At 32.3% G+C, this 72,089-nt stretch overlaps 4 protein-coding genes across 5 annotated transcripts; 2 read left to right on the top strand and 2 right to left on the bottom strand.

Moving 5' to 3' along the window:
- Positions 1-3,170: 3,170 nt before the first annotated feature.
- Positions 3,171-13,740, bottom strand: LOC139487744 (uncharacterized). The gene is made up of 8 exons (XM_071272787.1): positions 13,604-13,740; positions 11,203-11,317; positions 9,801-9,968; positions 9,097-9,171; positions 8,617-8,839; positions 8,112-8,320; positions 6,370-6,530; positions 3,171-5,288 (listed from the first exon to the last, which is right to left on the bottom strand). Exons 1-8 carry the CDS (start codon positions 13,634-13,636, stop codon positions 5,037-5,039), a joined length of 1,236 nt encoding a protein of 411 aa, XP_071128888.1. The 5' UTR covers positions 13,637-13,740; the 3' UTR covers positions 3,171-5,036.
- A 123-nt stretch (positions 13,741-13,863) lies between these two features.
- On the top strand, positions 13,864-29,151 carry LOC139487743 (coiled-coil domain-containing protein 6-like). 2 transcript variants are annotated; one of them, XM_071272785.1, is made up of 9 exons: positions 13,864-14,118; positions 15,042-15,191; positions 16,169-16,297; positions 17,739-17,842; positions 18,415-18,572; positions 20,568-20,724; positions 21,928-22,040; positions 22,782-22,918; positions 25,583-29,151. In XM_071272785.1, exons 1-9 carry the CDS (start codon positions 13,897-13,899, stop codon positions 25,649-25,651), a joined length of 1,239 nt encoding a protein of 412 aa, XP_071128886.1. In that variant the 5' UTR covers positions 13,864-13,896; the 3' UTR covers positions 25,652-29,151. The 2 variants fall into 2 exon arrangements, with proteins under 2 accessions (XP_071128886.1, XP_071128887.1); XM_071272786.1 differs by lacking the exon at positions 22,782-22,918.
- An 8,382-nt stretch (positions 29,152-37,533) lies between these two features.
- Positions 37,534-59,532, bottom strand: LOC139487742 (putative neutral ceramidase C). Its single transcript, XM_071272784.1, has 19 exons — positions 58,527-59,532; positions 57,003-57,152; positions 54,595-54,771; positions 54,128-54,255; positions 50,916-50,993; positions 50,437-50,557; positions 49,804-49,932; positions 49,153-49,239; positions 48,288-48,392; positions 44,915-44,996; positions 43,822-43,934; positions 42,967-43,061; positions 42,342-42,381; positions 41,629-41,727; positions 41,205-41,300; positions 39,765-39,908; positions 39,281-39,334; positions 38,792-38,877; positions 37,534-38,014 (listed from the first exon to the last, which is right to left on the bottom strand). The coding sequence occupies exons 1-19, from the start codon at positions 58,644-58,646 to the stop codon at positions 37,714-37,716; spliced, it is 2,205 nt and encodes a 734-aa protein (XP_071128885.1). The 5' UTR covers positions 58,647-59,532; the 3' UTR covers positions 37,534-37,713.
- A 4,731-nt stretch (positions 59,533-64,263) lies between these two features.
- Positions 64,264-70,947, top strand: LOC139487738 (QRFP-like peptide receptor). Its single transcript, XM_071272780.1, has 3 exons — positions 64,264-65,339; positions 68,717-68,932; positions 70,001-70,947. Exons 1-3 carry the CDS (start codon positions 64,527-64,529, stop codon positions 70,226-70,228), a joined length of 1,257 nt encoding a protein of 418 aa, XP_071128881.1. The 5' UTR covers positions 64,264-64,526; the 3' UTR covers positions 70,229-70,947.
- Positions 70,948-72,089: the final 1,142 nt, after the last annotated feature.

Here is a 72,089-nt window from a genome sequence, read left to right as displayed (position 1 = left end):
TTTTTTTTTATCTACATTATAAAAGTCTGCAAATCAGAGAGATAAATGTAGCATACTGAGTACTCCTACATTTTATTCATTACAACTTGTAGATAAAAACAAACGGAACAGCAATATCAATTAAAGGATAAATAAATGGATTGGAAGCCACTTTGTGTGACATAAATTGTTTTTGAATGGTTTGGGATCAGAACTAAACTGATGAAAAACAATATGTATTACAATAATACAATAAACTTCTCTTTTGAAAAGCCCATATAAACATATGATACCTAGTTTACCAAATCAATATTTTTCCCATCAGAGAGTCTAAATGAACATGCAATATTCAATTTTTCCATTAGAGTGTCCAAATAAATAGACGATATCCAACTTTCCCATTAGAGAGTCAAAATGAGTAGACAATATCCAATTTTCCCTTTAAAGGGTTCCAAATGAATAGACTACCGGTATATTCAATTTTCCCATTAGAGAGTCCAAATGAGTAGGTGATATCTAATTTTCCCATTAAAGAGTCCAAATGAATTGACAATATCAACTTTCCCATAAGAGGGTTCAAAATGAATAAACAATATCCAACTTTCCCATTAGAGAGTTAAAATGAATAGATGATATCCAATTTTCCCATCGGAGAGTCCAAATGAATATGCAATATTCAATTTTCCCATTAGAGAGTCCAAATGAGTAGACGATATCCAATTTTCCCATTAGAGGGTTACAGATGAATAGACGATATCCAACTTTCCCATGATAAGAGTCCAAATGAGTAGACAATATCCAATTTTCCCATTAGAGGGTTCCAAATGAATAGACTACCAGTATATTCAATTTTCCCTTTAGAGAGTCCAAATGAGTAGGCAATATCTAATTTTCCCATTAGAGAGTTCCAAATGAATAGACCATATCCAACTTTCCCATTTTAGAGTCCAAATGAATAGACAATATCTGACTTTCCCATAAGAGGGTTCCAAATGAATAGACGATATCCAACTTTCCCATTAGAGGTGTAACACCACTAATTCGGACCCGGCCAGAAAGCACATACTAGAAAGTAGTACATATTTAACGCAAAATAGTTCCTACACATGAGTGTAACTTTCAAAATATGTAGGATATTTAGGTATTTTTGGCATCAAATGAAAGCTGAAGGACTGGTGATCATTGTAGAACACTTTTGGACTTTTAATTTTAAATATTAAATAAAGGGCTGCGCTTTAGCGCATGATACGCCCGTTGCTCTTTTAACTTGTCTTTTATGCTTTAAATGAATTTATATGATCAACTAGAAATATATATACAAATCAAAAGGGATGTTACATTAATATATTCACCAAAGTTTCATAAAATCCCCCTTTTTTAAGTATAAAAATTCTTTATTTAAGAAAACCTAAAATCTAAAATTTATAAAAATGGAAAGGGAGCTTATGTCAATAGATATAAACAATTTATCAAAGTTGCATAAAATTTTGTGAAAGTGTTAGTTATTGTCCCAAAAATTGGAAAATCCCCCATTTTTTAAGCATAAAAAATTCATAACACGGAAATGTAAAATCTGAAATTTATAAAAATTGAAAGGGACCTTACATCAATAGATATAAACAATTCACCAAAGTTTCATGGACATTGGTGAAAGCCTTTTTAAGTTATTGTCCGAAGTGTTCAAAATCCCCCTTTTTTTTATGAATAAAGCCCCATAAATCCAAAACTTAAAATCTGAAATTTATAAAAATTGAAAGGGAGCTTACATCAATAGATATAAACAATTCAACAAAGTTTCATGGACATTGGTGAAAGCCTTTTTGAGTTATTGTCCGAAGTGTTGAAAATCCCCCTTTTTTTATGAATAAAGCCCCATAAATCCAAAACTTAAAAACTGAAATTAAAAAAAAACGAAAGGGAGCTTACGTCAATAGATATAAACAATTTACTTAAGTTTCATGGACATTGGTGAAAGCCTTTTTGAGTTATTGTCCGAAGTGTTGAAAATCCCCCCTTTTTTTATAAATAAAGCCCCATAAATCCAAAACTTAAAATCTGAAATTAAAAAAAAACGAAAGGGAGCTTACGTCAATAGATATAAACAATTCACTTAAGTTTCATGGAAATTGGTGAAAGTGTTTTTGAGTTATTGTCCGAAGTGTGGACGACGGACGGACGGACAACGGTATACCATAATACGTCCCGTCTAAAAGACGACGGGCGTATAAAAACACTGCACTAAATTTTAAAAAGAGGGTACATTTTGTCTGTTTGTCAGATCTGAAGTACCTGTTTTGGTATATCCGAAGTTCTGGGAACCAGTTCTTCTACTGTGGATTCATTTATTTTCGTGGGTACCAATTTTCGTGGATTAAGGAAAACCTGCATGTTCGTGGATATTTAATTTCGTGGTTTTGCAGATGTCTGATTACAAGCCTATATAAAATATGTCATTCGTTGAACATTTAATTTCGTGGTACACTTGTACCCACGAAATCCACGAAAATTAGTATCCAACGAATAATAATGAATCCACAGTATATGCCACTAAAGGTATGTTGATTTTTTCAGTAGAAGACACCATTAAGTGTTGCTTTGACATGCAATGATTGCCACTTTATTTGAACTTAAAATGAAAGAGGTGTGCCTGGTTGAAATGGAGGAATTTTTCATAGAAAGTAATGGGACCATGAATTAGTGGTGTACTTCCTAGAGAGTCAAAATGAATAGATGATATCCAATTTTCCATCAGAGAGTCCAAATGAATAGACAATATCAACTTTCCCATAAGAGGGTTCCAAATGAATAGACGATATCCAACTTTCCCATTAGAGAGTCAAAATAAATAGATGATACCCAATTTTCCATCAGAGGGTCCAAATGAATAGACAATATCAACTTTCCCATAAGAGAGTTCCAAATGAATAGACAATATCCAAAGTTCCCATTAGAGGGTCCAAATGAATAGATGATATCAAACTTTCCCAATAGAGGGGCCAAATGAATAGAGGATATCCAACTTTCCCATTAGAGAGTCCAAATGAAAAGACAATTTCCAATTTTCACATCAGAAAATCCAAATGAATCAGACTACCGGTATATCCGACTTTCCAATTAGAGGGTTTAAATGAATTGACAATATCCAACTTTTCCCATTAAACTATTGGTTAACATAAAAACTATATTCAATATCCAAATTCAGCATTTATTTATCTATACTGTAATTTCAATAAGATATGATTATGTAAACAACAACTAGATCCCATATTCAATCATTAAAAAACATGTACATGTACATACATTTCAAAATTTACAGTTTTGTTTCAATCAAACATGGAATGTACCATTATCTCACCACACTTATTTGGCTTCTCCTTTATACTGATGATATAATGGTGTCCTTAATGAGCTAAGACTTTAATAAACAAAGTATAAAAGGTTGTTAAACTTAAAATTCTGTCACATTAACATACTTTTATTAGGCAGCGACTTTATCCCATTTAACAAATCTGCATAAATAAAATTGAGAATAAAAATTGGGAATGTGTGAAAGAGACAATCCGACCAAAGAGCAGAAAACATGTTTGCCTATATTTCCATGCACCATGCAATACAAATTCTCAATACATTTTTTAGGATAAATAATGATTGGTTATAGTCGGAACAAAGAAAGGTGACCCTTTTTTGCAATTTACATCAATAGCAGGAAACACAAAACTATAACTACAACAACACACTATATATTTTATATTTTCGAACAACAACATAGATCTTTAATGAAATTATCATACATGTATGTACAAGCATATCTTAAAAGGTTCACCACAAGTTCCACTGTTTCAATGTACATGTTGGAATTTAACTGTTCTTAAGGTAAATCTGATTTTCTTTTTTCTTTTTTGAATTCTAACAACTACTTTTGCAAAAGTGATGAAATTTGCTGAAGCATTTTGCATTAATCAGTGTGCATTTCACAAAAGAGACTTACTTTTTTCCTTGCATTTCAGCTTGCATATAATGAATTTTCAAGAAAATTCTTTGTAGGTTACTTTGAACACATGATTTTATCAAAATCACAGCAAAGAAAGTAATCGCCCAGAGGTTGTCCCTTTCATTAGTTGTCCACTCACTGATTAAATTCCTACTGTGATATGCCAAAGCCTACTGAATGAGCACAGTAATTTCATATAAAAATAAGAATATGTGGTATGATTGCCAATGAGACAACTCTCCACCTCAGACCTTACGATGTAGACATTCAGAGCTGTGCACGATGTCTCAATGGCATTTATCCCATACCCCTTTTTATGCACATTTACAATTTTTAAACAAATAAATTTAACAAAACTCATATATTTGAATTAATAATCTCATAGATTTATGGCAGGATAACTTCTATCAAAGAAAAAAAATGTTTTCCACCAGTGTTCAAACATTGTATTAATTCAGCACTATTATTTATATCTGCACCAAATATGCCCCAACTTAAAAGAATACTACATTGAAGTATACATAATTATATCTAATCAACAAACATTTTCAACAAAAGTTTTTGGTTTTTAAGTACATGTTTTATTTCCTAAAAAACTACACTAACTATTACAAAATATTCCAGAAAAAGAACACTAAGCCAGGTGAATTTTGATAGCACTACAAATTCTGGTAGTAAGGCTCTCAAAGACAATTTTTCTAAAAAAAGAGCTAAAAAAACATCTTACATGATTTTGCTAATAAAAAAATCAGCAGACAAACTGTTTTAGGTAAAACATACACTACATTACTATTTGCAAAGATAATATGTTTTACCCTATTCACCTTTAAACAAAAGTGTGACTAGCATCTCAAGAATCAATACTTTAGCTTTTGTGACAAAATGGTTGACTTGAATAAAAGTTATAGCTGACAATCTACAAATTGTCTACAGACAGACAAAAACACCCAACACCTTACAATATAATGACTGGTACATTAATGAAGCAGCTATGTTAAACAGGAAGATAAAATGGGTTTTGGACTAGTGACCATAACATATTCATTGGAATATTATAGTAAACAAGTTAATTCTGTTTGACTTTCTTTTGTGTTGTTCTAGGAAGGCTGTATGATTGTGTCATAATCTGGAAAAACCAATAAAATCCAAATGTACAAACACCACAAATAACTGCAATATATTCAGCATGGTTAGGAAATTTTGTTCCACAAATTGTATAATAATCTGTGCCAGGCTTTGGTAAATTCTTCACACAGTGGAAGTCAAAAATGGCTTCGTCATAGTGGTCCAAACATAGATATTTATTCTTTGCCAACACCTGAAATACAAAAAAATAAATATAAGACATATATTCTAAGTTAGTGTGCCATTTCACAGTCTTCTCAAATAGATCTTTTTAACGAACAAGCCCAAAAATAAGTCTTAGATACAATTTCTTTAAACTCCTATGACTTACGAAGCCTTTTTGCAGGAAAATTCTTCCAGGTGACAACCTTTTTACTGGCCATGGCATTAGAGCTTATTTTGATGTCCTTGGTTGTATAATATGCAGACTCTAAATAAAGGTTATTAATATTATTATCATGGGTAATCATGAAGACTGCTCTCACAATAACAATAGGCAAAAAACATACAGCCCTGGTTGCACAACCATTTTCTATGTTTAGTGGACAGTGAAATTATGGTCAAAACTCTAATTTGGCATTAAGATTAGAAAGATCATATCAGAAAGAACATGTGTACTAAGTTTCAAGTTGTTTGAACTTCAACTTCATCAAAAACTACCATGACCAAAACTTTTACCTGACGCGGGACAGACAGATGAACAGACTGATAAACATAATGCCCCTAAGTAGGGCATATAAAATTCTGTTTTTTTCAACTGTTCTACTTATTTTTCTTTGATTAGAATATTCAAATATTGAATTTATTCATTAAAATTTATGTACTAAGTTTTCAATAAGTCTGTCTCAGAATTGTCACAAGATTATTTTTAAAATACAGTGCTTATTTTAATTAAGAAGAACAATTGCAGACAAATTATAATTACAATAGCATATCTTAAAAATTAATATGAGGTATAAAACATAAATTCAGACAACTTGGCGGCCATCTTGGTTGGTTGGCCGGGTCACAGGACACATTTTTAAACTAAATACCCCAATGATGATTGTGGCTAAGTTTGGTTTTAATTTGGCCAAGTAGTTTCAGAGGAGGAGATTTTTGTAAAAGTTAATGAAGACGATGGACGACGGACGCCAAGTGATGAGAAAAGCTCACTTGGCCCTTTGGGCCAGGTGAGCTAAAAAGTGAGAAGAATAATATATATTCAACAAGAATAATAATAATATATCATCCCCTTTTCAAGGTAACATAATAGTTAGAGATTTCAAACTTACATGACCAAATGCTGTATAGACTGGTACAGTTTCCTGACAAGCTCCTACTGGTTCGTGGAGACCTGTGACTACATTATTCTCTGGTTTAGATATGAATACAAGGATGACATAGAATCCATAATGCAGGATTAAATGAAGCAGGATCTCGCTGTTGTATTTATCTAAAATAAAATTCTCTAGGTTAATCAAATAACATGTGATATATTTATAACATAGTCTATGTTGTTCATTACATTAAGTTAAGCCAAAACATTTATGTGATATAATACACAAATGTAATCATACCTTTTATGTCATTATTGATCATGCCATCATATATCTGATAAACTTACCACAGTGTAAATAAAAACCAGATGCTTGCAGGGCGCAGCTTTATACGACCGCTGAGTTCGAACCCTGAACAGTTGGGGCAAGTATGGACACAACATTCAAACTTGATACAGCTCTGAATTTGGATTGTGATTAAATAGTTGACACAACATAGGTTTCTGATACAGAATGAATGTGGTCTAAGAACTTAAACTTAAAAACTTATAAATTTTAAATTGGACATTTACCTATTATGGTCCAATATCCAAAATCTAAATACATGGTTAGATTCAGAATATCAAAGAACAACAAGAATTCAATTTTTGATGAAATCAAATAAAGTTCAATTTTGGACCCTTTAGACCTCAATGTGGACCAATTTGATAACCGGGCCCAAATGTCAAAAATCTAAATACATGGTTAGATTCAGCATATATAAAAAAAAACCCAATATTTTCAATTTTTGTTGAAATCAAACAAAGTTTAATTTTGGACCCCGATTTGGACCAACTTGAAAACTGGGTCTATAATCAAAAATCTAAATACATGTTTTGATTCAGCATATATCAAAGAACCCCAAGGATTCAATTTTTGTTGATAGCAAACAAAGTTTAATTTTGGACCACGATTTGGACCAACTTGAAATCTGGGCCCATTATCAAAAATCTACTTTTACTTATACTAAAGTTATTGTATGAAAACCAAGAAAAATGCTTATTTGGGCCCTTTTTTGGCCCCTTATTCCTAAACTGTTGGGACCAAAACTCCCAAAATCAATCCCAAGCTTCCTTTTGTGGTCATAAACCTTGTATTTAAATTTCAAAGATTTCTATTTACTTAAACTAAAGTTATAGTGCGAAAACCAATGTGTCTTCGGACGATGAGGAGGACGATGAAGACGATGCCAACTTCATACCAATATACGACCGCAAATTTTTTTTGCGGTCGTATAAAAATACATGGAAGATTATTGTATTATCAATATCATATTTTAAGGTATGTATAACTTTTTTCATTAGAGCCCCACTGATGATTCTTGTATAGATGAAACACTTGTATGGCATACCATTTATGCCATTTATAACCTGGTATCTGTAATGCTTTTTTTTCTCAATTATTGTTTAGTTTGACCCCTCTAAATTACATAAACCTGTACCTGTTAATTCAGACCAGATTTTCAAACAATTTTTAGGTATATATATGTAAGACTCTGAACTGTGATGGTAATCCCAACCATGTTGGTCAAACTGAGGTGCGATGGTTGGATGCTGTAGTGCATTTTTTTATCACACTGAAGTGCAATGGTGGTATTGTTACGCTATCTTGTTGATAGCTATGCCCAAGTGCAATGGTGGTAACCCTGAAGTGAGATGAATGGTCTACACTAATTATACATTGTATAATCTACTTATGACACAATGTACGGTACTTACTTTTCCTATCAGTTGGTTTGTTTTCAGATTTAGATCTGTCTGCTGACCATATGATCATAACATAGAAAGCAAACAGCAGAGCAACACAAACTTCTGAGTGTAGTTTGTTGGTATCGTGGAGAGGATGGTAAATTGGTAAGAATTGTAAAACTCCTAATGGCATACCAAGAAGTCCAGTTAATACACATGTGATAAACTCCTTAGAAAAACTGAAATAAAAAAAATACTCTAGCTATTAATGGTATTTAGTTATTTGACAAGAAAGACAGATTTAACAATTGCGAGATACAGATCTATAATAAATGTCTAGCCTTTTTTACTTAACAAAAGGCTCTACACATTAACTTGTACCTCAAATATCCTAGATTTAAAACAAAATAACATGTACACTGTGGTGATAGATTATATTCTCTTGCTACCATCTAAAATCGATTTTTCATGATTTATTAAATAGCAAATACCAAAATTTGAAGGATCAATAAAGAAAACTCAAAATCTTACTCACCTTGATGAGACCCATTTTTCTGTTTGATTATCCAGAAGTTTTCTTATTCCATGGAAAACAAATGTGAACCCACATGCAAATGTTGCATGGAAGTAATAGCTTGTCCACGGCACCCAATAATGACGATCGTAAATGTTAGGATCAGTGTCATGCCAGGTCCACCATAACGACTTTATACCCATGATGTCATAAGGCAGGTCTATCAATACAACTGATACACCAACTGCAATATAAAACAAAACAAAGTAAGAACACAGGGTATGAGAAATAAATGTGATTAATATTGTGTCAAATCTCTCATTAGAAAATCGATTATTTTATGATTATTACTGCTTACATCAAACATTATGACAGCATAGAGATGAGAGAAATCAAAGCATCTTTTGCTCTTCTAGCAGATTATGATACAAAAAAAATACTTTGTAAAAATAAAAAGTACTGGTAATAGAATCTGTCAATGTTATTCTAGTTTTAACAAACCTGCAAATGGTTCTCCCCACCAGGGTAACCTCATGTGTGACACTGCTACTGAGGCTGTATATATAAAGTAGGGATCTGAAATTAAGGGAAAGTACAGTAATGTATTACAATGAAACAAACAAATAATATTCAATCTCATCTCCCTTTTCAAGTTGTGATGCAAAGAAATTGTTTTTGTGAAGAATAATGACTGATTTACCTGAATTACTGGTACCGGTAGATAGTAGTCTGTTTATGTATCAATGCACTTCAGTCCTGACTTTGCTTGCAAAAAAAAACAAAACAAAAAACAACTTTTTAAAGACTACACTCCTCCTGAAATACATGACATAGTTTCAGTATAATCCATTTAGTTACTGTAAATCCACGTAGTATGCAGCTGTAAACTTTATAATGAAAGGACTGATAAAACATTGTTTTAAACCTGCAAAGAGTTGTAAGGAACCATGCCTCTCACCTTCCATTGCTGTCAGAGTGTCAGTTTTAAGGTGTAAAGGTGATTGCATTTTATATCAGAAAAATGAAAGAAGAAAAAAGAACACATAATTGCTGAGTGCTGTCTTGATAATTAAGATTATGACCAAAATAGTTTGGCAAAGTTATTTATATTTAAAAATCTTTTATAAAAATGAGACTGGTAAAAAAACAAACACATGAACATTTAGATTTTATTTCTGTTATTGAAAGTTATTTTAAACACTTACATATTAAAGCGATGTATAATGGAAGCCTGAGTCCGAGGAAGGTTACTACACCTTGGGCATGCCAGAAATTATCAATATCTGGTATGAAATAAGAAACACATTCCACTGTTATTCCATGGAAAAGAGTTGCCAGCCATAACCATCTAAATCGACCACCATTTCTTAAAGCTGAAATAATCAAAATAGAAAGTTATTTCTTATGAATCTGAATCATAATTTTAGAACAGATTAATACATTTTTAACATGTGATTTAACAAAATGTTCTTCAATCATACACAACATATGATCAACAGAAAGCAAACCAACAAATTCCGGTATATTTACTTGTAGTAATATAATTGAAGCACTTAAATGTAAATATGTTAATGAACAACAAATCTAAATATATGTTTAATTTACTATTGCCTTTTTCTAAACTCCGGTGATTTATATAGCTGCCTTCAAAGTGTGTCTTTCCTTGAAGAAAATATGGTTACCAGTAAAATAAAAATAAAAATATTTAAATGTTTTGGGGTTGCTATCTTACTAAATAACATTTACCAAACATATCTTTTAAAGGTTTTCAGTCGTATGTAGTGTACTACAACTTTTAAATTGTGACAGTACATATTTAATGTTAAATATAATTTCTACCCTTGCATCAATTGTAATAAGATAAATCTCCTCTCAAATTCCAAATAAGACACTTTCTCATTAAATGTTTGATCATCTCTCCAGAGACAGGAGAAACAATCACATCAAACAAGATACAATGGTGCATCTCTACAGAAACAGGAGAAACAATCACATCAAACAAGATACAATGGTGCATCTCTACAGAAACAGGAGAAACAATCACATCAAACAAGATACAATGGTGCATCTCTACAGAGACAGGAGAAACAATCACATCAAACAAGATACAATGGTGCATCTCTACAGAGACAGGAGAAACAATCACATCAAACAAGATACAATGGTGCATCTCTACAGAAACAGGAGAAACAATCACATCAAACAAGATACAATGGTACAATTTGTTTCTCTAATAATTATCTATGTAGTTCAGCTATATACCTATTTTTTAATGATTTGAATAGAGATCATGTTGATCCTACATGTATGTGATGTCATCTGGCATGGTTGCCTTTTTTGTGACATCCTTATAGCGAAAAAAAAATCAGGAGACAGCTAGAATATTGACTTCATAACAGAATATATACCAAATGAACATGATGAAGAACAGCGATCAAGAAATCCCATATTGATTAAAAAAGAAAATCAACCATCAAGGGAAAGTATAAACATAAAAAAGTAGAGAGGTATATTTATATATAAAGTCTTATAAGTTTTCATTTATAAACATGTTCATTTGTACAAATGTAAGCATTACTTCTGTAAACCAATCATATTTACACTTACCATGTATGAGGGTTAACAGAGTTCCTGTAAAACAAACTATTTCTACTCCAAGGAAAGAAGCATGTTTCTCTATGGTATCATATGGATTTCTGAACTGCACCCACCAATCAAATCCCTGAAAAAAATAGCTTCAACCTTAATTGGGTTACTTTTAAAGGTACATCTACAGCAAACTAGCTACTAAATCAAGTAATTGAAAACCTAGATCATAAGCAAATGGTCCAGCTCGCAATTATTCTTTTAAAGGATTTAAAGTATTCAATACTCTTTTAAAGGAATTTATTGATGCATCGCATATTGCTTACTGAGTACATGTAAGTCATAAAATTTTCTCTAAATGTGGTAAAATCGTCTTTGTTAAAGAACACAATGTATTTCCCTATCATTCCAGTATATTCTTTTTCCTAAAAGAGTTATTTTCCCTTAAATGGCTTAGTTAAAAAAAAATGATTCTAAAGCACAAATGTTTGGTATTTGTTTAAATATTTGGATTAATGCAATAAATCAGCAAGTTTTCTTCATATAAATAAACAGTCTTACCAATAAATCTCCACATATGTCTACAAATTTGCAGATTTGGGCAAATAACTAGACTGATTGTGTAATGCAATATTACAATCCAAGATGGCGGTATACCATGAATCTCCCTTAAGCAATTCAAGCAGTTGTTTAATCCACAGTTGGGTAAAAAAAGTAATTTAATCATTGTTTTACAGATTGGTTTTTTTTCTCTGCATTTCCTGTCTAGTTGTATGGAATAAAAAAACATTGACACCATTCTTATAGCCTATGTTTACCAGTTATGTGCAGTTGTCATGAAATAGAGGTTCCTTTATGTTAATTTGACACGAGTTCCAATACAACTTATTGCTATTTGTCTGCCATCTGAACATCACAAATGTTTGTTTAAATTTTGACATACACCAAAAAGGAAAAGTGATTGTTGCATGATGTATATAGTTCAAGTGGCACAGATTATCAGGTCAAGAGGTACAGACACCCAAATATCAATAAGGTCTGTAAGAACAAATATAATGTATGGCCCCATTGTTTGTAACAAAGTTTCCATTGGAACTTCTGTAACGTGCAACAAATATATATAGCTGCAGAACCCTAGCTCTAATGTCCTTTTGATATTTTTTGATAATTTTGACGCTGTAGTCTAGAGCTCTTTCATAAAATTTAAAAAGGACCATTCGAGTTACCGTTCTGCAGCTACACATAAGACTTATATATACTAATAAATTACCTCAGGTGCTGAATTAACCAGGTACTGATTTGACTAGTTGTTGAAATAGACTTTGTACGAAGGTCCTTATTAGGGTATCTCCATTACAAATAAATGTTAAAATTCTTGCAAAATGACATTATTGGGAATTTTTGGTGCAAGACAAAAAATATGTAAACTTTCTTTAAAGGGAAAAAAAATCAAACGTTTCTGAAGAATCACGTTAATCTTTTTCCAAAAAAACAAAAGAGGGGGTAGGAGGGGTCCTGATACCAATATGTGGGCTTAAAAAAATGAAATCCAGAATTTAAAGAAATTTAAAACCTGACATCCCGAAATTTGAAAAAAAGAATTAATGTACCAGATCCTGAAATCCCGAGCTGAAAAACACCTGATCTCGACGTCCCGAAAAAGGTCCTGCCCCCTTCTAGTAATGCTATTTACCTTTTTTAGCATCAAATTGGTTAAAACTTTACAGTGATTCATCAAAAAATCCTTATCAGAGGTCTCGAATAATTATTGCAAGCATTATTTTAGGGAATAAATACACCTTATCGCTGTTTGTCCACCATTACTGGATCACAGGTTCCCGAAAAATTTTGACGTCATAAAACAAAATATCTGACGCCACAATGGAAAAGTGATTGTTGTATGCGTCAAAAGTTTAAGCGGCCAGGTCGGCCGGCCGATAAGGTGTAATAATGACAATACACCTTATCGCTAATCCCGGCTGACCCGGCCGCTTGAACTTTTGACGCATACAACAATCACTTTTCCATTGTGGCGTCAGATATTTTGTATTGTGACTTCAAAATTTTACGGGAACCTGTGTGATATCCAGTAATGGCGGACAAATAGCGATAAGGTGTATGTGATGCGTAAAAATCAGTTGATATCCTTATTGTCAAAAAAAAAAGTGTACATTTTATCGTCATGCACCAAAAATTACCGTTACATCATTTGGAAGATTTGTTTACCGTTATTGCTCAAAAGGCAACCCAATTACTAGTACTACCCTACTATAAGTGGTGCCGATTTGACCAGATGCCGAATTGACTAGAATTTTAGAAATCCAAAATTTCTTTACTCGGTCTCTGGATCGGACATGTAGACTCATTTATAAATAAAACTACATTCAATACAACCAATTTTCATTTGTCTTTTGTCTCTCACCTTCAATTCTGACACATTAACGTGTTTTGCCATGCTAAGCAGGGGCCAGATCCACAATAATATCGGACGAGAATCGGCGCAAAGTTCGCAAAGTTCACTAATTAGTCCGACTTTTTACGAACATAGTTTTCGAATTAATTGTTTCTCTGATTAGCCAATACTTTTTTGAAATATCTGCAATATGTTCGTATTAATTTGATTGTCAAAATTTCACACATTTTCAGAGTATTTTGAATGTTAGATTTTTAAATTCGAAAATACAAATGATCACGTTTTGAAAGAAAACAACAAAAATGGCGGACAGTGCGAGCGAGCTCGAAAGTGATACGAGCTCTATTGATGGGGGCCCTACGCTTAAACCACCATCTCCAGCAACATTAGAACAGCTTCAGAAAAGAATCGAATCATTACAGCAAGAAAACAGAGTTTTAAAAATGGAGTTAGAAACATACAAACTGAAATGCAAGACGTTACAGGAGGACAAAAAAGAACTCCAGAAAGCCAGTGTCAACATTGTTAGCATATAAATTTTAAATGTTAATTTATTTGAAGAAATGCATTTTCGCCCCGTATATCTTTTGAAATGTTCGTAAAATGTCTAATTTTGATCAGGAGTTGAGTTGTCATTGTTGTATTTTGTCACTAACAGGACTTTCATGTCTCTTTGTCATTTCTAAATTTAAGATATGATTCATAGACTTTGGTACATGTATACAATGTTTTAGTTTGTTTGATAGGAACATCAGTAAAATAAGGCATGATTTTGAATTACTCTATTATTATGATTAAAATTCTGATTGATTCAAATCAAAATGTTTTATAAGATAATGTGGAAAACCTGGCAAATAAGGGATTGTTCCTCAAATGAGTTATCCGCTTTGGGATTCTGTGTTCACAGCAATTTTCTGATTTGGCAGCCCTCAAAATATCTATTCAAGCCCAGGCAAGTCTATTCTGGGGAAAAAATGCCAACCACCTATGAGAATGATGAGGCCCTCATGGGGTTGTCAAAGTAATCACATAATCATTTTTTTTACAAATAAAATCACATAATCATTAATTATATTTTAAACAACAAGCACTCACATAATCAAAATCTCCATGAGCATGATCTAGGAGGCTCACCTCCTCCAAACTTGTGTCCTTTACACATGTTATAAACAATACTTTAATATTAACATTTATACATACCTTTCCCCGAAAAATATATATACATCTTATTCTTTTTCTCATAAATTTTATCACATTTTTACAAGTTATTTAAAAAAAAAATCACATTTTTAAAGCTTTCTGTTACAGAAGGTTTGAATAGCAAGAGTGTCTTATTTTTAATTAATACACATTTGATAATTTCAATAGTCTTATATGATATATACATGTACATCTTGTTGAATGAATAGATCGGTCATTTTATAATAATACTGTTAAAATATTGTAGCAAGCCAGAGCTGAACAAGAGGAAGAATTCATTAGTAATACCTTACTAAAGAAGATACAATGTCTGAAAAAGGAAAAAGAGTCATTGGCTATGAATTATGAACAAGAAGAAGAATTTTTAACCAATGATTTGTCCAGAAAATTAACACAGGTAAAGTTTGATCATGTAAACTTAAATGAAAAAAAATAAACGATTAGGTGGTGTTACCTCTTACAATGTCTATCCAAATTATTTTGCAAAGAATTCTGCTCAAGCCCATGCTAGGGGCCGTCTTAAACTTGCAGTGAGGTGCAAGATTTTTTTTGCTCTCTGTTGTATACCTGATTGCTTTGAGGATGAAGAACAGCAATAAAAGCTTTGTCCCTTTGCTTTTTGTGGTTTTTTTTTTTGCTGTGCATGAACTGATTTTGTGTCATGGATGTGTATCCCATATCCTTTGTTTTTCTAGAAATATATTAAGAATTTAAATTTGATTTATTTTTGTACTAATGAAGTTCATACTTATTTTAAACATCTGATGTTTAATACCTCGGATTAGTAAATAAAATTGAAAAGAATACCATGCATGCAGTCGTAGAGTTCTGTCACAACATATAAAGAGTATTTTGACCCAGAGTTTAATGGCTTTTTAGGATGTTTGTTAATACATTGAAAATGTCCACCTAATTTTGTGCAGCCATTTGGTTAGTTTTTACAGTTTTGTGAAATTCATTCCTTTTTTATGAGCATTCTTGATGGAGGTATTGTTTTGTAAGTCAGAGATGGCTCTGATGTCTGATGGTCTTTTTGGGGAAAGTGGTAGGTCAAAGGGCAATCAAGACAGATTACATGAAAATTGTCTAACCAGAGCTGACAGTTTCTGTCCCAAATCCTAGATTCATTGTCAAGCTAATAAATTTCCTGCATCACCCAGATTACAATCAATGTTGCAATGTATATTGGTACATAAGCCTGGGAAATAACTGTTTAGCCTAAAGAATTATTGGATCAATTTATTCCAATCATACAATAGAGTTTTGGTATATTTTGGGCCATGCCATTTACCTTTCAAAATAAAGGACAAATTATTGTTTTTGTTATAAAAATTGTGTTATTAAATTCTTGAATAAATCTTATTTGATTTACAGCTTAGGAACGAAAAAGTTGAACTGGAGGAGACATTAGAAAAAGAACAAGAATATCAAGTTAACAAATTGATGAGGAAGATTGAAAAGTTAGAAAGAGAAACCTTGTCTAAACAAGTGACTCTTGAACAGGTACATAGTTGTGAACAGATTTTTTATTTTATAATGAAATTATTCCTGGTTTGTTATATTGTGTTATTAGTTCCCCTAATATGCCCAGCTGGGAAGTCTTGGTTTTCATTAAATACCTGTAATATTTTAAGTTGATTGGAAGACATTTAATGATCTCTTAAGCATACTTAGTACCATATTGATAGGACATGATTATTCACGCTACATTTATTTAACTGATTTGTTGAGTACTTGATGTAAACTTGACAGTACAATATACCATATCAATCATGTACACCGACTCCATCATAAAAATAGCAGACATATACATGACCAATAATTGCTAATATCATTGTTACAACAAATGTATTTGAACTCTGGTGGATAGCTGTCTCATTGTCAATCATACCACATCTTCTCATTTTAATATACAAACAAAGACAAAACAATAACTAACAATGCATGGTGTATTGTTAAACACCTTGATAATATGCAAATTAATTGGTGTTTGTGAAAAAAAGGAACTGAAAAGAAACTACGTAAAAAGGCTTTTATTGTTTGCACCCGCTTCTCCCCACAAAATATTAGGTAATAAAACTTTTTGTAACTGTTAGATAGGGTCTAATGAAACTCCGGTAATTTCAAATCCTGTGCGGTCGTTTGCAGTATTTTCTTTGAAAAACCTGTTTTCCATCATCAAACAGAAGCTGAAACTGCTTGTAAATGATTCTAGAACGCTGTTAAAATAAGTTTAATTCACTTAAAAAACAATTTAGAAACTTGTGTATGTTTAAACAGGAAAATTAAAAAGCATGTGTAAAAGAAGAAAATAATCAGTGAGAGTCGAAATCTGTACATAACAGATATCACTATAATACGACTTTGAATGTAAAACAGTTCTATTCTTTTGTAAAACAGTCTTTAATATATCTATCACATTAATGTTTGAAGGATCTTAAGCTTATACAAACCATATTAGTCAGTATGAAACACCAAAATGGAACGAACAATAACTGATTACGTTTTGTAGTTTACAAATTCTAAGCTGGTTTACAGTTGTCTTTTACACTATGATTGTATCGTTTCAATCAATCAGATACCAGTTTATTGGTATTAATTTGATATTGAATAGAAATAACTTATTGATATGGATGAGTTAAAACTATTAGTTTGAAAAATGAAAAGAGCGCCCTCTACAATATCAATAACAAAGATGGCGGAACGCGTAAACAAACCACCTCGCCCTCGAAATTAAAATTTTTCTCTTATTTCTTGCTTATTGTACTCTATAGTCCGCATCCTGTCTCGAAGGTCAAATTTTGGAAAATAAAACCGCGGACTATACAAGCCTTTCTACGGTAGTCTGAACCTTCTTTTCATCCTTTTGTTACGTATACACATAACAAAAAAAATAATATGAAGTTTAAGATTTATTAATCAAACAGTTGTTTTATGTATTAAGTTGAGACGAGAAAAGGTGGAATTAGAAAATGCATTAGAACAAGAACAAGAGTCCCTAGTCAACAGGTTGTGGAAAAAAATGGACAAATTAGAGGCAGAGAAAAGGTATGTTGTTTAATGTCTTCTATCATGGGAATCTTGTATCATTAAAAATAAATTGGGGGTCAAGGTTGAACTTGACTTATGATAAATTACAATCTTGATATATATTTGGACCCTGTATTAAAGTTGGAGAGAACCCTGTACTAATTTGTCAGTCTTTTAAAAATAACATTACTGTAGAAGGCCAAAGTTGCCTAAAATAAATCCTTCTTTTGCATGATACATGGACATTCCAAAATAAGAGTGAGTTCAATAATTGACTGTTTCATGCAGAATTCCTCCACAAGAAGGGTTATTGTGTATAATATATTCATTTTAGGTTGAAATCTTATGCTGGTAAAGTTCAAGGTAATGAACTATAATTTGAGTACCTTTGTTTCATACCTTAATTATTGATACAAGTTGGAGGGTTCATTATCTTTAGGAAGTGTGTACAAAAAACTAAGACCACACAATTTGGGGCTGTCAATGGATGCCCTCAAGCTCAAAGACATTTACTGTTAGTCAATTGCATTTTAGTGTTGGAAAAAGGATAGTTATAACTTGATACATGTGGTTGTATGTTTATTATTTAGATTGCTTCAGGAAAAGTTAGACCAACCTGTGACTGGACCTCCTTCCCCCCGTGATATGAACAATGGCGATACAGCACAGAATTTAACACAACATATAGAAAACCTTAGAGGAGAAGTCAATAACTTGAAAGACATGCTGCGGAGAGCACAAGTAGAACGTAAATATATTTCAGATAAAAAAGTGCAGGGAAACAAATAAGACCAACAGGCCAGTCTTGTTTCATTTTCCTACCTGAATTCCCCTTTTTCAAAATTTTCTTACTGTTCATCAGCCATGAATGGCCATAATTCAACAGTCAGTAGACTGATGTCTGTTTTTGTATAGCTTGCCCTGATAAAGTCTACTTGTTAAGGCTAGTTATTGAAGTACAGAACCTAGAATTGTACTTCATTTCCTGTATATAATGATAGTAGAGAAGTTTAATTATCTCTTAAATTCAAATACTGTTACAGCTCTTCTATAAAAGCATGCAAAGCAAACCTTTGATCAACTTGCTTGCTATGTTTGCTTGGATATTTGCAAACAATGGTTAGATGGAGTTTCAGTCTGTTTTATTATATACCAGGATTTGATTTGACAATAAAAATTGACATGGAATGAAGTTAATGTTTATTGTCCAATCAAATTCCAGTATATATTAAACAGACTGAAACAGACTACCTACCTGTTGTTTACAAACATAGCAAGCAAGTTGATCAAAGGTTTGCTTTGCATGCTTTTATAGAAGAGCTGTATAAAGAATGGAATTTTTGCAATGAAGATAAAAATAGGAATAAATATTTTATATCATTAATTTTATACGACGCAGAATTTTTGGGGGATCATATAATGGTAGGATGTTATCATCGTCGTCCGAAGACACATTAGTTTCCAGACAATAACTTTAGTTTTAAGTAAAAAGATCTTTATGATTTTTTTTAGAAGGTTTATACCACAAAAGGAAGGCTGGGATTAATTTTGGGGATGATGGTTCCAACCGTTTAGGAATTAGGGCCCAAATCAAGTATTTTTCTACTTTCAGAATAAACACTCGTGTTACGGAGTCGTGTATAAATATTTCAATTGCTCTGAAATTGTACCACAATGTTAAATACCACAAGTAGAAGGTTGGGATTCATTTTAGGGGTTATGGGGCTAACAGTTTAGGAATAAAGGGCCAAAACCAGCATTTTTCTTAGTTTTCAGACAATAACTTGCGTGTAAGTGTATGGATCTCTCTGAAATTGTACCACAATGTTCCATATAACAAAGGGAAGATGGGATTGAGTTTGGGGTTAATTAGCCCAAACATGTAGAAATAAGGGGCCAAAAAAGGGCCAAAAAGAAGCATTTTTCTAGCTTCCAGACAATAACTTGTGTTAAAGTGTATGGATCTCTCTGAAATTGTACTACAAGGTTCCATACTACAAAGGAAAGGCTAGAATTAAGATTTGGGGTTATAGTCCAAGGGGGGTTTCGATAAGTTGGTGGGGGGGATTTTTGTTTACAACTTTTTAACAGGATTCATAAAAAAAAATCAAAATTTTTCAAATTTCAATTGTTCAAGATGAAATCTTCAATTGCACACTGACAGTAATGAGTAATAGATTTGTAAGATTTTGACCACATTCATTTTGTGTCAGAAACCTATATTATGTCAAAAATTTTATCACAATCCAAATTCAGACAGTATCAAGCTTGAATGTTGTGTCCATACTTGCCCAACTGTTCAGGGTTCGACCTCTGTGGTCGTATAAAGCTGTGCCCTGTGGAGCATCTGGTTATATTTGTGGGAGATAAGAGTCAGTGATAGAGAAAAAAAAGCAAAAATAAAACTTGTCAACAGTTTGGCCTTTAAAACTATGAAATTAAAACTCCTTGAAAAAAACAACCTTTACCATGTTTACCTTGTAAGCTTCTGAGACTGAATTTAAATTAGTAGTTAAGCAGAAGTAAACATTAAATACCCATCAAATCAGGGTAGGAATATGAATTAGAAAAATATGAGTTAGAAATTATTGGAGATTAATTTGATATATTGAATCTATGACTAATTATTTCATCTATATAGTTCCACTGACAGCTATAATCAGTGAGAAAATGAATAAAAAGGATAAAATTCACCTGGAAAATTTTTATTATTCGATTTGATAATTAAAGAATATATTCATAGATGAAGAAAAAATGGCACATTATGCTCAAGAAGAAAAACACATAAGAGAAGAAAATTTACGTCTACAAAGAAAACTACAGTTGGAGATGGAAAGGAGGGAAAACCTTTGTCGTCACCTGTCTGAAAGTGAATCTAGTCTTGAAATGGATGATGAAAGGTATGTTTGATTTTAAATGTCATCTTATTGCCTAAAAACAAAGGTATATTTGATTTTAAGGAGGCTCGAGGGTATAAAAATTTCAGAAAAAAATCAAACATTTGTTTTTCATTACAAATTTTATTTATTTCCTTTTGTAGTTGTTACTTTATCATATGGTACAAAAATCATTCAAAACAATCAATTCGTGTTGGTCCCAGATGACTTTCAAAATGTTTACATCATTGAAAAAGTTCCAAATTATTTCCCTTTGGTGGAAAAATGCCATTTTTTGGCTCTAAAATTGAAGTATCTTTTTCAACTCATCGGTGACCTATCTTTTTTAATATAATTTCCATATAAGCTGTACTTAAACTAAATTATTGTAAAATTTTAGCGATTTTTGTAATAAATTTCTTTTTTTTTTCCGATATTGCCTTTATTTCTCCTATTACTTCAACAGAAAAAAAACACCTTTACAAAAATGTATGCTTCTTTAGAAGGCAGATTGTGGGCGCAAATGAACGGTGACCTCACTTTTTATTTTATTTTTCTATTAACTATAAGATAAAGTTCATTTATAGAAAAATATAGAGAAATCCTATATAAATGATTTAGACCCGGGAACCCCCTTAAGTGTCATCTTATTGCCTGAAAACAAAGAAACAATCAGCATTTTGCTGTGTATAAATCTGTCTCCCTTTCAACAAATGTAAAAATGATGTTTTCTGTCTTCTGGCCTCATACAACCTGAGACACTAAATTCACCAGGTTTGTCCAAATGGTATTATAAGCACAGGACAAAACCAGGCGCTGTTAATTATGTGTATTGACAAATACAATATTTTTATGCTTTTACATTTGTCCCTGCTGATACAAGTAATTATTATGGCTTGTACTAACGAAAGCTCCATTTGAAGTTGATGTGTTTAGAGACCTCTTATGTCAGTAAACCTTTCCTATCATTAGCTCAAAAGTCTGGACTTTTGTACGAATTTGATTTATAATATACTTTTTTTTAGATTATTAATAGCTTATCTCTGTGTCAACAGATTATAACATGAATGACAAGTAACTTATCTTACAAATGCCAGTGATATCAATATTAATATTTAGGATAACTATACAGAATTACTGCTATTCTTGAGGAAAAGGATTTCTCTAAGTTTTATTGTATAAATCCTTACTGCAGACATAAATATGTGTTGACACATTTGTTTACAGGCATTTTAATGAAATGACAAAGCAGCAAGATTTGAGTCATGGTGTTAGACCAAGAACAGTATCAAGTCCTATCCCGTATGGTTCTCCTAATACATCCAGACCTATATCTCCAGGTTAGTAAATGTATATGGTGCTAGCTGTAGTCATTGTTTGCATGCCCTAATATATTCCCAGTTGTATTCAAACTTCAAAACTCAATTCATAAACAATGTGAAAACAAGAAAAAATCTGTATCTGGTTATAAACTAATACCTATCAGACTTTGTTAAATAGGTATTACATTCAAGATGTTTTGAGGTTTGAATTTACACAAATACTGACATTTGTTCTTTAGGCCCACTATTAACAATGCAGATTTTATACACTTGATATAAAAATATACGAAATTGAATCTCAAATATAGACACCATTGATATTTAGTAGTTTTTGGGGTAAAACAAGGGGTATTATTTAAATATTCCGGTATATCGTCTAGTTTATCAACCTTTCTACCTTATACTTGGGATTAGAGCAGATATGTTTACAGTAAAACTCGGGGTATTGATTTAAAAGATCCTAGTCATTTGCATATGCATCCAAAAATAAGATTACTTTACATTCACTTATTTTGCTGTGTCAGAACAAAATAAAGTTCAGTTCATTTCAAAATAAGATTTAGGGTGGCATAATTGATTGCGTTTATCTGGGTAAAAATGGATAAACATAACTATACGTAGATTAATTTCCTAATTACCAAATTTGAAATTTTGAAGTGAATATGTGGGACCAAATAAAACTTTCTTTAATTTCCACACTTTCTAAAATGCCTGTGTACTTTTATTAAGTATTAAGAGTAAGTATGGATATAATTATAGGAGTGAATTATCCAGCGTTTAGTCCTCCAAGTCCCATGAGGAGGAGTACTGGTAGTACCAGCAGTACTAGTAGTGGAACATTTCACCCTCCCCACCATTACCCGGGAACGTCACCTCCTGTACATTCACCCATGCAGGTAATTATACCCAACACACACTTTATTTCCCATTCCAGGATGTAAATAGACATACATATTTACACTTAAACCTCTGAACATTCACCCATGCAGGTACCCCACACACATTTTATTTCCCTTTTAAGAATGTGAATAGGCATATATATTTACACTTTAACCTCTGCACATCCATTGAGATTTAGTGAAGTTTTTTCTTTCAATCAGAGTTATGTGTCTTAATATAAAAAAGATGTGCTATGATTGCCAATGCGACAACTTTCCACAAGAGACCAAATGTCACAGAAATTAACAATTATATGTCACCTTACAGCCTTCAACAATGAACAAATCCCATACCCCATCAACAGCTAAATATTAAAAGGCTCTGAAATGACAAATGTAAAACAATTTAAACGAGAAAACTAACGGCCTAATTTATGTACCAAAAACGTGAACAAAAAACTAATATGTAACTCAGCAACAAATGACAATCACTGAATTACATGCTCCAGAATGTGGCAGGTTAAACATTTTAGCAGGACCCCAACCCTCCCCTAACCTGAGACAGTGGTGTAAGTCTTTCACAGAAACTTTTAACTTCTCGTGTTTGACATAATAGATATAGAACATTTGAGTCCCTTTGCCTATCATTTCGGGCTTTTGTGACTGTTTAAAAACCCTACCGTACAAAATGGCAGTGCATAGTAATTGTTGTGTCAGTTTGTTCATTTGTTCTTTGTCTCATTGTCTTCAGTATGGATGTTTCTATATGTGTCTACCTGTTTGTACTTTGTATCCACAAATATTATTAAACTACAGACCGAATTTCAATAAAACTTTACCTTGTATTTTCTGTATTAGAACATAATCTGCACACCCTTTTTCACGGCATGAATTAAGGAAAAGGTTGTCACTTGTTGAAAAATTCTATTGCACTCATGTTGTCTGTTATCAGTTGCAGTATTTTCATAGAAAAACCTGCTATCTATTATCTAGTAGAAGTTTTGAATATTTGTAAATGATTCTAAAACACTTTAGGTGTGTTAAAAGAGGATAAGGTCACAAAAAATCAACTGGAAAAAATGTGTTGGTCATTCTCTGGAAATAGGAAAAGAATAAATTATTCAAAGTTTATTGACATGGTTAAATTTTCATACACTGGAAATAGGAAAAGAACAAATTATTCAAAGTTTTTTGACATGGTTAAATTTCCATGTCTATCAGGAATAATGTTTAAGCATATAATATAATGTCAGTACAAACCATAGTGCTTAGTCAGACATATGGAATTTACTTTTGGCATTCTTTGGAGAATGTGTTTGTGACCTTAAAATATCTTAAACTTGTATTGTTTTGTTCCTGTCTTATTAAGATTTCCCCCACATCTGCTTTTATTGCCTCCTGTCTGTAAGGGTACAGAGGGTATATTAATTCTTCCAGTCCTACCATCTGAAACTCATCTATGCTCAGAGACATTTTGTCATATAGTTTTCATACTTAGTAGGATAATCTTCCATAATTTGATTTGATTTTAAACATATTTTATTCATTAAGATATGAAAAGGATTGAGCAACAGGCACAGCCTATAAAAGCTCTCTCCTTAATACATGTACAAGGTATAATTCAATTATAACAACTGTATTTAAAATAATGCAATATAGCAAATATATGTTTACAGTGTTACTTACTAAATTCAAAGTATATTTAAGTATATAGGCAGTTACTCATCATTTATTCAAGAACCTTGAAACATGCAACTATCCTTTATAAGTCATTAGAAATATATCACTCTATATATATGTAAATGGCTTGAAAGAGACACTAAGCTTGCTTAGTGGATTAAATAAATTAATGTCAGGGAGTAAGTGGAGGGAAAAATAAAAAAAAAAAAAACTAAATGAAACTATCTTCCGTAATATTCACTTTACCATGCTACATTGTATAATCTCCTAATAAAATAGAGAATGGTAATTAGGAATTTCAAAGAGAGTATAAACCAACCATAGAGCAGAAAACAGTGGGCTTCAGTTGTCCTCTTAAGCAAAAATGTGTACTAAAAAATGGGTGCCACACAAAACTCCAAAACATATAAAGAACTAAATTTAAAAAAAAACATACAGGACAAACAAAGGCCTTAGGCTCTCCTGATTAGACACAAAAATGTGATGGGGTTAAACATTTTTATGCCCCTGCCATAGCGGAGGAGGCATTAAGTTTTACCCTTGTCTGTGTGTACATCTGTCAGTGCGTACAAAAGTTGGTTTCCATTCTCCTACTTTAGTTTGCCTCAACAAAATGTTATGAAACAAATTTGGATAGTGTTACTCGTACTGTTCTTTAGTTATGTCCCTCTACAACTTTATATTATATGCAAGCGGGGGCGTCATCTGTGTCCCCCTTTGATTTAAAGACCTTTACTCCCCCTATATCTCCTTAATCTTTTCTTGAAAATGACAGTATTGATTCAGGATAATACATGCAATATGCTAATATAACAGATGCATTGCGTTTGATTAGCTTTCAATGACAGTAGAAGACTGCATAGAAACAATGTCAATAATTCTCATTTTACGTTTTAACTAAATTTTGTCACTAGATACCATAATGGTAAATTGTAAATCTTATCACATGTCGGTTGATACTGAGGTTAAAATAGAAATGATCAATTTGTTTATTTTTTTCAGAAACCAAGACCTAGCAATGAAAAATTTGCTAGACCAAGCAGTTTTCCAGAAAGAAATGATAAAACCTGAAAGAAGAATTCCATTTCTTGTTTGGTGCTAAAAGTGATTTGTGTTTCACGCTTATCCAAGGCCAAGATTTCCAGAGCCGACAGGGGAAAAGACTTTGGTTTTGATTGTGCTTTGCATTATTTTTGTTATTTGCAGTCAGTTACTGTTAGAAAAGGATATTCCATCTGTTTGTTTTTACTTTATTGTTTATAATGGAGGCACTTCTTTTTACGGAATTTGATTTTCGATATTATATTTTTTGTTTAAGAGAGGGAAACACTGGAGTGTAACAGATAATTAGATTTAGCATGCTTGATCCAAGTAAACATATTGTCATTACAGATATTATATGCTTTTGTTGATTGTTAGTTTTGAGCACTTTATGATCAATTCCTTAAGCACAAGAGGAATAAACAGTTTGATGTATCAAATGTATATTGGCGAGTTGAATACTTATTGTGAAATTCAGTATGTTTGTGCTGAACTTTGTATTTAAGTTAATATCAGTATTTGCATGTTTTGAAATTTAAAAAAAATATTAAGATCAAACTTTTCTTATCCTGTAGTAACAACCAATTTTATTTAGGTGTTTAATTTTTTACAACTAATCAGTTCAAATTTTACTTTAAGCTGTTTAATTATTTGTTAGATATTGATATCAATTTTTCTGCAGTAAAATGGCTTACTTGACTATAGTCGTATCATAGTCATTGACATATCATCATAAAATTGAAGTAGAATTGACCAGTTTCATAAAATAATTTAAACCCTTTTTATTATTGGGTGGATATATCACTAATTAACAGTTATGTGTCTTAAAATGATCGATTGTGATTTCAAATGGAAGATTTTTACAAAACAGTCCCAAGAAATTTTGTCAGATATAGTTGCAACTGATAGTCAGTAGATTTTGTCTATTTAGATTTTTTGGAATGTTTCAAATAAGAATTGTTTGAAGATACATGTATCTTTCAAGTGTGTTATTTTTTCATCCAAGTTAAATTTGTTTTGAAGAAGGTTGTGTTGACTTTAATTTAAAAAGATGGTTGATGTAAACACACTACATGTACAAAAGTTTTGCTCATATATTTTAATGCTATGATATCATTCCATACTTTTAAAGACTGATCTTTTTTTTGTATTTCCTGTTTGTTATTTAATTGAAGCTTTCATTAGAACTGAATTGTATCTGAAACTGATGGATGATGTGAATGCATCTCAACATTTTGTTCTTTTTAAATTTTATTTGCACCCTCTTGACTAATGAATATCTTTTCAATATGCTTGTACATGTATGTCTATAATTATTGATATATAGATTGTATTAAAATCCTCTTTAGCTCAGTGTCTTGAAATTCAATTCTCCCCTAAAGAAAAAAGTAATTGTTAAAACATATACAATAGAAATTACCAAAAACCATATTAAAATTAAAGTTTTCTCCAGAAAGTAAACGCTGTCAGTATTTCAGTATCTTTTGGTTGTTGGGCTGCTGTCTAGTAGTACAGCTTTAAATTTATAATCATAATAGAAGTGTTCAAACCTCATTTTAAACACATTTCCAAGTTTGAAAGCATGTTTTGTTGTTGTATTGCTATAAAATTAGTAATAGACTTTAAGGAACAAATATATCTAAGTGTGCCTTTGTTTAGTGTGTTCTATCCTTCCTAGTTCAGTATTCTGATGCAATAATGTTTAATATGCTTAAGCCAAGATAAAACAAAAGTTTTCTGTTCTGTGATGGGTCTTTTATGTCACTGATAATGCTTTTTTAAGAAGGGAATTTTTAATTTGTAAAAAATATATGGGTGATATTGGACTTTTGAAAAAAGAATTTTTTGGATAAATGTACTAAAAAGTAAGTCTCAAAAAAGAAAGATAAAAAAGTATTTTTGCTGTAAGGGAAATTAGAATGACATTTAAATGATTCATTTCCAATTGTTTGTACAATCAAATTTGTCTTACTCACAAAAATGCTTGCAAATAATGTCATCATTTAAATACTGTTCTTTTTTCATGATTTTACATGATTTATTAGTACTACATTTCCTGCTTTTCTTTTAACTTTTAAAATTACCATAACTACAGGCTTTGTGCAGACAAAGAATATCACAAACAAAATGCTGCTTGCACATAATTCATAAGTCTAGTACATGTTTCTGCTAGTACATTAACATGGTCAAAATGAAATCTTCTCAAGTAGTTGCATGTTTACATTGTGTACGTTTAGTGGTGTCAAAGCCTATTTACTACATATGTCACACATTTACTTTACTCAGATAATGTTCATCTGAATATAACATGATGCATCTGTTTATTTATGTAGTTATGAATGGTTTGCACCCAACTGTCTAAATTTATAAGATGCCAAAAATGTTTTTTTCCTATATGAAGTGTTAAAGCAATTCCTTTATCTAAAACTGTTACTGTGTAATTTGTGTTTAATAACCAAGTTTGCTTATATTTAGTTCTTGATTGACCTTGAATCTTATATTTTGTCCTTGAAGCTTATTTATTGTTTGAATTGTCAGATATAATGGCAGCTATATAGATAAAAGCATTTATGTTGTATTGTGTAATGCATTAAGTAAATTGAAATTGAACATTTACTCAGATCCAGATACTGATATTAATTACAACGAAAAAGGATAGTAAATCTTATGGCCATTCTGTTCAGATAAAAGGTAAATTATTTGAGTTTATTTACACTGAAGAAACCAACTGGTTGTAAATGCAAAACTAACTGGTTCTGTGCATTCTTCTTTAAATGAATTACTTGTTTCAAATAATTTAACTCTCTAATGATAACGATTGCTAACAGAGCTCTATTTTAGAACTTTAAAATAAAATAACTCTTTCTGTCAGGTAAATCACTATAAAGGAATGATCAGTTGGATTGATTTCAACTGTTTAAAAGTCTGGACTTTGTTTTGCTTAATATATGAAAAATGATTAAATTTGCAAATATAGGTATCCTTATGCTTGATGTCATTGATTTTGTAATAATTAATTTTATTTTTTCTTAAGAAATCTGTTGAATGTGTGTTGTAATTAAAAGCAGTTGCTTGTGGATGATTGCGAAATGTTTGTTAGCCTGAATAGATATTTTCAATATAGCTTTATAGTTTTATAGATTTGCTTAGGTTTATCCCTTTTGTCTCTGGAAAATACCACTGGAATTTGTGATCCAGTTTATTTAAAGTTGTAATTTGTAGAAGTACATTTTTTTCTATTTCTGGTAAATTATTGAAGCTATCAGTATTTAATTTAGGTCTTTTAGTTACAGAGAGTGCAAAAAATGTATTTCTTTTTTTTTTCGTTTTTAAATGTCAGACTTATTTTATATACCGGTAAAGCTTGTAAAATATTTGCTTATTCTATCTTTTTTCTTTTAACATAAGGTAAACTACCATATTTGTTTGTCTGTTAAGCTAAGTTTAAATACAGTATTAGTTGATGAAGGACAGTTACTGACAAAGAACAATTGGTTATTAATCATTATCTTAAGTCACCTTATATCAAATTATCATTAAAAAAAACACACCCAAATTCAATTTACTTTGAATGCCAAAAAAGAGTAGATTTTGACATTACTTTATTTAATTCTGAATTCAGAAAATGTATTTTTGAATCACAAAAGTCAAGGTTGAAATCCTCTCTTAGGTTATTGATATAATGTAAGTATGCCTTGTTTTATACGCTTCCCAGAAAAAATGGAGTTTATGTAGTCATTCATATATATGTTACAGTAAATAGGTGAAATTAGGAATTACACGTAATTACTAAGCATTTCAGTAAATACCTGTAATCACTAGCCAATTTAGTAATTACATGTATTTACTAGTTGATTCAGTGATTACTGGTATTTACTGATTATTTTTGTCATTTTTACAGCTATTTACTGACTTGATTTGTTTGTTTTAAAATTAAAGACATAATTCAAGATACCAAACCAGAAATTAAAGGGATAGGGATTTTTAGGGCTCATACTTAAGGATTAAGGAATATAAGGCACATCAAAAGTGCATACTCTTTAGAGTTTGTGAATCGAAACTGGAAAATGGTGGTTTAATACGTTTTGAAACTCCATAAAAATCAGCATGCAAGACATAGATATCAATCCAAAATTTAGAAAGACATTTGTGGGAAGCTTGAAGTGATATTGATTTGAAAATTGGTAAAAAGTTTTATCCAGACAAGTTATAGATGAAGTTGGAGTTTTGTTTCAGGCTGATGATTTTGTGCAGAGTTTTGGTCCTTGAACTTTGAAAATTAACTCCACACTTACCCCTTATGCTTGTAAATATTGATTTCAGTATTGGTATTAAGTTGACAAATTGCAGATCAAGTTCAAATTTTGTTTATATCTGATGATTTTCTACATAACTTATATATTCATTTTGTAGCATATATGACAAAAAAAAAGCAATTTAAAGCAAACACTGATATACATTATAACTCAAAAATATTAATCATGATTGATGAATAAATTGAGTTAAAAAAAACCAGGTGAGCGATTCAGGATCTTGAGAGCCTATTGTTTATATTAATTTTGCTTTTCAAGTTGCCAAATGACAAAAGTCAAATTCCTTTTTCTAAATAGTTCATTAGTTTTCCTAGTTTCTCGTTTTTATATAGGGGCACTGTTCTTTTTCCCAATTGAATGGTTTTACACTAGTATTTTTGGGAGGCTTTTATAGCTTGCTGTTCGGTGTGAGTCAAGGCTAAGTATTGAAGGCCATACCTTGACATACAATGGTTTACTTTAAAAAAAAATATGTTACTTGAATTGAGAGTTTTCTCATTTGCATTCATACCACATCTTCCTATATCTATTAACTATAAAATTGAGGAAAGTGTCAAAGCGACAACAATGACTTCTTCTGTCGGACATTTGTGATGAATCTAATCTTTTTGTGGATTGAATAAGTCACCTTAAAATTTCACCCCTTTTGTTGACATTATTTTCATTTTGTCGAGCATGCATGCGACTCTTATCGCAAAAACGCGAGACACAGCGAACCAACCTATGTTCCGTCATCAGCGGCTAAATTTTGATAACGTTCTTAAATTATCCTGGATTTCTACCTAACTTGAAAAGAAGCTTGTTTATGATCATAAGACAAATATTAAGAGGTAAATTAATCATGTAAAATGAAATCCTTTTTTTCCGCATTTTATTATACATGTTATATTGAACTTGTTTGTAGTTTTCATGCCATTTAACATTAACTTTTCACTATGACTGGGTTTCCACCAAACTTGGACAGAAGCTTGTTTATGATCATAAGATAATATCTTGAAGTAAAGTTTGTAAAATAATACTTTTATCGTATATTACTTATAGCTGATCTTAGTTTTTTCCCAAGTTAACATTAATTTACATTCAAAGAGGTCCAATTATTAACTTGCAAGTGCACAAGTCATCAACCAATGAACCATGTTTCTCAGCATATTTAACAGAATAGAACCAGTGAGATTGCCTGCTAAAAGTGAATTCTAATATCATTATAATTAATGACTTTACAACACAAAAATCATGTTTAATTTGCTATATATTTCGTAGCTTATGCACCAATATCAAAAACAACACTTTAGGTTGATCACTTTCGAAGAGTATTCACTGATCTTCTAGTAGGTATTACCACAATTTTTGATCAGCTGACCATATTACAACAGTGTTTTAACAGTTAGTAAATAGGTGTAAAAAATCATTTAAAAATTAGTAATTACTTGTAATAACTGGGCAGTTTTAGGAATTACTTGTATTTACTAAGTGCATCGGGAATTACATGTAATTCCTAAATTTTAGTAATTACATGTAATTCCTAATTTCAACTATTTACTGTAACATATATATCGTTTCTTTCTTTTCCACTTTTTCGTATTTGAACGTTGGAGGAAGTCCAGAAATTTTTGTTAGTTTGGAGATATGGATATCTGTGATCCGAAGATTAACCCATTTAGGTTTAAATCTGTTTTTTAAAAGTGTACTTACAGCTTTTCAAAGATATGGAACTTAATTCTTAATTGGTTCCACCTCTTAATATAATGGTCCATCAGGATTTCTTTATTTTGTCATAAAATTTAGTCATGGCCCCTGATTTGTATAAACTCTACCTGAACCTTACAGAGTTTAGTTTTTGAGTGTATTTTAAACAAATCTTTTGGAAAATTTCAAATTCCAAATTTATATTGAAATTCTTAAGAAAAGTCTTATGAGGCAAAGACATCATAATATTACAACTGATCTGGCACATTTTCAATGCCGATGGAATATTCTTTCTTTTGCATGGTTTATTTGGTTATAAGTTACACAATTGATAGTATTTACACAAGCATTCTCTATCTGTATGGATAAAGTAGTTTTATGCTCAGCATGCTTTCTATAGCGTATATTTCATCAATTATTGTGATTGACCAAGTATTTTATTAAGCTATATAAGTCTGTTGTACTGTCAGACTGACAATTGTGATAATTTTTTGTTATGTATGTGCTGCTCTGTTGTATATAAACCTTGTTATGTATCTGAGTAAAATTGACACATGATATTTCTGTTTTATTATTACTCCCAGAACCCAAGGAAACTGAAAGTATATGTTCCATGCTTCTAAGGAGAGGGGTATGCTGTTTCACCTGTATGTCTGTACATCTAATGAAATTTTTGTCCTTTTCCTCAGGAACTACAAATCAGAGCTTCGTGAAATTTAGTACCAGGATTTATATGAGCATTTTATACTGTGTAATGCATTTTCAGATTCATTGCTCCTCAACACCCTTTTCACTAAATATTAGACCCGGTATGAAATTTTGTCAATTTTTTTGTGGAAAATTTAGGCTTCATGTGACTGAGCTACATTGAATTATTGTTTGTTCTTTGCACATTTATGTTTTCAGAAGTGTGAATTGTTGGTTATTGGTCTGTTCTGTTCTGCTGTATATTCAAAAAATATTTTGGTACCAATTTTGTTTCAACTGTGCAGAACGTCAAAGATGGAGAGACATAAGGATGTCAATTGGTCAGGCAGCCGAGGCATACACTATATCTATAAACTAAAGCTATATATTTTAAAAGTAAGTAGACCTGAATACTTGTATACAGATTTTGTATGTTCAGAAGTTTCTGTCTGGCATATGTCCATTGTCCTTGAACTCATTTTCAGGATTCAGTTAAACATATACAAGCAACAGAATAATTATGTTTGGTATACTGAATCTTGCAAGATCTACTGGTACATCGACGGTCAGACCTTATTACATGGATCTCTGATTAATATTTAAGTATTTGTGGTTAAGTCCTTTCCTCTGATACAATAAGCAATTGGTCAACAATATTTGGTGTATGGAATGAAAGTAAGGGGTACATTTCCACCTGGCATAATTTATCTTACTGACCTTATTTTCATGGTTCTTGATAATGTTATGTTTATGTGATACCTGTAATTTAAACCCGATTTTAAAATATTTTCCCCTTGATAAACTTCACGCCATAGCTATACAAATGTTAAGGACTTGAGAGAAGTGCATACACAATGTATCACAGTCAAAGAAAAATACTGCCTATCCAAATATCAGATTAAAAAGCCCCAATGATTTGATTGACAATGTGAGATTTCTAGGACCATATACCTTTAAGAATCCACAGGGATCAGACTAATGCTTATTATTATAACTTTGTATCTTGGACACGAGCCACAAGGAACAAAAGAGGGATATGCACAATCTTCTGATATAAGATGGCAAAGAAGTCAAGTTTTATACATCTATTAAAGACAAGTGTGCACATGCTGAAATGTCTTGCCTTCTTTTGACCTATTGCTTATAGTTTAAGAAAAAGACCAATACACAAAACTTAACACTGAGCAATGAACCGTGAAAATGAGGTTAAGGTCAAATGAAACCTATGAGATTGACATGTACATCATAAAATATTTCTATGCACCAAATATAGTTGACCTATTGCATATAGTATTAGAAAAAAAGACCAAAACTCAAAAACTTAACTTTGACCACTGAACCTTGAAAATGAGGTCAAAGTCAGATAACACCTGCCAGCTAGACATATACACCTTACAATCATTCCATACACCAAAATTTATATAATAGACCTATTGCATACAGTATAAGAAAAACAGACCAAAACACAAATACTTAACAATGAAAATGAGGTCAAGGTCAGATGACACCTGCCAGTATGTATGTATGTATGTACTTCGAGATTCCACCAGTTAAGACGCACCACTTGATTGACTGCAAGGGTACAGTGGATCCATGTCCACTCCCTAAGGATTAATGGAGATGTGTCCGTTACAATATTATCTCACTACCAGAACCCACCAAACACCGCCCAAGGGAGCGTGTAGGACACCGGGAAGTCTGTTATTATGGTGGAGGAAGCCGAAGTACTCGCAGAAAATTTTGGGCTTCTCGGCGGGAACAGACTACCCAAAAAAATTTCAGAAGATTGATCTTTAGTGTATTGAAGTTGTAAAATTAATGTATAATTAACCGAAGAACATTAGAAATCTACAGATACATATAGAAGCACATGATTCTGATATAAAAACAACCCCAAAAGCTGACATGGAAAGCCTTCAATATACAATTGCATCATTGTTGATCATTTTGGATAAATCAATTGCCTGGATATAAAAACTCTGTTTTTAGCTCGACATAGGGATAGTGAACCGGTGGAGTTATCTCACTTTTTAAAAGCTTTATATTTTGGAAGGTGGAAGACGTGAATGCTTGATACTTTATATATAGATGCCTCATGTTACGAAGTTTCCATCTGTCACATGTCCATGGTCCTTGACTTCATTTTCATGGTTCAGTGACTAATTGAAAAGAAAATTTAGATTTTTTTGTAATGATAATTTCTGTCTTGTTAGTAATAGGATAACTATATTTTGTATGTGCATACCTTACAAGGTCCTCATGCCCGTCAGACAGTTTTCACTTGACCTCGACCTCATTTCATGGATCAGTGAACAAGGTTAAGTTCATATCTCAGATACTATAAGCAATAGGTCTAGTATATTCAGTGTATTGAAGGACTGTAAGGTGTACATATCTAACTGTTTAATGGTCTAGTGGTTAAGACCGATGGCTACAGTACTGAAGGTCCAATACACTGAGTGCTGTGTGACCATGAGTGCATTGTATTAATTCTATTATGAAAGGGTTAATGGTAAATTCTGAACTACAATTGCCTATGTTTGTACTGATGGGTATGTCATCAGAATCAATCAGAGGATTGCCTATGTTTGTACTGATGGGTATGTCATCAGAATCAATCAGAGGATTGTCTATGTTTGTACTGATGGGTATGTCATCAGAATCAATCAGAAGATTGCCTATGTTTGTACTGATGGGTATGTCATCAGAATCAATCAGAAGATTGCCTATGTTTGTACTGATGAGTATGTCATCAGAATCAATCAGAGGATTGCCTATGTTTGTACTGATGGGTATGTCATCAGAATCAATCAGAGGATTGCCTATGTTTGTACTGATGGGTATGTCATCAGAATCAATCAGAGGATTGCCTATGTTTGTACTGATGGGTATGTCATCAGAATCAATCAGAGGATTGCCTATGTTTGTACTGATGGGTATGTCATCAGAATCAATCAGAAGATTGCCTATATTTGTACTGATGGGTATGTCATCAGAATCAATCAGAGGATTGCCTATGTTTGTACTGATGGGTATGTCATCAGAATCAATCAGAAGATTGCCTATGTTTGTACTGATGGGTATGTCATCAGAATCAATCAGAAGATTGCCTATGTTTGTACTGATGCGTATGTCATCAGAATCAATCAGAAGATTGCCTATGTTTGAACTGATGGGTATGTCATCAGAATCAATCAGAAGATTGCCTATGTTTGAACTGATGGGTATGTCATCAGAATCAATCAGAGGATTGCCTATGTTTGTACTGATGGGTATGTCATCAGAATCAATCAGAAGATTGCCTATGTTTGTACTGATGGGTATGTCATCAGAATCAATCAGAAGATTGCCTATGTTTGTACTAATGGGTATGTCATCAGAATCAATCAGAGGATTGCCTATGTTTGTACTGATGGGTATGTCATCAGAATCAATCAGAAGATTGCCTATGTTTGTACTGATGGGTATGTCAATCAGAATCAATCAGAAGATTGCCTATGTTTGTACTGATGGGTATGTCATCAGAATCAATCAGAGGATTGCCTATGTTTGTACTGATGGGTATGTCATCAGAATCAATCAGAGGATTGCCTATGTTTGTACTGATGGGTATGTCATCAGAATCAATCAGAGGATTGCCTATGTTTGTACTGATGGGTATATCATCAGAATCAATCAGAGGATTGCCTATGTTTGTACTGATGGGTATCTCATCAGAATCAATCAGAGGATTGCCTATATTTGTACTGATGGGTATGTCATCAGAATCAATCAGAAGATTGCCTATGTTTGTACTGATGGGTATGTCATCAGAATCAATCAGAAGATTGCCTATGTTTGTACTAATGGGTATGTCATCAGAATCAATCAGAGGATTGCCTATGTTTGTACTGATGGGTATGTCATCAGAATCAATCAGAAGATTGCCTATGTTTGTACTGATGAGTATGTCAATCAGAATCAATCAGAAGATTGCCTATGTTTGTACTGATGGGTATGTCATCAGAATCAATCAGAGGATTGCCTATGTTTGTACTGATGTGTATGACATCAGAATCAATCAGAGGATTGCCTATGTTTGTACTGATGGGTATGTCATCAGAATCAATCAGAGGATTGCCTATGTTTGTACTGATGGGTATGTCATCAGAATCAATCAGAAGATTGCCTATATTTGTACTGATGGGTATGTCATCAGAATCAATCAGAGGATTGCCTATGTTTGTACTGATGGGTATGTCATCAGAATCAATCAGAGGATTGCCTATGTTTGTACTGATGGGTATGTCATCAGAATCAATCAGAGGATTGCCTATGTTTGTACTGATGGGTATGTCATCAGAATCAATCAGAAGATTGCCTATGTTTGTACTGATGGGTATGTCATCAGAATCAATCAGAAGATTGCCTATGTTTGTACTGATGGGTATGTCATCAGAATCAATCAGAGGATTGCCTATGTTTGTACTGATGGGTATGTCATCAGAATCAATCAGAAGATTGCCTATGTTTGTACTGATGAGTATGTCAATCAGAATCAATCAGAAGATTGCCTATGTTTGTACTGATGGGTATGTCATCAGAATCAATCAGAAGATTGTCTATGTTTGTACTGATGGGTATGTCATCAGAATCAATCAGAAGATTGCCTATGTTTGTACTGATGAGTATGTCAATCAGAATCAATCAGAAGATTGCCTATGTTTGTACTGATGGGTATGTCATCAGAATCAATCAGAAGATTGCCTATGTTTGTACTGATGGGTATGTCATCAGAATCAATCAGAAGATTGCCTATGTTTGTACTGATGGGTATGTCATCAGAATCAATCAGAGGATTGCCTATGTTTGTACTGATGGGTATGTCATCAGAATCAATCAGAAGATTGCCTATGTTTGTACTGATGGGTATGTCATCAGAATCAATCAGAGGATTGCCTATGTTTGTACTGATGGGTATGTCATCAGAATCAATCAGAAGATTGCCTATGTTTGTACTGATGAGTATGTCATCAGAATCAATCAGAAGATTGCCTATGTTTGTACTGATGGGTATGTCATCAGAATCAATCAGAAGAACAATCCACATATTGAGACAGTCATTTAAAGTTGATCTTATGATAGGGTTATCAAAGCTGCATCTAAATATAATCTATTAAAATTGTGACACATTGTTCAAGATGCCTTGTGAACAATTGCATTCATAAAAAGAAAACAGAAAAATGCTTGAAACAAGATTGGTTTAATTACAAAATTATAAAACAATCAAATAAATTAGTAACAATCAAATATAATTAAAGAGACAAAATCATTGCTAAATTCACTGCAAACAAATATGACTAGCATACATTTACCCTAGAATAACTAGTGTGGAATGAAATCTACACAAAAAATATCAAAATTCAATTAACCTACATTTTGTGGAATTTGAAATTTTGATGCAAGTATATCATTTGTCAAAGCCATATTCTGCCTAATTTTTTCTTTCAATGATGACTTTTGAAGTTTTCTTTTATAAAAGTCTTTGAGCGAAGTAACTTTGAATTGTTTTGTTTTTCCATGAAAAGTTGTAATGGATCCACTTATTTCTTTCCAATTTCCAAAGTACTGAATACGATAAGTTCCAATCTGTTGGTCAGCAGGAATATCCCATGTAATGGTAGCTTGACTTTCACCTAGGAACATGCTGGTTGAATGCCATTCAAATCTAAAAGGTTAATATGTAAAAGATTAACTCAAGAAGAAATTAAAGTTTGTTTTTGATACACACACATGTCCCTCTCGTTCATAGTCAAATTCCTCTTGTCTCAGTTATCTATAGAAACAATCACATAATCAACACAACTTTGAAATGATCAACCGTACCTTTTAACCAAGCAATGCTGTCAAGATACATTCTATTAAAAGTAAGCTTTAGATATTAAGCTAAGAAAACTTGCCTGAATCAATTGTCAACATCTTCTCAGAAGGGAAATTGTGTAAGTTTTAAAAAGACAGATGTCATACCCAAGATTTGCATGGAGCAGAAAAGCCTCTTAAAAAAAATTCAACCATATCAGAGAACGGGTCACTATTACCAAACTAATGACATTTATCATCTACTGTAGAAACATTAATTTTAGTGGGGTTGAAATCTCTTGTTTTTGTCTCTATATAAGATTTCATTGGGATTTAATTTAGTAGTTTCACGTAAATGGAAGTGAGGAAATTTCGTGGACATGTTCTTTCCACAAAATAAAAGAAATTAAATTCTCCACGAAAATTTCTGCTTTTACAGTACTTTGTTTAAAAGACAGTGTTAATCAATAGTAAAATAACTAATTCTAAAAATACCTTCTCAAAAGAGGTCAGACATTTCTCCATTATTTAAATTCTTAGCAGTGCCTTTTCTTATTATATGATCATTATACTTAAAGGAAAGAAATGAACATAAGAAAGAAGACTACAATATACAAGAAATAATAAACATAATCTTAGTATATACTTTGTTGGCCATTGTCCATCTGTGTAAACAGTTGTCCAGTTTTGACCAGGTCCCAACATGTCAACAGTCAGGAATGTATTCTCCCACTGAAAATACAAAAAGTCAAGTTTTATACAAAAGTAATAACAGTTTTCAATGAAATGTGTATGTTTTGTTTGTGATAGTTCTCCGTTATATTTTGCTTACATCTTGGGGATACAATTTATACATGCTGTATGACAAACCAAAGGATTTATTTTTGTGAAAAAAAGTTTAAAGTTAAATATTCTAATGAAATTAAGTCTCAATTGCACAGTTACAAGTAACACAAATATAAGTACACTAAGCTACAATGTTCATTAAAAATAAAAAAATAAATAAAACACAAGTACAATACAGCAAGTGTATACATGCACACGATTGACAAGTGTACACCCCCTTTATGCACAGGGACAATACTATATTATTATAAATATTTAGGGTTTTTGAAACATAAAAAAATGACTCTACCTTTCTATCGTTCCTTGGATTGGCTCCAATAAACTTAACCACAACTGAATCTCCCTGAAATAAAAATGATGAATTATCATTCTTATCAACTGTTCAATTTCTTCTATCATAATCATGGAAGTAATAAAATAACCTAGGTTAGGTACTCCTGAAGGATGCTTGAATGTCAAGGCCTGGTTATAATAAGATTATTTTGTGATGTTTAAAGAAAACTGTAATTCATGTTTTATTTCTTAAGTTGAAATCTTCATGAATATTTATCATATTTCAATGACATCAAAGTCAATACATTCTTATATTTGAACACAAAATTCACTATTTTGCAGCACGTCATGTAAATACCTAACATGGTTCTAAATGATATCCTTCTTTTGTGTTGAAGAACACCGAGACAAAATAAAGGTAGCATCTTCATATTGAAGAAGTAATCAAGTTAGATAACTGCTTGTCTTCTGTTCAACTTTATAGTGTTATTTAAACTTACCTGTTTGTATGACGGTTTGGCATCAACCACAACATCACCATAATGTGAACCAAATGGTGCATGATCAAATACAACAGGTAACAAAAATGACAGCTGCTTGTCTAATAGATTTGGAGGATTAGGTCCAGGTGCTGCAGGTGTTCCCTATATAAGAGAGGGAAGTAAATGTCATTGCTGTTTCAGGTGATAGTATGGCTTTCAACAAGTAATTGCACACAATATTCAGCATAGTATACATGTATATACATGTATATGCATTATTGTGCAATGACAAAAATTCAAAGTAAAGTACGGTCTTAACAGTAAGTGATAACCTGTCAGATTTGAAAATCTTCTACACAGCACAACTCATCATCAAAGAGTTCCATACCAAATATAAACAAGAGGCTGTCACAACGACAGCAAACCGGATTTATTAACATTTATTTGTGTCCTGGCAATATCACAAGAACCATTACTAATGAATGGTGAAAGTGAAAATCGTCAATATCAAATTTGACCTCCATTTTGTCATCAGTATCAACATATTAAAATTTGAAAAGCTTAGATTGAATGGTTCATGAGTAAATGCAATAAAGTGAATGGAAACGCCATTTTACGATCTTTCAAGAACCATAACTCCTGAACGGTAAAAGTCAAAATCGTCATTATTGAACTTGACCTCTATTTTGTCATCAGTAACAACATATAAAAATTTCAAAAGCTTTGGTTGAATGGTTCATGAGAAAATGCACGGACACAACTGGAAACACCATTTTTCAATCTTTCAAGAACCATAACTCCTGAACGGTAAAAGTCAAAATCGTCATTATTGAACTTGACCTCCATTTTGTCATCAGTAACAACATATTAAAATTTTGGAAGCTTTGGTAGAACAGTTCATGTGTAAATACACGGACACGACTGGAAACTCCATTTTTCAATCTCACAAGAACCATAACTCCTGAACGGTAAAAGTCAAAATCGTCATTATTGAAATTGACCTCCATTTTGTCATCAGTAACAACATATTAAAATTTGGTAAGCTTTGGTAGAACAGTTCATGCGTAAATGCACGGACACGACTGGAAAAACCATTTTTCAATCTTTCAAGAACCATAACTCCTGAACGGTAAAAGTGAAAATCGCCATTATTGAACTTGACCTTCATTTAGTTGTCAGTAACAACATATTAAAATCTTAAAAGCTTTGGTTGAACGGTTCATGAGTTTATGCAAGGACAACATTTGATTGCCGCCCGCCAGCCGGCCGTACATCCCCAAATCAATAACCAACATTTTTGTCACAAAAATCCGGTTAAAAATATAAAACCAGAAAAACATGATAAAAGGCCAGACCTCTTTTATATATTATCTTCCTTGCAATAAAAACATTCCATATTGAAATGTGCAAGGATATTATTTGAATTATTCAATTAGATTATTAAGTGAAAGTACAAACCTTAGCCATGGCTTCAGCTAAAATCTCAAACTGTTGAATATATGCCTCTAATGTGTGTGGACCAAAAATAGTAGATCCTGCTTCATATCTCTGTGCCTGGAAGATAAAGTAAATATCATATGAACTTTAAAATAACAATGGAATTTTCTGTTTCTCTCGAATTGCAGAGCTTTGTTTCCTGGTTGGCAAGCTCATCAAATATTCTTAGAAAACATGAATCAAAGTACAAGCTCCATTTTTTTTTTTAATTTCAATGTTTGACAAGTAAAAATCTGTCAAGTTTCATTCAGACTACCCTAGAAGTTACATAATAAAAGACAAAACTTAAATTACTTTATAAGATAAACAGATGAAAAGTAATGACTAGAAATATATTTTTGAAAGGGTCAGCAATTTAAAACATGTAAATAAAAGTATGACATACCTGATATTCTTCAAACGTAGCAACATAATCAGCATAGTCATTAGATAGTCCTGCTATAACTGGAATGGTATCTGCTGGGAACCCGTTCATAACTAAGGTCTAAAGAGACAAGTAGAACAAGGATGTTGATATGAATAAATCTTTACCAAAAGACTAATGAATAACTATTCCATAACATATTTACTGTCTGTCGTTGTAAACTGAAGTCTCTTTTTGAGGCACACCAGTTTAAGCTGTTTATTATAATGTTAATTGTAATAATACCAGATTCTTCAGCAATGTTTTTAAATATGTGAAACAAAACTATTTACTTACAATTAAATAATCTTTGTTAGCAAATTTTACTGTCTTGTTATTATTGTTTAATAGTAATCCTTTCAAATTTGAAGGTTATCAAACAAGATATGTTTTACCCTACCACATTCTTCATGTGCCTGTCCCAAGTCAGCAACCTGTAGTTCAGTGGTTGTATTTTGTTCATGTCTGTCATATTTGTTTTTCGTAAATAGTTTTGATATAAATTAGGCTATTAGTTTTCTCAATTGAATTGTTTCCTATATTCCATGTCATGGCCTTTTATAGCCAACCATTTTTCTCATTGTTGAAGGTTGTACAAATAATTGCTTACATCCACTTCATTTGAACTTTGGTAGATAGGTGTTTCATTGGCAATCATACCACATCTCTTTATTTTTATATAAGAAATAGCATACCTTTTTCACTGCATCTCTAGTTCTTCTACCTGACATAGTTCTGTAAACAAAAATCAAATACTAATTGGTATTCAACTTTCCATGGCAACTGTTATATCATTATAATTTGTTGATTTCACTTACCGAACTAATTGTTTTTCACTGTTTTCTTGGATTATCAACCTTTCATTTTAACAATTCCCCTCTTCATAAAAAATTCCCAATTATACATGCATATTCTTAAAGCTAGCTCCTTACAAACCAATATGAAACTGAAATTTAAAATGTAAAAAGGAATGAACAAAAAAAATATCGAAAACATAGGCTAAAACAACATTTTTTAAACATTTTTAAGAAAAGTTCAGCACTGCTATGAAACTCAGTCCTTTGAAAATATTAATTTTTACATTGTTTGAGGGCCTCAATGAAAATTAGACTATTTCTAATTGAGTTACCCTCTTTAAATAAAGAATTTATTATTATTATTATTATATTATTATTATTGCTGATGACAAGCTTAAAGAAATTGAAAATCTGTTAAAGTTATTGACCGTCCATTTTCTTCTGATATATCTTTGGGTAATGACCTGTTGAAGTGCTTTGGCTATCATGCAACGATGTTTTATGTGTATGCTATATTTCTTACGTAAATTCTGCTGGAACAGCAATTAAAGCTAATTGCCCAATCCTCAATAACTGAACATCTACAATTTCTGGTTCCCACATATATGGAGATGACATCTAACAATGATAAATCAAAACAAACACATTGTTAGGGTAGAATATTTGAATTTGTTAACATTGTACAGACCATCTATTTCATTAAACAAATTTTGATTTGATCATTGCTTCAAGTGATGCTGATTGAAGACAGGCACTTTATGTTTTTACAGTATCCAGTTGTACTTCAAGTTTAATTTTCTTTCTGTTCTTACCCCTTCAGTATCTGATAATATAAGAAATATTTCACAAAAGTATCCAATATATTTGGAAAGGACTTTTATAACATTTGTTATTCCCTTATTTTAGTATGACCTTTGACCTAAGATGAATTTAGCTATTTTTTTTTTAGGTCTTTAATATTTTGTAATATAACTCTTGGTATGCTACTTTTCTCATTTTTTTAGTATCCAATATTAATGACTTAAGAATCTGACACAGTACCTTCCTTTCCAGTTAAAACAAGAATGTGTCCGAGGTACACGGATGCCCCACTCGCAGTATCATTTTCTATGTTCAGTGGACTGTGAAATTGGGGTAAAAAACTCTAATTTGGCATTAAAATTAAAAAGATTATATCATAGGGAAAATGTGTACTAAGTTTCAAGTTGATTGGACTTCAATTTCATCAAAAACTACCTCGACCAAAAACTTTAACCTGAAGGGGGACGAATGGAGGGACGAACGAACACACAGACCAGAAAACATAATGCCCCTCTACTATTGTAGGTGGGGCATAAAAAAGTTTTAGTTTAGTATCAGACATATTACTAGTTCTCACCTCTCCAGTATCCAGCAGTATAGGTTTTGGTTTGTGACATGCTATTTGTTCAGCTGTTGGTGCTTTCAGAAAACTACTTATCAAGTTCCAGAATGGGTTGGTTGAGTTGGATCCTAAGTGAGATACAAAGATTTACATTATTCCAAAATCTTAGCACCTATATTGCAATCATTTAACCATGACATTATTGTTATAATATCTTTCTTGATTAAGTTCACACCTTGATGTAGTTTACATTGATATACATTTGTAGCATCTTATTCAAATCAAACTTCCTTAAATCTAAAATGTGATTACTTAACTTCAAGCATTATATCCTCCCATAACATTAATTGTGTGGTTCACATCTTTCAGTCTAGTCTTTTATAAAATTTACTACAGTAATGTATATCTTCTTTCAAGAGATCAAATCTACTTTAACAGACCATATTACATTTCAACTTCTTACACACAGGACAGAAAATATACACACCACACAAATCAACTTATTGAAATTATTTATAAAACAACTTGGTTCTGTATGATCTATTTCAATATGAATACTTATGGCCTTGACAGCTTCTTATTGTAATTAAGTGTGTTTCTGCATAAAAATCAGGAAGTGGTGACAAACAAAATCCCACTCAAGTTAACATTAATTTATGTTCAAAATTTATAATGGTGCACGAATATAACATTCTTTTCCTTTTCCTGTTCTTGTTTATAAATTCAAGATATAATTTGGTTGAAATAAACAATTAAAGGAAGATAACTCCATATTTTGCTATTATTCTAACCACTAATTAAATAAAGAATTATCAGACATGTGGAAATGAAAGACCTACCATTACTTACTCAGAATAAGGGTTACATCAAAATTTTTTTCAGCCTGATTCTTACAAAGACTGGCCCTGAAGTAACTGATTGTCATCTTAACATTTCTAAATAAACAATTTTTCACTTTGATGACTTTCTTAAAATCTGCTGTATGTTTTATCAAGAATATGACAATTGTTTTCATTTCGTGTGTTTGAGCTTTAGATTTCACCATTAGGTGAGGGACTTTTTGAAAAAAGTGCCTTGGAGTTCTGTTTATTGTTATTTTTCTTTTTACCTTGTTCAAAATTGAATGCCCCAGGTCCATCAGTAGTTCCAGCTGCAAAGCTGTATCCCATGGCAGGCTTACAGGTTTTTACCTGTAAAAAGACAAATATTATACAGGTTATTTACTTGGGCATGTTTAATGTTCTAAAACTGTGGCCGTGTTCACATTGACCTAAATTTGGTGTTGTGTTAGTGTAACTCACACGTAAACTAAACACAATTGCGTTCCCATTGATAAAACTCAATGTTTACATGTAGTTTAAATCATGTTTTACCTAAACACAGTCGATAGTCAATGTAGGCCTTGTGTAGGTTAAGTGTACACAAAACTAGGCATTTAGGACATTAGTTTTATCGTGTATATATTTAAGGAGGAAACTATTTTTGAGTAAAATTGATATTTTTGATAATTATAAGTTGTCTAAATTTTTACAGATTAAAAAAATTAACGTACTTTATTAATCCCTAATCAAGACTCAAAGCAGCATCATTGCCGAACCCATAAGGCAGCAACCAATTGATTTTCGGGGGAGGGGGGTTATTATAGTTGAGTATAAAACATAAAGGCAAGGGGGGTGGGGGTGGTGAGCTATGGATTTTGTTTTGGAAACTAAAAAAGTTTCCAGTTTTTGGCCCTGAAAAAAAATTGTTTGTTTCACCCTCATCTGCCACTATGTATAATTCTAAAATTGATTTCGACTTGTCACCAAAATTTGTCCTGAAAAAAATCAATAGCTCACGCCCCCCTCCCCCTCCATAAAAAATGAAGTAAATAATTGTTGCCTAATTCATTTGAAAAGGTCTTCCCGAATTGACTTGACGTACACAGAAATATTCGCCACTGGTCATTACTCAAAAAACGATTCACGAATAAATGCATGACTAAAACAAGTGTGAGGTAAATGATATGTTTGTCTAGTATCTCAGATCCATTAAATAACACGTAAAATAAATATAAAAAAAAAACACTACCCTATTCCTTTACCAAATACCATGGAGAAGAAATACCATTTGAAACGAACAGAAAAGATAACAAGAGGCTCTCAAGAGCCTGAATCGCTCACCTGAATTTTTTTTGGTTTAATCTCTCATCAATGATTATTTTGGCTTTTCAATTTATTTAAATGTTCTTTGAATCGTCCTATTTTCTTCAAAAGCAAAAAAAAATCATTTTCTCCTATGTTCTATTTTAGCCATAGGAGCTATGTTTCTTGACATACAAGGAAATGAAATATAAAATTTATACTAGATACTCTGAAACTCTGAAACTCATTTAGCCTAAGTTTGGCTGAAATTGATACAGCAGTTTCATAAGAGAAGATTTTTTAAAGTAAGTCAACATGATGAACAAATTGTGAAAAGTCTTTAAAGGGCAATAACTCCTAAAGAGGTCAATTGACAATTTTGGTCAAATTGACTTATTTGTAGATCTTACTTTGCTGATCATATTTGCTGTTTACAGTTTATCTTTATCTATAATAATATTCAAGATAATGACCAAAAACTGCAAAATTTCCTTAAAATTACCAATTAAGTGGCAGCAACCCAACAATTGGATGTTTGATTCATCTGAAAATTTCAGGGCTGATAGATATTGACCTAATGAACATTTTTACTCCATGTCAGATTTGCTCTTAATGCTTTCGTTTTTGAGATATAAGCCAAAAACTGCATTTGACCCCTATGTTCTATTTTAAGTAACGGCGGCCATGTTTTTTGACGGATCAAAAATCAAAGCACACACTTTGTGCAGGATAATCTAAGGAACAACCATGCTAAGTTTTAACCAAATCCATTCAGTAGTTTCAGAGGAGAAGATTTTTTAAAGTTAGCAAATATGATGAACAAATTGTGAAAAATTGTCATTAAAGGACAATAACCCCTTAAGGGGTCAATTGACAATTTTGGTCATATTAACTTATTTGTAGATCTTACTTTGCTGATCTTTTTTGCTGTTTACAGTTTATCTTTATCTATAATAATATTCAAGATAATGACCAAAAACTGCAAAATTTCCTTAAAATTACCAATTAAGTGGCAGCAACCCAACAATGGTTTGTTTGATTCATCTGAAAATTTCAGGGCTGATAGATCTTGACCTAATGAACATTTTTACCCCATGTCAGATTTGCTCTAAATGCTTTCGTTTTTGAGATATAAGCCAAAAACTGCATTTGACCCCTATGTTCTATTTTAAGTAACGGTGGCCATGTTTTTTGACGGATCAAAAATCGAAGCGCACATTTTGTGCAGGATATACTAAGGAACAATCATATTAAGTTTCATTCAAATCCATTCAGTAGTTTCAGAGGAGAAGATGTTTGAAAAATTGTTAACGACGACAGACGACGACGACGACGACGGACGCCAAGTGATGAGAAAAGCTCACATGGCCTTTTAGGCCAGGTGAGCTAAAAATGTAGTGATCCCTAATATCTCAATCCTTTTTTTTTCGGCTGTAAGCACGCTGTTGCAGCTAACGTTTTCTAATGCGTTATCGAGACTTCTCTTGTATATTCAAACTACTGCAAATTATAAAAATGGCTTTCTTAAAGTAGCAACCACTTAACTTAAAAAAAGGGGGAGAGTTATTTTTTTTATCTGAGTCAGATTTTTTTTCGCGCGTACGTTTTTATTCCTTTTTTTTCGATGCTGGTTATCAAATACTTTTTTTTCAATTTTTAACACTATAATGTATGGGGACACTCTTGATTCAGAACATTTTTTTTTTATCATCTGTATGACCATTTTTTTTTTTTATCAAATTGGAGATCGGAATATTTCCATTCCCATCCTCCGCCCCCCTTTTGAAGTCAATTGGTTGTTCCCTTATCGCTAGAAAAAATTTCCAAAAATTTTGAATTCAGTTCTACGTAATGAACATTTAAATGACATATAGTTTACAAGTGGGAACAAATCTTATGTACAGGTAGCTAAACAAGGTGTATAAATGTGAACAAATGTAATGTGAAACCAGTGTACACTACACTAAACTAATTGTAAACATGTTTACTCTACACAGCGTTTGGTGTGAACACGGCCTGTGATTCCCTTCTCATGCAGAGTTTTATTCTATAGTGAATAGGCACAACATTTTTTAAGACATTTTTTCAGCAAACAGGAAGTAAATAATGGAGAAACTGAGAACATGTCATACAGTATTGCATACCCAGATGAAGCTTTGTGTCATATATCAAGAAGATAAAACTTATATAGTATAAAGTATAAAGTATATCACCCTTTTTTTAGCAGGAGTATAATAAGCATATCTGGGTTTTTTTTATACTCTTGTAATTTTGTTATCAAATTCTTTATATACGAACCTACAATTAATTGACAAGCTATAATTTACAATTTCTGTTTAACTTTGAGTATTTACAAACCTTAGTTGTAGCATTCAGCTGCACCTCAACTTTTGTCATATCTACATAAGAATGGCGGAAATCTACTGGACCTGTCAACATTGTTTTGGCGGAATCATATAGTTCCTGTAAAACGAAGCACATTTAATACAATTTTATTTTATTTGAATAAAAAAAAAAACCAGTAACATTTTGAATGTTCCTGGAATTTAGTTTCACATATTTAAAGATTGCCGCTTAATGCAAAATGGAAAATATGAATTGGATTATCTCCCCTGTTGTATGTAGGGCTAAATTTTTATTTCCTTTAGCCACATTCACCATTTTCATATTACAACTGTGAAAAGAATCATCAACATCTGTCAAGCCATTTAGGAGAAGTTTTGCTTATCAGAGACTATTATCACATATTGCAATATTGGTAAATTTTATATCTCCCCTTTAACATTTAGGATCAGAATTATATTCTTTTGTGCATATCCTCAGTTGGTGTACTACAACTGTGTAAAATTTCACCAATATTTGTCAAGTCATTTATGATGAGTTGTGCTTCCAAGGCTCATTGATAGATAGACAGATAGTAGAGTGATTCCTATATATCCCCCCTACCTTCCAAATCAAAGTTAGTTGACATGGAATAATAATTAAGATATAATTTCAACATATCTGATATTAAAAAACATTACAAGTAAATGAGTCTTTACATAACATGCACTGCACCTGAAGCAAAAGACAGATATATTTAACATTATTCTGTGACTGGTGAATTTGTATTGTACAATTAAACAGACAGTATTATAATAATAGACAAAATTGTATATTATATATGCAACACAATTCTCTTTTTTAATTAATTGACATGTAAAAACTTAGTCAACAAACTTACCAATGCCTTTTTATATTGGTTTTCTGCAATGATTTTTGTGCTGTCAAACATATCTTTTCCTGGTCCAAAAGCTACACACATTTCATTCTGAAATACATTGTAAAATGTAACCATAGACAAATAGTGAAAATATCATTTTAAACATTGCTATTAAAAGATTCCTTGCAGACATGTTTTAAAAAATCTTCTTAAGAAAATGTACAATAAACAATAATAGACCACTTTCGAGTTTGTCAGTTACCGGATCAAATTCATCAATTATGCGTACCTCTATGACATCATTTACTAGATAGAAGGGATCGCCTGTATACCTGCACTATTAAGGCTCATCAAGCATCTTAGTGATCGTCATTGTGCAGGATAAACTAGAAATAATATTTGTTCCGTAGGTACCTAATACCAATTCCCTTATGAAAGCAGTGCTGAATATCAATTATAAAAATTTAATTTGCTGAATAATTCGTGCAATATAGCATTATCATTTTCCCACCAATTGCTCAACAAAGGAACGGAAGTGATGAAACCCCTAAACGCATGAATGACGTTCACTAAAACCAAATTTTTTGACAGATTTGCAACGAATTCGGCAGTTGTCTATAATAACATGTTAAATAAGAAAATGAAATTAGAAATGAAAAATGAGACACTTACCCTGCCATTACATGTACTGTGTGGTGAGTCACATGGTTTCCCTGTATCTAAACACCTTGGACCAGCTGTATTTGGAGAAACATCACCTTCATTAGCTTGAGCAAAAGCAGCAACAAATTTACCATTTGCCTGTTTTAAAATAAGATTTATGAATTGAGTAAAACTAAGTTTTAAAACTTCTAGCAATACACCTTACCATTATTTGTCCGCCATTACTGGATATCACACAGGTTCCCGTAAAATTTTGACCTCTTAATTCAAAATATCTGACGCCACAATGGAAAAGTGATGAAAATAAGAATGGGCAAGAAAGTATTGGAAAAAAGTTATTGATTTTACAGCGGAATCCATTGAGTGTGTAGAGAAATGTAATATCTTTGGTTAGCTTGCTTGTTAGCTGAACCGTGAAGTCATTGTTGGGATAGGTAAACTACCCTACTTTGAGAATAGACTAGTCCAACAGAAAACTAATCAATTTGTCTGTTGGGCTATGCTACTTCGAAAGGAGGGTAGTATACATGACCTAATAATGACTTCACGGTTCAGCTAACAAGCAAGCTAACCAAAGATATTACCTTTGGCTACACACTCAATGGAATGCGCTGTAACGGTTCTTATAATTGTATTTCTTACAAATGATGGGAAGGCTCCTCCATTTTTGTTCATCTCAAACAGTTGTTCTGCATAACCTTTGTTATCACTGCTGATTAAATGGTTGGTGTTATTCATACTCGTACAATGAACTGCAAACCAACTAAAAAATAAAAATAATTAAATATCTGCTATAACAACTAATGTATGTTCAGAGTAATTAAAAAATATTGAAAAATATTAAAATATGAATGATAAGACCAGTACATAATATGATTAAGCATGTTTCGTATAAAATTGTGGGTTACCCTATCATCTTTGATGTCAAAACTTATAGAGTAAACTATTTAGATAATTACCTGATATAAAGGCAATACTCATTTGAAATCTTACTGTTTTGTATTAAATAATTATCGATAACAGTAACTCTTTAAATGCAAATATTAAGTGTGTGATATGACCAATATTGCCTTGACAGTGAAATGTTCCTTGCTGCTGCGTAAATGATGAATTAAACTTACCTTATCATTCCAATGTCCTTCTCTTCTGCATCAACAAGTTTTAGTACAGTCATGTTCTTATCTACGTCATGCTTATATCTGAAAGAAAGTTTTTCAATCATGTCCTCTAATATAACGAGATATATTTTGATATACATTGTATTATAAAACAGACATGTTTACAGTATCAAATGTAATTCTTAAAACATTATTTTTCATTGACTGTTTCTTTAAAAATATAAATGCTAAATATATCATCAATACAATGTTCAGATGCAGTTTTATAAGATATAAATGCAAAAAAAAATTCTTTAAAACCAAAACCAGGTGCTCCGCAGTGCCCAGCTTTATACGACCGCAGAAGTCGAACCATGAACAGTTGGGGCAAGTATGGACACAACATTCAAGCTTGATACAGCTCTGAATTTGGATTGCCATTAAAGTTTTGACATTATATGAGTTTCTGACACAAACCAAATGTCAAAATCTTACAAATCTATTGCGCAATATTGTGCAATTAAAGACTTCTTCTTTTAACTTTTCAAAAATTTTGAATTTGAGAAATTTAAAAACAAGAATGTGTCCAAAGTACACGGATGCCCCACTCGCATTTCATTAAAAACTACCTTGACCAAAAACTTTAACCTGAAACTCCCACTTTCATTTTCTATTTTAAGTGGACCGTGAAATTAGGGTCAAAAGTCTAATTTGTCATAAAATTAGAAAGATCATATCATAAGCAACAAGTGTACTATGTTTCAAGTTGATTGGACTTCAGCTTCATCAAAAACTACCTTGACCAAAAACTTTAACCTGAAAATCCCACTTTCATTTTCTATGTTCAGTGGACCGTAAAATTGGGGTCAAAAGTCTAATTTGGCATTAAAATTAGAAAGATCATATCATAAGCAACAAGTGTACTAAGTTTCAAGTTGATTGGACTTCAGCTTCATCAAAAACTACCTTGACCAAAAACTTTAACCTGAAACTCCCACTTTCATTTTCTATGTTCAGTGGACCGTGAAATTGGGGTCAAAAGTCTAATTTGGCTTTAAAATTAAAAAGATCATATCATAAGCAACAAGTGTACTAAGTTTCAAGTTGATTGGACTTCAGCTTCATCGAAAACTACCTTGACCAAAAACTTTAACCTGAACGGACGCACAGACTGACGCACAGACGAACGGAGCCACAGATCAGAAAACATAATGCCCCTCTACTGGGCGCACTACGTTTGCGCGCATTTAGGGATTAAAATGTTTTACGTTTGCGCGCAGCTTTTGATTACATTTGCGCGCATTCATTTTACAGGTAAATTCAGGTAAAAATTTAAATTAAATTACAATTGACTATATATATCTTTCATGTTCATAATAAACATGACTATCAATATTTAATTTTGAAAATATTTCTTAATTCAAATTATAATTTGTTCATATAAAATTGTAAAACAAATTTTAAAGTGAGCATTATAAAATCCGTAGTATAGCTTAAGACACACATGTAACTTCATTGCGAATGTTTCAGAATAAAAAGTGTTTCAATGAATAGTGATCGTTTTTAAAATTAGTAAATAATTTAAGTTATTTTTTTAAAGTTACACCAAGGCACAAACATGGAGTTTCGGCACGTAACAACATGTGAAGTAATGAATTTATCAATTATACCTTTACCTTTTTTAAGATTAGCTATGTTTAAGCATTTTAACAATTTTATCTGTATAGATTTCTAGGATTTAGTGCTTGTGCAAAATAAAACGGAATTATCTTGCTCGAAATCCCACTTCCACCTCATCGTTGGTGAGCAGGGTAAATAATTGAACAAATTATAAATAAATAAGTATTATTACCTGTATTTTACCTGGGTTTACCTGTCAAAAAAATGCGCGCAATTGTAATCAAAAGCTGCGCACAAACGTAATGATTTTTGCGTGCAAATGTAGTGGTAATGCGCGCAAACGTAATGCACCGCCTCTACTATCGAAGGTGGGGCATAAAAAACATTTATTTTGGGCCCCCTTTTTTTCCCCTAATTCTTAACTATTGGGACCATGACCCCCAAAATTAATCACAACCTTCCTTTAGTGGTATTAAACCTTCTTGTAAAACATTATAGAGATCCATAAACTTAAACACAAGTTATTGTTTGTAAACTAGAAAAATGCTTCTTTTTGGCCCTTTTTTGGCCTCTTATTCCTACATATTCGGGAATATTAACTTCAAACTGAATTCTAGCCTTTCCTGTGTTGTATGGAAATGTGTGGTACAATGTCAGAGAGATCCATACAGTTACACACAAGTTATTGTCTTAAAACTACAAAAATGCTTGTTTTTGGTCCTTAATTCCTAGACCTTTTTTCCCAATAACCCTTTAAATAAATCCCAACCTTCTACTTATACAATTTCAGAGTAATTGAAAAACTAATACACAACTTTTTGTTCTGAAACTAGATAAATGCTGTTTTTGGCCCCTTTGGGCCCCTAATTCCTAAACCTTTGGGACCATAACCCCTAAAATCAATCCCAAGCTTCGTTTTGTGGTTATAAACATTGTGTTAAAATCTTGTTGATTTATGATTACTTATTCAAAAGTTATTATCCGGAAACAATCTGTCTTTGGACGACGCTGACGACGACGTGATACCAATATATGACGAAATATTTTTTTTATTTTTACGGTCGTATAAAAACAATTAATTTTTAAAGAATATTCAGTTAGCAAGCTCAAAGTCCTGATTCAATTGTCAATAAAATGCTTCACTGAGGGCATCGTTATATGACTGCAGGGATCAATTTGTCTGGAAAGTAGAAAAATGCTTCTTTTTGGACCTTTTTTAGCCCTTAATTCCTATTCTACTGCCCTCAACACTCCTAAAATAAATCCCCAAAATTTTTTTTGCTGTCGTATAAAAAACAAATCTACACTTTTGTATGACCTTGATCTTAGACCATGTGACTATAAAATCAATAGGGATCTTCCTCTTTAATCATTTTTAAGTGTGATCACCTATCTGAGATTGTATTCTCATATATATCCTGAAACCAATTTAAGTTGTAACCAAAAGGACTGACTGACTGATGGATAAAAAATTGAACATTGTTAAAGATCAATTGGACTTTTTTTTTAAAGTATTCACTGTTGACTCAATGAAAGGGATACAACTCTTCTTAAATTTCTAATTAATTTCTACTGTACCAGTAAAATTCTGTAACAATGTAAACCCCCTTTATTACCTGGCTCTTTCTTCTGGTGGGTTGTACAAATAAGATGTAGGACTTCTGTTTATATTACTCTCCAACAATTCTCCACTGTTTACATAGATATTCCCTGGCTTCTGGTTACTGTGAGCCCTATCTATACTCTAGTAAATGTAAAATCAAATCTTTGTAAAATTCTAATTATATAAATATCTTATATAAATTCTACTAAACTGTAGCAAAACAATATTGGATAAACATTAAATGGCAAATGTAAAATGTAAAATATAATGGCCATTGTTAAAATGTGACACGGAAATGGACATAACCAGTTTTACATTTATATGTATAAGTATTAATCACATTACTACAAAATTGGTTTAAATATTAACATTGACATATCATACATGTATTAAAAGCAATAATTTCCTGATTATCTAATTGGTGTCCACTGTCTTGAGCAAATAACATTCCGTAAAGATCATCTATTTAAATGAATTTACCATAATAATTCCTTCTACCAAAGCATCAAAAGACTCTTTGACAAAACCAAGAGATGTAATATCATACAGAAGATATTGATGGAATCCACCCGGTCCAGAATGTGTGTGTGTACCACTGATACATAAATTTCTTTCAGTATATAGGTTACCATATTTAGATTTTAATCGTTTTACTATCTGAAATAAAATAAATCATAAATAGCATAGTAGCAAGGTATTGGTGATAAGATCAAATGTTAATATTTTATAGAACAATAGCAGGAATGATACAGATGTGTCAAAAATGGTTGAGCAGTTGGAAATTAGGAACTTGAGGTCCAAATTACATACAGACAAACAAAACCTGGATAGCTTTTATATATTTTGTGTGACAATGACAATGAGCATGGCTAAAACTCAAAATGGTCGTAGAATGAATGTAGTCAGGTCGCAAGACGAGCGTGATGGGGACGGCATGAGCGTGCTAGAATCGTACTATGGTCTTGAATAGTGTCATACAAACATGAAATAGTAGAATCGTTTTTGGGTTAAAGAAAGAATGTGATGGTCGTAGTAATGTCACTGTGAGATCGTAAAGTTATATCTCCGACTTAAATCGCGCTTTGGCTACACTTTCGCTAAGCTATTGCTACAATGGTACAGCGACCTTTACAATCTAACTACGACCTGATTTTGCCAAGACCACACCAATATTGTTTTGAACTGGTTCAATGTTGGCCACGATCATCATGATCCTAAAGATCTCACCACGAACGTACCATGACCTTTCTGCGATCTACATGATCACACTACAATCATCAAAATTTGCAGTTTTTTCAGAGATCGTAGTGCGATTGTGGCCTAGTTTGATTGCGGTATAAACCTTAACCAGGTGCTCCGCAGGGCACAGCTTTATACGACCGCAGACGTCGAACCCTGAACAGTTGGGGCAAGTATGGACACAACATTCAAGCTTGATCCAGCTCTGAATTTGGATTGTGATCAAATTCTTGACATAATATGAGTTTCTGACACAAAACAAATGTCAAGATCTTACAAATCTATTATGCAATATTGTGCAATTAAAGATTTCTTCGTCAAACTTTTCAAAAATTTGGAGTTTGAGAAATTTGGAAAAAAAAATTGAAAACTACTACCATCCTTCTTTTTTTGGCAATAAGTCCTAAACCTGACATTTCTTTATACATAATTTATAAGCAGTGCAAGGGAGGTAAATTGGAACATACCAAACATTGTATATTACCTTCCTTACACTGCTTTTAAAGTGTCTTAATTGTCCATTGACCAAAAATAACTAGTTTCCTCCCTTTCTTTGCCCCTAATTCCAAAAAATTTTGAGCAATAACCCCCCAAAGTCATTACTAACCATCCCTTGATGGTATGGAAACTTGTGGTATAATTTCAGAGAGATTCATCCACTTATACACAAGTTATTGTTTGAAAACTACAAAAATGCATATTTTGGGCCCCCTTTTTAGCCCCTAATTCCTAAACTATTGGGACCATAACCCCCAAAGTCAATCCCAACCTTCCTTTAGTGGTTTTGATCCTTCTGGTAAAAATTTATAGAGATCCATTCACTTAATCTAAAGTTATTGTCCAGAAAACCTAGTTTTCCCCCTTTTTTTGCCCAATAATTTCACCTTTTTTAGCCCCTAATTCCAAAACATTTTTAGCCATTACCCCCCAAAGTCATTACTAACTATCCCTCCATAGTATGGAAACTTGTGGTATAATTTTAGAGGGATCCATACACTTAAACACAAGGTATTGTTTGAAAACTACAAAAATGCTTATATTGGACCCCCTTTTTGGCCCCCAATTCCGAAACTATTGGGACCATAACCTCCAAAATCAATCTGAACTTTCCTTTAGTGGTATTAAACCTTCTGGTAAAAATTTATAGAGATCCATTCACTAACTCTAAAGTTATTGTCCGGAAACTAAATGCATCTTCGGACAACGCAGACGACGACATGATACCATTATACGACGCAAATTTTTTTTGCAGTCATATAAAAATGTTATATATGAAAATGATCATTTCATTTATATGACCTTGATGTTAAATATGAATAATAAATCCTACACTGACACAATCTTTTCAAAAGCAGACCCCCAAAAAAAAGATATTTTTACTATCCTAAAGTCATGACAGTAACAATCTCTTCAGTTTCCCAACTGAAACATTACTCCTTATATGATACTTGTTCCAGCCAACTGTTTGACAGACAGAACAAGAGACAAATAATTTTTGAGAAAGATATACTGGTGCATAATTAAAGGCAAATTAAAGATGAAATAATTTAAAAGTGAAACCCAATTAAAATAAGTACAATAAATGTGACATAACAGATACCAATTACAATCACTTACTAAAAAAAAGTCTAATAACATTGAATTCTTACCTCCAACTTTAAGCCTTGAGATTGCATGCATGAATCTGTATTGACAAACACTATGCGACTGCTGTTCTTTATATCAGAGATAATAAATGCTCTGCTGTACTGCCTCAAATGTATTCCATGTGTGGTTTGTGCTGGGTTGGCATACCCCATCTAAATTATTAAAGGTAAATTTGATCAATATTCTGGGGATGATTATGTGCAGAAAGAAAATAAACCCTGCAGTGTGGTGAGGTAAATTTTCATTCTAACTTAATCTGTTTTATGTTTCTGTTCCTCACAGAAATTGTTGTTGGTGCCAAATTTCAAAATCATCCACATTTTTGTATTTTCTAGGCTTGAGATACTTTCAATATCACATTGCTACAATTCAAACTTAACAGAGTTTCTCCAAGTGTCGAAACAGATTTTTCAAAAATGTCCATGCCAAAACAGGGTCTGTGTAATACCCAATATATGATTATACACAACTATTTACAGATTTTTTAATATTTTGTTGGTCTCTGGGATGCTCTCTCATTGATGTATACAACAACCAATACCTACTTTTATCTATTCTAATCTGAACTGATTTCTTGTTTTCATGCCTTTTTCTATTTAGAGCTGATTTGAGGATGTGCCCTTTTTTCATGTACACTATACCTTCTGGTATTACATTTTCCAGCAATAACAGTTGGAGCAAGGGCATAACTAGGAGACGTCTTCAAGTAAGTCAAGCCAATTTGTTTAAAGATTTCCATCAAATGTGCATGTTTTAAAGAAAGAATATGGTCTTTCAGTATGTTTTTAAAAGAGCTCATTTTTGTACCTCTATAGAATAAACTGCAAGATGTCATTAGGTTTTTTTATATGGAGTGGAAGTCATATATATAGAACTCTTACCAAAATTCGTCATGTGCCAAGAAAATAGTCGTTTTTTTATGCTAAACTAAAATTTTACACATAGTGACATACATGTAACCGGAGAGCATGAATTTCATTACAAAACTGCTTTGTCTCCACTGGGACTGCTGTGTTACAAGGCAGCGCATTAACTGACTGAGCTAAAGAAGTGCTTACGGCTGACTAAGTATCTACCATATGTTCTAAGGTAGCAAACCCGTCACACTTCCCATCTCAAGAGTCATTATACCATTATGACTCTAACAACACATACCTTAGCTAGAATTCCTCTCTAACGTGGGTTTTTAGTTGGGTGACAATGTAACCGGAGAACATAAATTTCATTATAATATTGCTTGTCACCAAGGGGGCTCGAACCCAGGACCTCTGTGTTACAAGGCAGCGCGTTAATCAACTGAGCTAAAGAAGTACTTCCTTAGCTCAACCGCTTACGGTTGACTAAGTTAGTATCTACTATATGTTAAAAGGGAAGCAATCCCGTCACATACACATAAATTTCATTCAGTTAAAAAAAAATTAACTTGAGGACAACAGGCACAACAAATTCGTCATATATTGACCCAATCCATTTATTTTTTATATACATGTATATGTTTGTTTCAAAAACATGACCCCAGTGCATACCATATCAACTTCTGCAGCTGGTCCTGTGATATCTGAAATTCCTGTGCCTATAATATAATTGGCATCTGCATTACAGCATACTGTTGCTGCAAACAGTAATACAACATATGCATACATCATTTTTTTTACACAAACTAATGCAGTCTAAGTCTTCGCCAAAACAACTGGCAATCACGTGAAACCGATTGACGACTGGTTCAATATATGCTAGTTTGTCTACCCGAGATCTAATGCAAATGATTGCAGTGACAGTTACCAGTATTGATTATAAATTGTGATCGGATCTGGATTTGAAGCGACTGGATTCCGAAAAAAAGTGTCTTCTTTGACGTCCGCGTTAAAGCCGGAATCGTCCATTCTCCTTCTATTTTATGTATTTCTTTATAGACCATCGAATGAGGAAAACAGAGATATGTTAATGTATCTATAGTTGTTAATTTCTGTGTCATTTGGTCTATTGATGCATTGTGGAGAGTTGTCACATTGGCAATCATACCACATCTTCTCTATTGGAGGTATCTATTCATGATAACCACACCGGCTCGGGCGCTAAGTGCATGTACCCCTTTTCTTTTCCCTTCAGTTTTAAGGGCAATCAAATAAGAATATGGAAAAAGTTACTGCTATTAATCTGCTATTGTATTAGCTTATGGATAATACAATCCGGCAAAGAATATTTACAAAATAAAACATCCCCTAAAAAGGAAAATAAACAGTTTCTATATGGATCTTCTATAGTTTTTGCCCAAAACACAAAAAAGGTTTTAAAAAAAATCGTCATTTAAACGCTATTACTCTGATAAGAAGACATCTGACAATTTTTATATGTTGACCTATTTGCAGGTCTTGTCTTGCTGACTATAATTGCATTTTCAAGTTACTATATTTGTCTATTTATCAAAGTTTCTTAATTAACTAGGAATGCCAGTCAGCTTTCCTTCCGAAAGTCGGTGGTCATCTCCGAGCAATCCGGCTTCCTCCACCAATAAAACTGACCGCCACGAAATAGTACACAAGTGTTGAAAGTGGAGTTAAATATCAATCCCTATATATCAATTTATCTCAGTTTTCGAGATAAAAAAACAAAAACAATCTTATTTTGATGAAAATCATTTTTTGCAACTAGTATTTAAAGTTTCTGCATGTCCATCTATCATAGTTTTCAAGAAGATAGGCAAATTTGAAAGAAAAAATAAACCAGTATAATTCGTCATCTAAGGAAGCCGGAATAACTTATGAATAATCATCGGACAGCTCAACATTCTAAACATTTTAGCTACAGTCAGAAGTTTTTCTATACATTGCCGGACAATAAACAAAACTTACATATGTCTTATTTTTAGTCATGATAGTTGGAAGGCGGGATCAACGCACATATCTTTTAAACAATATACCCGCGTGAATAAAAGTTGTGGCCAAGTTTGGTTAAATTTGGCTAAGTAGTCATTACAAAGGAGAAAGTTTTCGTTTACTGACGACGAAGAGGAACCACGACTTACCGGACCACGATACCCGGACGGCGGACGCCAAGTGATAAGAATTGCTTATCACTTGTTCCTGTTGGGCAGCGGTGAGCACAAACGATGCTTACATGCACCAAATCTCTCATTTCCAATAAAAAAAAATGTCATAACAAATTAAATAAGTGATAACGAATTTTAAAAATTGTAATAACGATAAAGATGTCTTTGCAGGTTTATCTAAATTTCAAGTGGGTTTTTAAAACCTCTGTATGAGATGTGTATGACATGTGAATAAACATATTTAATTCACTGGAAATGTGAAAAGAAACGGGGCAATCAACTGTGCATAAGTCGAAGAAAACAGACAACACCAGGACCTGACAAAAAATAAAGAAGACGAAAAAATGAAATTTAAGAGTAAATAAAAATTCCGCAGAACCCGAGGGATATAATAATTTACCCCATGATGGTCAGCGATTTGTAATCCACTATTCGGATACCCCTCGATCGTGTTGCTCATTATAAACTGACGTTGATCAGGTATAGCAGCTAGAGTATTTCTTTCTTATCGTAAAAAGTAGATTTGGTGCATGTCTGTTGTCAAACATCAAGACATAACCGATTCATAAAACATTTGTACAAATATATTATTCCGCACTCAAATTTTTACAAACATGCTATTTTGAAATGAAAACTCTTGTTTATTTCAACTAGTTTATGACTTCAACTGTATCTTTAATACGTTCCGTTCAAGAGCTTCCTTGTAAGTTGTAACTGTCATGGTTGTACTGACATGATTTATAACAAACTTTTCTAAAATTGCCCGTTTATAAATTTTGATGATAAAGTAGCTAAGAATTCAACTCCCTCAGAGAAAGTTGACTTTAGATGGTTTTGGCTATTTCCAGGTACTTTTTGGCATAAAGCTCATCGTGTATCAATACTATACATCCTCGGCTTTCAATTATTAGGCCTTGTAAATCCAGAAAATCGCTTCGGATGCATGAGCTTTTTGATATTGTAACCAGACATAGAGTAAACGCAAAATGGTAGCTATATGTCTTCCATTAGAAAGTGATACTAAAATGTTTTACATAGAAACAGATGGTTCACAATTGCCAAAAAAAACCGGATCTTTTTGTTGTAAAGTTTGTATTACACATGACCCATTGTCAATTTCTTTATTCAAGTCAAGATATGCAACATACTTAAGTGCATTTGTGGTATCCCTTATTTCAAGCTTAATGGGACAGATATGATCAACATATTCACACCATTTTAATCATCCATGCACGAAGGGAGAGCATAATTATGTTCAGTGTGAAATATCTTCTTTTCATTCTTTTTAAGAAACTTTTGTATGAAAGGATGATAGGAAGAAGTCGTTTCATGATTTTCACTGTCTCGCCTGACGGAGTCAAAAAGCGAGACATAGGTATGCTGTTTCCGGCGTCGGCGGCGACGACGGCGATGGCGTCAACAATGTTTTAGTTTGTTAATAGGTCTAGTTTATGGTGAACCACAAGTGGTAGGTCAATCATATTTGGTATGCAGTTGTATAAGCATTGGCATACCTCATTTCCATGGAGATTATTTGGCCCTGTCCCCTCAGTCATGGTCTATTAACTTCGAAACTTTTGCTTATTTTACATGTTTTAGTTTGTGATTAGGTCAGTTTATGGGGAGCCACAAGTGGTAGGTCAATGATATTTGGGATGCAGTTGTATAAGCATTGGCATATCTCATTTCCATGGAGAATATTTGGCCTCACCCCTCAGTCACAGTCTAATGACTTTAAACTTATCTTAGTTTACATAAACATATGTTTATGTTTATGTAGTTAATATATTGTATTATATATTAATGTCTTCTTTGTACCTATGTATTTGGTGATGAGAATAAAGATATATATATATACATGTATGAGTTTGTGATTAGATCAGTTTAAGATGAACTGCTAATGTTAAGTCAATGATATTTGGTATGCAAATTTATTGGCATTTGCAAGTATTGTTTCCAAGGAGATTATATAGCCCCACCCCCTCTTTATGGTTCTTTGACTTTGAAACTTTTACATAGTTTACAAGTTAATGTTTGTATTTAGGTTTGGGAACGACTTATAATTATATTAAGTCAATGGTATTTGGTATGCAGTTGTATTAGCATTGGCACATCTTATTTACATGGAGATTGTTTAGCCATGTAACTCAGTCATGGTTCATTGACTTTGAATACTTGCATAACTTGTATAAGATGTTAAAGTATTTCTATTTTGATTTCAACATTTGCATAATCAAAATTACAAAATGGCGAGACATATCTCTGTAATAACAGTTTATTTGATTTAAAGTTTGTGTTTGGCAATATCTGAGATATAAAAGCGCGAGGATGAAGTGCATTAGAAACGCTTTCTGTATATGGTAGATGGTCATTTATAGTAATACAAGTAATAGTGGGTGATGTATAAGGGCGATTGTACGCCATGGTCGCATCTTCGTCAACGGCAGCACATTGGTTTATAGATGCCTACGTCATTTGGTATCTTGCGGAAAGGTGTCTCCATTGCCAATCATACAACATTTTCTTATTCCTAAAAGGTATTTTTTCTTTAAATTAAAAATTGGGGACTTAGATATTCAAAAGTTTAAGAGATAACTTTGCCTTAATAAAAATCTCTGACGGCAAACTTGGTATTTTGTTTAATCTCATGATTCTGAATAAGATAATGCCGTACTACTTTATCTGAAAAGACAACCCTACCTGTCCATTAGAAACCAGTGAAATGCAATTACGTCGTGTTATACATAGTGCTATTTGCTAGATTATAAAATTTACATACACGGTAACACAATTAACATATAAACATCATGCTGAGGACAAACATCTCGTATCTCAGAAAATACCGCTTTACGTAAACAAAGACAGGTAGACGAAGTCAGGCATACGTATCATATACGATTAGAAATGAGAAATTCTTGAAAATAAAAACAAGACATTAGTCCTCCGAAAATATTTTTTTGCTATTTGACTTTCAGTCCTCCTTCTATTCTTGTTCTTTGAATTTTTAATAAATTTTTAAAAATCTGACTTTTTTTTTTTTTCAATTATTCACATTTTTATTATCATCAAGTATACAGTAATTAAAAGAACATTGGTAATATTTTAATTTAAAAATAATCTAAACCCGCTTCATAATATTAACTGATTGAGACTAATATGACTAAGTATTCATCAATTGCCGTTTCTATATCGGAAAAAGAAATCAAAAGAAAACATATCCCCAACTTTAAATAAATATCTCCTTTTTTGTAGAAATAATCGAACAACACTTAGTCTCATGTTTAATTTAACCTTATTCAGTTTGCTTACATAGTTGCATTTTCTGAAGTAGAAAGGAATTGGGACTGATGTATACTATATGGTATTCATTTATAATATGAGCAACACATGGCTTAATTTGTGACGCAAAACGAACTTTTTCATGTCTATTGGAATGATCGTTGAAATCCTTCTATGAATACTAATACTATGACATCGTATATTTGTATTTATGAACCTATAACATGTTAACTTATATAGAAACACTATCCCGATCTTTAAATGCAAATAGTGCTACTATATTCAAGTGTTTTTTTTTATTTTTGTTTTATTGTTTTTCACGTGTAAACCACAATCTTTTAACAAATCTTTAATTGATATAATACCTTCATGTTGGACTTTGATCAATAAGTTTTCCTAATTGAACTAGAGAAATAAAACAGACATGCCAAATTTCCTTTAATTAAACGGTTTAGTTAAAAATACATCTTCTAGAAGGATGAACTTAAAATGAAACGGAGAAGAATCTAAGGAGATCCGTTTTATATTTCTGATGAAACATTTAAAACTATACTCTGAAAACATAAACCTAGAAATTATTGCAAACCATATTTAAATTTAAACTAAATATTAAACGAACCTGCACCTCGATTGAAAAGCTTTCATTTATTTTCAAATCACCAGTACAGAAATTTGTTATTGTATAAAGTACTTATCATGCCAATTAAACCTTTATCTTTCAACATTATTATTTGATTAATCTTGATACATCTGGACAAATCAGTCATTTTTGGGGTGACAAAATGCATTATGCGATACTAGTATGTTATTAATAGATTCTTCAATTATATTAATTAATTGTGCTATTTGTTGTATTTAACAATATTTATGATATGTTTATGATGGACAGCCGGTTATTTGTGATACTATCTGCCTAGATGACAAGGTTTGACGTTGTTGTTTTCTATACTTAGTTGCAATCATATCTATACGTTGTATATATCTGACGGAGCATAACACTGCACTTCTGTTAGTTCTGACTTTCTGAATATCAGTCAAACATCACAGACTGTGTTTGATATCTGATTATGTTAATTACGGAGATCAAATTATGAAAATGTTTACAAATACTGAGGAATCACAAAATTGTCTGGAACAAAAAGGACGTCGCTGTTTGAAAACAATAACATGTGTGAATAGTTAACTTTTTTAAATGTAAATGGCTAATTTGGGAGATTTTAGACGCATTCGTGCATTAAATTCAACAGAATCTGGAAGTAATAGTTCTTTAGGATTATCAGTGACAAGACAAATTGAAAATGTTGACCCTTTGTCGGGATTTAATAATGTAACGATGACAGGCATGGCCTTGTCACCCGAGGCGGCCGGGATATTTATTGTGTTATACTCAATAACAACATTACTTGCAATTGTAGGAAATATCCTAGCGATTGTTGTATTTACAAAAGGAAGAAAATGTCGCACCGACTTACGTCCTTTTTTACTCAATCTTGCGGTTGCTGATCTGATCATGGCAATATTCTGTATTCCATTTACTTTTGTTACAAGGTTGTTACAAAGATGGGTCTTTTCTCCGCCAATGTGTCCAATTGTATTATTTCTACAACTTACTGCAGTTACTGCGAGTGTTTTTACGAACACTGCCATTGGAATAGATAGATTTTATGCCGTGGCGTTTCCCTTGAAATCCAGAATAATTTCTCAAAGACACACAATTATGATTGCAGTCATTTGGATAGTATCTATAACGTTTAATGTTGTCCAGTTTAAAGTCGTCCAAGCCCGACACAATAATCTTACTCAAATACTGGAATGTGTAGAAGACTGGAACGACAATACTTTATACACACGAAGAGCTTATACTTTGTTCATTTTATTTATAACTTTGATAATTCCATTGGCCACTCTAAGTGTGACTTACAGTATCGTCGGGTGTATTCTATGGAGGAGAAAAATGCCAGGTCAGGTCAACGAGGCCAGAGACCAGCAACATAACAAGGCAACAAGACAGGTACTTATAACGATAAGTTTTTCTCATATTTATTTTACTAGATACAAAAAAAGGCGGAAGATATTGATATCAAAGGGGAAAATCAAAACTCATTTGTCGAGAGAGGCCGTGACAACACCTTGACAAAAAAAAACGCCAAAGAAACTCACAAAACACATCCGTGAGATGGAACAACAAGAAACCTTTGCAAACTTGTGTGAAAGTTCAGAATATAATGATACTATAGTTGTCTTTTCGTATTTTATCCGATGCTCAAAAAGTTTTATTTGGTCCTTAATATACCGTTATGAAAATCAGTAAGACAATATGATTGCAAATGAGACAACTCTCCAACTGAGATAAAATGACATACATGTAGAAGCAACTATAGGTCACTGCATGACCCCTTAAAATGAGTCAATTCCATACAACATAGCAAGCTATAAAACTGAGAACGCTATGTTTAACATTTTTAGCGAGACAACTAACAAATAAACTCATCATAGATACCAGGATTGAAATTTTGTTATTTGCGCCAGACGCGCGTTTCGTCTTCAAGTGATACAACAGTGACTATCGAATAAAAAAAGGCGAAATAAAGTATGCAGTTGAAGAGCATTGAGGACCCAAAATTCCTAAAAGTTTAAGCAGTTGAATACAGCTAAAGTAATTTATTCCTGTGGTCAAACTACCTTGACGGTTGACATACTTCAAGTTAGATCTATCAAATACTCATTAGAATGGTTGTTGGTATTTAAATTGTACTGTTTGCATATATTTTGGCTCAATGATAAACTTTCGTTATTCTTTTTTAACGCTCGTATAACAAAATAAAAATATAGCAAAAGCTGTCCGTGCAGTTGTCCACCATATTTCTGAATGAGACTACCAGAAGACTATTTCTCATCACAGAATCACAACATAAATTTTGAACTCGATATACAACATGTCACAAATTAACAACAACTTACGATTATACAATGTATAAGAGTTCCGACTAGTTTGACTGATTATTCTCATCTGCTTAAAAATATATCTGTTTTATTGATACAAAAATGAATCGTTTCAACTGACCAACTTCTTTGATAGTTGTAACAAGAAATGCTTCAATCGGATTTTTAAGTAGGGACAACTCTATTTAAAAACAACCGAGTATAATAACACCAAAATCTAGTCCCAATATCAATAACATTTGCGGTATCAATTTCACTGCACAAGATGCAAACGACAAATAGTGTCTTTTCTGTGATGTTCGAGGCCACAATATTTGAAAATAAGAAGTTAAAATCAAACGTTGGAGTTCTAATTAAACATAAAAAAGGCTTACATTAAATCCAAACTCAGACTAGGAATTAGAGCTATGGCTGAGGTAGTGTATTTCTCAATTCAAAATTGATGTCTATTTTTTGTTACACAATAGCCCTTTAATAAGAACAAATAAACCTACTAGAAACTGAAACCAGTATAGAGACACAACAAGTACATCTGAAGAATGCTGTTTGAAAAAGAAAGACGAGGATTAAGGACAGTGACATAAATCTTTTTTCGAAATCTGATAATTAAAAAATATGATGGGACAGATAATTTAGAAAAAGGCACACTTTATTGGATGATTAGTTTGTTAGTTTAAACATATTTATTTATAGTGGATTGGGAAACAAGTTTTGATATTTACAGTATGAAAATTAGCACTACAGGTCGAATTCTTTAGAACAGAGAGTATAACGGATGGTCACTCACAAACTCAAGTCTACCTTTGGAAGACATACTTTGGATGTAAATTCCTCATACTGACTGGATGGTTAGCGTTATATATACATCCATCCCACCTCGAGCTGACATTTCTATACCTATTCCTTCAGTTACGCAACATCGCTGTGTCTCGTAAAGAATGATAAATCACCATAAATGAAATTGAATACACTGCATCTTTTGTGTATATAGATAATAGCATGTAATTGATTGATTGATTGTTGGTTGTTTAACGTTTAGTGGCAAATATTTCATGCATATTCAGGACGACAATAACATGTGATCAAATCGGTAAAAGCATTCCTCCTATGTTATTGAAAACTATATTTATAATAATAACTTGGTGTAAATTAGATACAGCCATTCGGACTAAGGTCTACCTCTAGGTGTATCTAACACTCATTTGTGAAAAGCACAAGTCAGAAAGAAAATAACTTCAATATCCAACATATGAAGTCATCTTTAAAGCATTATCTTTTATTAACCTACCAGCTGAAGAACTTAATAAAAATGCAATACAATTGCTGTTTTACCAAAGACATATAGAGATACGAATTATATAACCCTGAATTTTATTAGTATCGGGTGTTAAAAAAATCAATCCAAATTGTTTACATGAATTAATATTGCCATCAGAAAATAAAAGAAATTTTACTATACTGAATGTCCATAGAAACGCAACACGTTATATTTAAGTCAATTTTAAAAAATTAAACCATTATAGGTCAATGTACGGCCTTCAACACGGAGCCTTGACTCACACCGAACAACAAGCTGTAAAGGGCCCCAAAATTACTAGTGTAAAACCATTCAAACGGGAAAACCAACGGTCTAATCTATTTATATATAAAAAAAAAAGCGAGAAACGAGAAACACGTATAAATTACATAAACAAACGACAACTACTGTACATCAGATTCCTGACTTAGGACAGGTGCAAAATTTGCAGCGGGATTAAACGTTTTAATGGATCCATACCTTCTCCCTTTTCTGAAACAATAGCATAACATCATAACATAGAAAAACACACGATAAAATATCAATTGGCAGGCTTAACTCAATCAAAAACGTACGTTTGTTGGGTTTTAGAACCTTGCAATAATTATTATTCATACAGGGTCAAAATGAAAACACAAAAATTACAAACGTGGTCAAACTTGACCAAATGCAAAGCAAAATTGTTATATGCCTTTAACATAATTTTTGATAAACTTTGCTTTATTATGATAGAAATTGCCATCCGAAGTGTTAATTTCATTTTATTTTGTTGAAAATGTTGAATTTGTAAACGTTAAAACCGAAAAGCCCTCTGAAAATCAAAGAAAATCTTCTGCAAGCGTATCGTAGGAAGTCTTCAAATCCAGGTTTGAATTTTTATTAAATGGAGAAATGCATATATAAAGGTTGTGTTTTTATCAGCAATTAGTATATACATCAGAAGTATATTTATTTGCAATTTACAGCTATATGTGAAATTATATTCTTACACTTCAAGATTATTGTCATTAAAAAAAATGTAATTTAAATTGCACCTGCCCTGCCTCTGGGAGTCATAAAAGAAACCTTATAAAGATGGCGAACGTTTAAGACACCTGCAATCAAATATACAAGAAGATACCTGTCAAAATATTTTTTTCCAATTTCAGATCGTGAAAATGTTGATCACAATAGTAACTTTGTTTGGACTTTGTTGGATACCATTGCACGCGTTCATATTGACTCTTGATTTCAACTCGGACTTATTGCAACGTCCAGATTTAATGCCAGTGATACAGACAATATATTTCGTAGTCCATTGGATAGCTATGTCAAACAGCTTCGTAAATCCCATCATCTATACATTCATGAACGCCAGTTTCAGGGTAAGATAATAAAAATATATGTAGGTATACAAGGGGTACCTTGGTTACATGTCATTGCGACAAAACAGTCTAACCAAAATAGAAAATCTACTGCTCCTTTACTTTATGTAAAAATATGCAAACGTCAAATTTCGTCAGTGTATAAAGAATGATCTTAAATCGCTTGAGATGTTCGACAGAAGCCACCGAGTGACAAAACAATATAGGTCAACACAAATATAAAATAAAAATGCATACATAAATGAATAAATTATTTATAAATGTGGATTGCTGTTGGGTGTGAGCCAAGGCTACGTGTTGAAGACCGCACTTTGACCAAAAATGGTTTACTTTTACAACTTGTGACTTGGATGGAGAGTTGTCTCATTGGCACTCATACCGCATCTTCTTATATCTACATCTGAAAATCACAAAAAAATGCTGTCTCTCGTTCAACCTTCTGTTGTCTCTAGAGGAGGACATCGCAGCCATCACGTTAGAATTTCAGTTTTTTGATTCAGGAAGAGAAAAATTGAAGGAAAATGAATGGCAGTTCAGTTGAACGATTGTTTTACAAAAATAACACAATTGTTTCTGTTACAAGCATCTGCAAACTGAGCCTGCTATATAAATCTTCAATTAATTGGTATTTTTTTTAGCTGCATCACTGTCTGGTAATTTTATTTTAATTCATTTTTATTTTAGAGGGAGATCTGTGTACCCGCGGAAAACTGGTGTAAGCCCCACCACATTTTTCAAATGCACCAAGACACAATCCATCTAGCTAATATAACGTTTGATATTTTAAATGTGTGTTTTTAAGTTAAATTAGTTTGTGGTTGCCGTTTGATGGAGATTACAATATTTTTGATGTATGATTTTTTTTTAAATCTTTTATGTTAAATATGCTAATCGACATACATCAATTATCGCATGCTTTTTTTATATATTTATTTCAGTTTGACCTGTGTTTGGTGTCGTTTTTTGAAGAATATAATATTTCTTTACATATGATTTTGTTTATCAGTGTATGTTTAATAAGCTAATCGACATACACCAATTATCGTATGCTTTTTATATTTATTTCAGAATGACCTGTGTTCGTTGTGTCTTCTGTTAAAAAATCGTTCAGATTCTCTAGTATCTAATGGTACTTTGATGACCCAGTATTGGAAGGATAATGATGGAGTATATACAGATAGAAAAATCCGCAAGAAGATGTCACTTCCAGTAGATTTAGAACCTAGCAACGAACCTTGCCAGAACTTAAAACACAAATTAGATGTGACAAGAGGAACTTCGTGTAAAGCATTCTGATGTAATAAAGTAGTTTATCAATACTGTATTTCTGTATACAGAGGGCAGGATTATATGCAACTAGTTTGACAAGATCGTTTGTTCAGGTAACAAATGGGGCCATGTATTATTCCTTCTTGCTATACAAATCTTTGTTTCTATCTAATGGTAATTTCATTTGATGGAATTACATACGTTTAAATACTGCACTGATGTATATCTCATTTCATTTCAGAAATGTCTCCTTCTTTTTTTCACAGGGGGAAATCTCAGATCAGAAAAACAAAACCCCCCAAAAGTTAACAGGTGAATAACACTTAGGACTTTGTATACACATCTTAGTTATAAGTATGCTTTTGATGTAAAATAGTAAAGCAATCCAGATTCGCACTAATTACCTTGTATTACCTGAAATATTACAATACACCTCACAGAGAAATACGAAAAAAGCTGCATCTGCATATTTTATATCGGGTTAGCACTGTGGTAAAGAGCATATTAACGATGTTATAATAAGTTTGTAATTAAGTATAATGCTAATATGTGTCACCCTATTAGCATCATATGCCAAGTGAATACGTGTAAAAGTTGTAGAACCTATTATATGTCTCTGGAGTTACCAATAGTTGGAACATATATATGTAGCAGTGCATTTGGCTGAGCTTTACTGACAGGACAGAAATAAAAGATCAATGTACAGCAATGCAAAATAAATAGTGCTATAAAATGTGCAATCAAAATGTGTTTGAATTCTTCTCTCAAGTCGTCAATGTTATTCTAGTTTGAGATATGACCGAAGTTTTGGATACAAAATTGCAGTTTTCTTAACATTACAGAGGCTTGTATAGGGTATATTGGGATACGGGATATTTGCCATTTCAATTTTAGGGATATGGGATATTTGTCCTAAAGGTAAATGGGATATGGGATATTGATGCATTTATAAGGATATTGAATTTTTAACATGAAAAAAAAAGTGGAATTTAAAAGTTAAGTACAGAAATATTTACATCTCACTTGATAAAATTGCCCCAAAAAGTCATTTTAGTACTTTGTAGATTTTAATTGAGTTTATGGTCGTTTTATTTAAAGGTCATCCAAACCCAAGCGAAAAGTATTGATCCATTTTCGATATTTATATGCTCATATGTACTGATAATTTTAAAAGTATTTGTTTTGCTTTCCATACTTCGTTCCTTATTGTTAATTTTCCTTTTTTTGATGGTGATGTTCCTTTGGCACTATCTTACGGTGTTTGTATATCACAACACCTCCGCTTTGCCCGTGTCTGTTGTAACGTTTTGGATTTTAATGAACGAAGTCTATGTATTACTGGTAATTTATTAAGTCAGGGATTTCGTTACCACAAATCACTTAAAATCTTTACTAAATTCTAGATTTGGTTTTGAAGTTTGGTTCTACCTGTAGAAAACTTATTTCAAACGGGATAGCACATCCTCATTTTTACGGAGATGTTGCTAACCGTGCAATTGAATGCTGGATGTGTGAATGATTGATAATTTAGTCTCAGATGCATTACTTTTTATTAGTTGTAATTGGCTTTGAACTAGTTGTCACGGTAACTGCGAGTACTATCAGATCTGTACTTAGTGTCTTTTTGTTGATGGGATGTACAAGTACTCGGTCACGTCCACTCTCTGTTTTTGTTAAATGTATTTCTGATTTGTATAGTTCGTTCTTATGTTGTACTGTTACACCACTGTCCAAGGTTAAGGGGAGGGTTGGGATCCCGCTAACATGTTTAACCTCGCCACATTCTGTATGTATGTGCTTGTCCAAAGTCAGGAGTCTTTAATTCAGTGGTTGTTGTTTGTTGCTGTGTTACATATTTGTTTTTTGTTCATTTTTTTATACATCTATT

The sequence above is a fragment of the Mytilus edulis genome, chromosome 9 (assembly GCF_963676685.1).
Source record: "Mytilus edulis chromosome 9, xbMytEdul2.2, whole genome shotgun sequence".
Taxonomy (NCBI): Eukaryota; Metazoa; Mollusca; class Bivalvia; order Mytilida; family Mytilidae; genus Mytilus; species Mytilus edulis.
Note: the sequence above shows the minus strand (reverse complement) of the source record. Positions and strands in the feature narration are given on the sequence as shown.

Excerpts from the sequence above, each read along its gene's own strand:
- LOC139487742 (XM_071272784.1), bottom strand. The coding sequence starts at position 58,646 with ATGATGTATGCATATGTTGTATTACTGTTTGCAGCAACAGTATGCTGT. Across the intron at positions 39,335-39,764 it reads CCAAACCGTCATACAAACAG|GGAGATTCAGTTGTGGTTAA; the intron begins GTAAGTTTAAAT and ends TTTTTATTTCAG. Across the intron at positions 38,015-38,791 it reads GATGGACAATGGCCAACAAA|ATTTGAATGGCATTCAACCA; the intron begins GTATATACTAAG and ends TTAACCTTTTAG.
- LOC139487738 (XM_071272780.1), top strand. The coding sequence starts at position 64,527 with ATGGCTAATTTGGGAGATTTTAGACGCATTCGTGCATTAAATTCAACA. Across the intron at positions 65,340-68,716 it reads ATAACAAGGCAACAAGACAG|ATCGTGAAAATGTTGATCAC; the intron begins GTACTTATAACG and ends TTCCAATTTCAG. Across the intron at positions 68,933-70,000 it reads TCATGAACGCCAGTTTCAGG|AATGACCTGTGTTCGTTGTG; the intron begins GTAAGATAATAA and ends TATTTATTTCAG.
- LOC139487744 (XM_071272787.1), bottom strand. The coding sequence starts at position 13,636 with ATGGCAAAACACGTTAATGTGTCAGAATTGAAG. Across the intron at positions 9,969-11,202 it reads TCTGTTAACCCTCATACATG|CTTTAAGAAATGGTGGTCGA; the intron begins GTAAGTGTAAAT and ends TGATTATTTCAG. Across the intron at positions 8,321-8,616 it reads GAAAAATGGGTCTCATCAAG|TTTTTCTAAGGAGTTTATCA; the intron begins GTGAGTAAGATT and ends TTTTTATTTCAG.
- LOC139487743 (XM_071272785.1), top strand. The coding sequence starts at position 13,897 with ATGGCGGACAGTGCGAGCGAGCTCGAAAGTGATACGAGCTCTATTGAT. Across the intron at positions 14,119-15,041 it reads AGAAAGCCAGTGTCAACATT|CAAGCCAGAGCTGAACAAGA; the intron begins GTTAGCATATAA and ends AAAATATTGTAG. Across the intron at positions 18,573-20,567 it reads GCGGAGAGCACAAGTAGAAC|ATGAAGAAAAAATGGCACAT; the intron begins GTAAATATATTT and ends ATATATTCATAG.